This window comes from Echinops telfairi, unplaced genomic scaffold, assembly GCF_000313985.2.
Source record: "Echinops telfairi isolate 266 unplaced genomic scaffold, ASM31398v2 ScPeMD7_2573;HRSCAF=3158, whole genome shotgun sequence".
Classification (NCBI taxonomy): domain Eukaryota; kingdom Metazoa; phylum Chordata; class Mammalia; order Afrosoricida; family Tenrecidae; genus Echinops; species Echinops telfairi.
Genome location: NW_022106471.1, coordinates 10,047,474 through 10,111,342, shown reverse-complemented (window position 1 = coordinate 10,111,342; position 63,869 = coordinate 10,047,474). Strand labels below are relative to the sequence as shown.

Sequence of the window (63,869 nt, the reverse complement as noted above, 5' to 3'; positions counted from 1 at the left end):
AAAGTTGTATGTTTCATCATTGCTACACTGCACCCTGACTGCGTGGCTGTATTTCTTGCAAGACAGGTTTGCCTGTTCTTTTGGTAGTCCAGGGTGCTTTCAATATTCTCCACCAGCACCATACTTCAAATGCATCAATTCGTTGATCTTCCTTATTCAGGTCTGATTTTCACATACATATGAGGCAATTGCAAATACCATGGCTTGGGTCAGGCACATCTTAGTCCTCAAAGTAACACCTTTGCTTTTCAACACCTTGAAGAGGTCACGGGCAGCAGATTTACCCGTTAGACTGCATCAATTGATTTATTGGCTGCTGCTGCCATGAGCATTGATTATGGATCCAAGCAAGAGGAAATCCTTGACAACTTCAATCTTTTCTCTATTTATCATGATGTTACCTAATGAACCAGTTGTGAGGATTTATTTCCTTACATTGGTTGTCATCCACACTGAAGGCTGCAATCCCTGATCTTCATCAGCAAGTGCTTCAAGTCCTTCTCACTTTGAGCAAGCAAGGACGTGCCATCTTCGTATGACAGGTTGTTAATAAGCCTCCCTCCGATTCTGATAAGTATAGAAAAGTGGGCAACACCAGCCGGTACGATCATGAGGTGTCATCGGGACTGGGTAACAGGCATCCGAAAATTCATAACAAACAACAAACAAACAAACCAAAACACATTGGTGGGAATGAGGAGGGTCAGAGCAGAGACCCAAAGCCCATCTGTAGACAAAGGAACATCCCCCCACAGCGGGGTTGCAGGGACGGGATGAGTCAATCAGGGTGCAGTAAAGCACCGATGGATCAGTCAATGTACCTCTGGTTCCTTAAGGCTTCCTCACGCCCCATTATCATGACCCCAGTGCTGCTTCCCACTCTGGACTGGACCGGAACATGTACACAGGTATAGGCAAGAGATAAAGCTCACGACACACGGAACCCAGGAACAGGAATGAGAATAACGATACCAAAAGGGGAGGGGGTAGGGGGAAGAGGTGGGGAGGAAAGGGGTACCGATTGTAATGAATGGCACATAACCACACACGCACCCCTCCAGGGGGAAAAACAACAGAAACCAGAGGGGAAGGGAGACAGCGGTCAGTGTGAGATATGAAAATAATAATCTATAATCTATCAAGGGACCACGAGGGTTGGGAGGGGAGGGGAAAAAAGAGGAGCTGATCCCAAGGGCTCAATAGAAAGTAAATGTCTAGGAAAAAATGATGGCAACATATGTCCTAATATGGCTGATACAGTTGATGTATGGGTTGTAACGAGTTGTAAGAGCCCCGGATAAAATGATCTTTAAATAAATAAGTAATTCAGTGACTCTAAAAGGGGTGGGGGGAGAAAAGTGGGGGAAAATAATTTGTAAAGTTTTTGCATTTTACATGTTAATGAGGTTACCAGCTGGTGAGTTATGAATTGAGTCACATGGTGTGACAAAATAATAATAAGTTGAACCCTCAGGGTTATTTACAAAGTCAACATCTTAGTCACATTCAAGAGAATACATTTAAAAAAAGAATACTAGTGCACTAGGGATTTTCCCCAATTATCCTGTGAGTGCTGCTCTGTCGTTTCCCAGGCAGACACTGGGGATGGCAAGGTTGAAAGCTGTGTTGCATCAGATCACCAACCACACTTACTCAGGGCTTGCTGCTGGAGGCAGAGAGGACCCGCTCCATCCCAGGGCTGAGATGCTCAGAAGTTCCAATAGCGGTCCCAGTACTGAGTGTGGGGAAGCAGGTGAAATGTTGCTGGGAAGCACAGTGTGCTCAGTGATTAAGTTCTGTCAAGTTTTCATGATATGGAGCAGTCTTGAAATTAGGGTTTGCATGCCTCGGGGGTGCTCAGAGACTTTTTAAGAGCACGGGGAAGTGGATAGTTAGAAATAAATGTCCAGATTCTCTCTGTCCATATCTATCCTGTCTGAACATTGATCTCAGAGTCTGTGGGTGCTGCAAATGGTCCAAAGACAAGGGATTTTTCCTACACAAACATATGATAAGGAACTATGAAATCATGATGCTTTGTTCTTGCTGCAATAGAATTGATTTTTGTGTCTTCATCCCAATTGATCCTCAGACGAAGGAATAGATAACAAACCTGGGTATTTCCATGGATCTGGGAGGCCAAGAAAGGTCAGGGTAAATTTACAATATATATATATTTATCTATGCCATAGCTAAATATGGAACCATAAAAATGACCGATCTCTTAAGTTTCATACCAATGGATAAGGATGGAATAACAAGATCAACTATTCCTGGGGAGCACAAAAGGTACCGTGGAACTGAGCATGGTGATGAGCAGTCTGTCAGCCGGGTTGGCAAGCCCATGGAGTGCACGAAGACTTTTTTAAGAGGATAGCGATGTGGATCCTTAGAGATAAATGCTTTATCTATTATTCCAGAATTATTCAAGGACTCCTGGTGGCCCTGTGGGCTAGGTGTTGCATTGCTAACCTCAAGGTTGGCGAATCAAAGCCGCCAGCTGCTCCATAGGAGAAAGATGATACTGCTTGCTCCCATAAAGATTTATAGTCTCGGACACCCTATAGAGTTGTGATGCATGAGAATTGACTGGATGGAAGTGAGTGGGTTATACAAACAGGCCTCTAAAGACATTCCACCAGAAGACAGATCCTGGGTGTCATGGTCTTCTTTGACTTAGAGACACTGCTGTCTCACCAGATGCGTACAGAGAGACAGCAATGGAGCAGCCACCGAAAGCCCAAGGTGCCTTCATCCCCTGGAGCAAGAAGGCTCCAGAAAATTCCACACCATTACACATCAAAGATGAAGAAACAAGCTTTGCTGTGAAATGAACAGCTAGTGATCTGGAAGAGAAGGGTTGGGAGCGGGAGGCGGGGGGGTGCTTGGGCCAGGGTAGACTGCTGGATCTAGCATCCCAGAAGCGAGCCTTCCAGGGAAGAGCCCTCCCTTTCCCCTGGACTCTCTTCTTCACGATTAAAACTGTAGGCAGCTTTCTCAGTGTGTTTTAGGTTTAGAAGCCGACTCTGTCAGGACTTCGCTGGGAAAGCCAGCTCCAAGTGCCTGGGTTCCTGGCTCCAGGGACAGGGCAACCCCTCATGCTGGGAGAACAAGAGCCATGGGCACCAAGGGCACCAAGGGCAGCTGGATTTGGGAAAAATAAGGAGGACTCTGCTCTCAGTTGGCTCATTGCCTGCGCAGCCTGGAATAATCTCCTAGGTTTTTGCAGACTATTCTGCCTGTTTTACCATTGGCACTGGTCAGTTGCATCGATTTTTTAAATAAAGAGCCATTGCATGTAGGTTTCTGTTTTTATTAAAACTGTCAGTTGCCTGCTGCTATCATTTATTTGCAATTCCTAGGACCTTCTGTTTTATCAAAATTAATATATTTTAAAAGTTGGCATTTCATTAGGAATTTTAGCAATCCCTGCCCTTCTAACCTTGGCTGGGAATTTAGTTCTTTGCAATTTTGTCACTTACCTGTTGCCACCTGCTGGAGAAGAGCATAAGTGCAGCTGCACGCTTGTCTCAACAGGCCCGTGCGACCTCCTTTTCATCCCTGGGAGTCTTCCACGTGCCCTCAAAGGAACCACCCCAGGTGAAGGAGAGGATTGGGGTGAACTCAGGGAGGGACCGCTCCATTCCTGTGGCAAATCCTGTGACCTGCATCCATCCTTCTACACGGGGCTGTGGCGGTGTGGGGACACAGGCAGTGGCGGTGTGGGGACACAGGCAGTACGAGCGCTGGAATAACTGACTGGTTGCACCAGCTTGTCGAAGACCGAGGAGAAATGCTGGTGTCTGCACATCGACCGCTTCCAGACCTACTGCTACTGCGGTCAGAGCAGCTTTAGGGGAGAAAGAAGTCAGCAAGACCATTCTGACTCAGAGCAATCCCTGTGCTTACTTCCTGAAGCTGGTGTCATGTGACCGTAGGTGAGAAAAAGCTATTTTCAAGCCCGTTCTTGTGGATATAAAACTAGACAGGTAATCAGGCAATTTGAACCCTGTCCATCCCACAGCTGAAATTTCTTGTGGCTCCATGAAACTCACTGTATGTTTCATGAATAAGTCTAGGGTTTTTTTGTTATTATTATTATTGTCAACTTCTTTTCTGCCCCACTGATCTCGAGTTTAGGTGGGCACATTCTCACTGGTACTGCTACTCCGCCTTCAGTCTATCTTCATGCTACATCTATAGTACATGATAAAAGAGGGATCTGACATTGGCACTGCCCTGCTTTACCACCCTTCCATTTTGGAATACGTGCTTACCCTGATAATGCCATCTCTTTGAACCCTTCCTTGTCACTGCGGTTCTTGTCATAGTAAGCCTTCTCCACTTCTCACACATTCTCCTTTCTGTAGGACACCCAGTGGCGTCGTGGGTTATGCATTGAGCTGTAGACCACAAGGTCAGCCGTTCGAAACCACCAGAGGAAGCTTTCTCCCCTACTACACAAAATTCAGTCTTGGACACTCCCAGGGCCATAGGGTTGCTGTGCGTGAGAACTGACTCCATGGCAGTGAGATCCTTTCTCTTAGGACCCCTGGTGGCGCCGCGGGCTAGATGCTGACCTGCTAACAGAAATGTTAGCAGTGTAAGCACACCAGCCAATCCCTGGAAGAGAAATGAGGCTGTCTGCTGCCACAAAGATGCAGTCTCAGAAATTCCCCACAGGACAATGGTAATGATCTTTTGTCGCGTTTTTGTTCTATGAGCTGGAATCGACTCTTTCGCACGAAGGCATCTTCTTTTCTGTGCTGTAAAAGACTTCGTTCGAGAGTCGAGCAGCAAAGGTGTTCCTTTGAGATCTAGAACGCGCCTGACCCGAGCCGTGGGTTTTTCCATCCCGTCTGCATGCGGCAGCCGGGCCAGGAACAAGGACGATGGAAGAACGTTTGTCTGGGTCACGGTGTGGGTGCAGAATATGGAGCACACCACGCCCTGCCCAGGGGACCAACCAATCTGTCTTGGGACCGGTACCGTTAGACTGCGCCTTGGAATCGAGGATGGCAAGACTTCCTCTCTCACGTCCTGTGGGCATGTGACAGGGGAGGCCTGTCACCGCGGGAGGACATCAGGCTTGGCGAAGCAGAGGGTCAGGGAGGGGGGTTGACACAGTGGCTGCAACAATGAGCTCAAAAAGGCGCCCCAATGAGGAGGCTGCAGGACCAAGTGGGGTGTCTTTCTGTTGTGCGCAGGGTCTGGACAGACTCAGTGGCGCTCACAGCATCCTTCTCTAACTCTGGGCCAGCACAATTGGCTTTGCCTTTCAGAAGAGAGCCCTGGATTCCTCTCCTCCAGTCCACGCCCTCCTGCCAGCCTCCACGGCCTGCCCGTTGCATGTGCCAATTCGGAACCAGAGTGTTGTGCTGTAAATCTAGGGTTTCTAATCAAGAAGAAATCTGCAATGGCCTCTCACGGGTTGCTTTTTTTTTTTGTTTTGACTGTTTTATTTAGTTTTTAAATAGAAACGTGAGAAGTAAAATAGCTGACGTTCCCAAGACACATTATAAATGAAATAAGACTCATAGGAATCATTCAAAACTTTCTTTTTTCTTTTCTGCTTTTTTTCAGATCGGACTTTTTTGATGGTAGTGAGTTTATTATGTAAACTGAGTGTGGCTTTAGCCATTGATTAAATTGGGTCTTGTTGGAATAATTCATAATATTCTTTTCCACAAAGGAAATTCTAAACACATTTTATTTAAATCATAAAAGACTCTTGGATTTATTTTTTTAAGAAGGCAAAAAAGCTTGACAAATTTAAAATCTGGGACTCCGAACCACATTTCATGAAGATTTAAGCCAACTAGTTGCAGGGGAGTCAGCACGGTGTGCGTGTGTGTGTGTGTGTGTGTGTGTGTGTGTGTGTGTAGAATTGTGCTCCATAACTGATTTTTCGGAAGTAGGTCACCAGGCCTTTCTTCTGAAGCACCTTTGGGTGGACGCAAACCTCAAACCCTTAGGTGAACAGGTGAGGATATTAGCTATTTACACCACCCAGGGACAGATAGGCTTAATCGTGCCCAAATGGCTCTACTGTTACTAATGCCCGTCTGTCCCTTCGTTTGAGGGGCTGGCTCCCAAACCCAGCACTGTTTGCTGAGGTTCTCGCTGTAACTCTAAAACTAGACAGGACCGGGCTCCCTGGCCTTTGGCAAGGTCATGGAGATCACAGCCCGGTTTTTCAATGTGGGGGATAATGATTCAGTGGTGACTACTAATAATCTTAGACCCCGACTGAAAGGCATGGTAGGATCTACTGGGACAAGATATGAAACAACTTTCTTAAGTATTATTTTACCACCTCCACTGCTCATTAACTTAATCGTTTTGTGGGTGTTTCTTGATGGAAGATAATCAAATACTTTCATGAATGAGTCACAAATATTATTACACTGCTTCTTTGGAAAAGATCATCCTTATTGTTATGTAAGAAAATAAAGGGCTAGATCATCCCTTAGTTTCTCAGAAATCATTGTATTTGCCAAGGAGGGGAAAAGGCGAAGGTGGGAACTTCCCAACAGCTATAAAACAATAATGTAGTGGCTCCCCCAAGATATATGAAATCCTAATCTCTGGAACCTGCAAAGGCTACCTTATTTGGGAAAAGGGTCCTTGCAGATGCTTCTACAGTAGGGATTTGGAGGTGGGGAGATTATCCTGGATCCTCTGGACTGTCTCTAGATGCCATCACATGCATGCTTATAAGAGGGGGGCACCGAGAGATTTCACTCACAGAGGGGCAGGTCATGGGAAGATGGGGCAGAGATTGGAGTGTTGTCGCCATAAACCAAGGGATGTTTTTGGCACTCACCAAAAACTGGAGAAGTCAAGCAGTGGATTTTCCTCTAGACCCAGGAGAGGTTGTGCAGAGCCCTGCTGGCAGGTTGATTTCAGCCCAAGAATACATATTGGACATCCGATCTCCAGAACGATGAGTGAGCAAATCTCTGTTGTTTTGTGGTTGTTACCGCAGCCCCAGGAAACTAATACAGAGTGTCATTAACACCCGTTATTATGAGTACTATTGTTTAATCTAGTGAATGTGGATTATAAGGCTCAGAATTCATTTGACAAATATTTATCAAACTCTTACTATGTGCCATAGGGCATAGACTGCTGCTTTGTTCATTACTGTATACCCAACAGGATCCCTGGGTTATAGGTTGGGCTGCTTAACATGAAGGTCAGTAGTTCAAAACTACCAGTCACTCCATGGGAGGAGAAAGATGAGGCTTTCTGCTCTTGTAAAGATTTACAGCCTTGATGATGCCCTGCTATTTAAAGATTTAGCATCGGGGGACTTAAAGCCTTGTAGTTAAACCAGCAGCCATCTAGCAGAGAAACAACAAAGCCCACGTGGAAGTACACCAGCTTGTGTGATCATGAGGAATCAACAGGAAGAGGGGTCAGAAGTTCAAAAGCAAGCAACCGAATTGATGTGAAGGGGTGTGGATGTAGTGGAGACCCAAAACCCACCTGTAAGATAATTGGACAGTCCCTCTCAGAAGGGCCACACAGAAAGGAAGATAAATCCAGGTGGCTGTACAGCACTGATGAAACACATAACTATCCTCTAGTTCTTTAATATTTCCTCCCCTTAACTATTGTTTTTTGTTTTACCTCATTAGTCATTTTAGACTTGCGTATGTTCATGTGTATAATTAAGATCATTTGATATATGAAAGCCAAGCTAGATAACCCTTCAGAAACAGTAACAGGAATAATGGTTCCTGAGGGTCCAGGAAGAGAGGGGGAAGGGAAAGGGGAGCCGATAGCATTGATGACTATATAATCCCCCTCAATGATGGTATCAAACAACAGAATTGTATGTGAATGAGATATATTTGATCATGTAAGATATGGCACACAAAAAACAGAGGAAAAATAATAATAAGTGTTCCAGGGCAATAGGGTGGGGAAGGAGGGGAAAAGGAGCTGATATCAAGGAGATCAAGAAGAAAAAAAATGTTTAGAAACTGATTGAGGTAGCAATTGTACAATACTGCTTGATGTGATTGAACTATGAGTTGTTGCGATATCTGTAAGAGCTCCCAATAAAATGATTAAAAAATTTTAAAAAGGCTTACAGCCTTGGAAACCCATGGGGTAACTCTACTCTGTCTCAGGGGGTTGGTACAAATCAGAATCAACTCAATGGCAATCAGTTTTGTTTTGTTTTGTATGTACCATATACATGGATGAAGGAATACTGCAGTTTATGCATACACTCTCTGAGCATTACTATGGAGGGGAAACCAAGGCCACACCAGCTCACAGGCCTGAGAGGCCAGACATGCTCCACTCTCTTGCTTTGACCCTATTCGGACACCCCCCCACCTCCACTACTTCCCTGTTGGGTTCAACAACCCATTGCAGGGGTCATGCGTAACTCAGACAGTACTCACAACAATGAGGGCTCATAGGGGAAGTTACATAGTCAGGGTGATAAAACATACAGGCTAGTCTTTTGTCCCCAGCAGGGCCTCTTCTTAGTAATGGATAGAAGGGCCTTAAGTAATTTCACTTCACCACATATATACATCTATGTTTTTAGTTCAATATATGTTTTTATATGTATATTAATATAGATTATATACACAGTATATACGAGGGGGTACCCCTCCAAAGAGAATGGAACTTTTGTTTTCAGAGCTATGTATTTAAATGTTTTTACAAAACAGCCCTATCACCTTCAAAGTACTCTCCATTATGCTTAATACATTTGTCAAATCTGCGATGCCATTCTTGGAAACATTTTTCAAACTCCTCTGTTTGGATGGCTGACAGCGCCTCCCTCATGGTTTGTCTTCACTTCTTCTCAAATCACTGCCCTTTCAGGTCCCTGGGCATTCGAGGAAACAAAAGAAGTCACACAGGGCGAGGCAATAAAAGAAGGAGATTGCCGCTCACACAAAATGATGTAGGGAGAGGACGGTACCAGGAGCTTTGCAAAAGTTAAAGGCAACAGAGGCAGATGCTGTTCTATCCACAATCCTTTTGTGGTGAGCTGATAGTGGATGCCTGGATAGTCATACAGGCTGAATGGGTGTGTGAGGGGCACTGGGAGAATGTCTAGGAATATAAGTACAAGCTTGGTGAAGGATATTTGTAGATGTGTATATATGTTTGCTGCAAATACATCCATGAATGTAGTGGAGCATCCAGGAGGCAAAGCTATGAAAATTTCTTAGATAGGCGAACATCTTGAGGGTCTGAGTCACTGGGCCTAGAGGATCTGGACCATTGCACCAAGGTCAATTGGCCTAAATGTTCACCAAGACAATGTTTCACAACCTACTTTGGTTAAGTAGTGATTAGGCTCTTAAAAGTTCGTGGACAGCCATCAAAGCTGTTGAAAATGGAAAGAAATGGAATCAGTCCAACAAATTAACAGCCACACAAACATCTCCACAACTCTGAGACCAGAAGAACTAGGTGGTGCCCAGCTACCACTACCAACTGCTCTGAAAGGGATCACATGAGAAGGTCCTGGGTAGAGTGGAAAAAACTGTGGACCAGATCCCCAAATTGGAAAGAGCTCAGGCTTTGTCAGCAGGCTTGTTTTACAGAAAAGGGACTGACTTGCTTAGTGGCATCATCCTGGAGCTCTGTCAGAAATATCCAGACTTAAATTTCAAAATTGGGAGAGACGGTCCAAAGAGAATCATTTTGGAAGAAGTTCTCGGAAGACACCAGCTTCATGACAGGGTGTGTTTCATGGGAGGCTTAGATCATAAGGACATTCGAAATGTCTTGGGTCAGGGATGTGTTTTTCTTTACACCTCCCTTCCCACCGTGTTCTGCATGAGTATGCGTGGCAATAGTGGAAGCGGCCAGTTACGGACTACGGGTTGTTTTAAGTACCAGAGCTTGTGGAATTCCTGAATTGCTGCCAGAAAAATCGTATTATTTTATGTGAGCCTTCCATAAAATCTTTGGGTGAAGGACTGGAAAAGGCTATTTTTCAGCTGGGTCAGGAGCATTGCCTGCCCCAGAGACTATCCAGATGTTGTCAAGACTTGCTACCTAGAAGAAGGTTTTGGAAAGAGTGGACACAGTGTAAGACTGGATGGCTGGCCAATCGGTGTTACCCATGGACAAACGACCAGATCCCCTCCTCTCACGGTGGCCCAGGAACCGGCTGCCTTGTCACCTTGTTGGAGGTCTTCAGTCTCCTCTTCCTCGTTCTTCTGCGACAGATCACCCGATTCCATCACTGAGGTTGCACTAAATGCCTGTGGGTCCCAGAAAGTCTGGGCTCCTCTCCAGTGTTCTCACAGCCAAAAGAGGGGCCAGAAGAGCGAAGGCTCTAAACCAGGTGGAAGAAGGCTGGGACGGGAAGATTGGCGATGGTTCTATGGAGACTATTGCAAATAAGTTTCGTTGTTTTTAAAGTTGATTTCGTATCCGATGCCATCTTCTTGATCATTCCGTGTTTTATTTTGAGGAGAGGGGGGAAATGTATGCAAACCCTGAGTGTGGAAACTCCTTGCCCTTGTTTCACCCGGGAGATAGCTTGATGCGGCTCAAGCAAGCAACTTCTCAGACCGCTGAAACACACCCCTCTGGTCCAGAGGTTTGAACATCCTGTTTGGGGAGCTTTGGGTGCTGAAGGGCCAAACATTTTCTGGGTCTTTTTTTATTTTTTGGCCTAGTTCTCAATGTTACTCTCTGCATTATACATTTGCCAGATGTTGACACATTTCTTCAGTGAAGTACAAAAACTTTGAGCTATTCTAAATGATGTTCTTAAACACTTACTGTGGGCACTCAATAAACCTCTCTTAGAACCAGCAGATTTCTCTTGTGGGATGGTCTGTTATCAGCACCCCTGCAGCATCTGCTCTATGTGAACGTTAAGCTGGGTCCTTCCTGCTGGGTAGGACCAGAGGGGCAGCTAGCTCCTCTGTGCTTGGTACTCAAAGAGACCTTACCATGCCCTAGTGTAACTTACTATCCCCCAGGCCCTCAGTGGCTGGTCAAGTCTGAGCCCTTCACTGAGCCTGCTGCCCAGGTTTGCCGAGGGCAGTAGTTCTCGAACGACCCTTTCACAGGGGTCACCCAATTCCTAACAGTAGCAAAACGACAGTTATGAAGTAGCAACAAAAATGATTTTATGGTTAGGGGGTCACCACACCATGAAGCACTGGTTGAGAACCACAGCTAGGGAGAGCCCTTGTCGTCAGCACCCTTTGAAGACATTTTACCCTGGAGACACGAAGGACCATTCACTGTTGAGGATCATGCGGAGAAACCCCCTGCCCTTCAATTCAGGGGTTCATCTTCTGAATCACCTTCTTGCATTCTGAGTAGAACATACGGGGGGTGCCCTCTTCAAGTCAGCTGCTGTCCCACGCCTGGGTGCTCAGTTTTTCCCCTCCACGGGTGGTCTCGCTGATGCTGCTAAGTATTGTCTTGTACCAAGTCTCACCTAGACTTGATGCATTTCATCTGTCAGACCATGTTGGCACAGTCTCTCTGTGGATGAATGCTGCTGTTTATGCAGCCAAGAGCTATGGGGATCTGAACCCTGTTTGTTGCCACACAATGTATATTACTACTTCTTGAAGCTCTTTTAGATTGTTTTGTTGCTACAAGACTGAAATCGGAGGGATGAGGTACTTGTGGGCAAACGAGGGGAAATTATGTCAGTATTCTTAATGTTTGCATTTCCCAAATTTCTTAAACCATCACACGATTGTGGTTGTCAGATTAAAATATATATATTTATACATATATATAAATATATATACATATATATAGTATTTGGTTTGTTTGAAAACAACAATTTTGGGATTTAGAAATTAGAATTTCTTTGAGAGAAAGAAAAAGTGGACTAATCCACACCATTGAATCTTAATGAGGATTTCCAGGTGGAGAAACGAAATTAGATGAATATGAAATGTGACAACATCAATACTGGTGAGAAATGCTTAGTTTTACACTTTTTTCTGTTCTGCAATTTAAAAAGGCATCCTACTGTGTTTTTCCAGCCCCCTCCAAAATTGTCACGTGTATTTGATGTACCTTAAGACAGAAAAAGGATTTCAGTTGTTTTTGCATGTAAAACTTGTCATTTTGCAAATGAAAATTATTTTCCTTGGATTTTTTTCTTAAGCAAATGGAAGGCAAATTTGTTGGGCCTCTAGAGATCATCATTGTCAAGCTTCCTGGATGCCTTACTTGTGTATGAAACCATCTTGTGCTTGTGTGTTATCATACATTGCACATGTACATGCTCCATGTCCAAAAATAAAACTCAAAATGGCAAAAACCCACCCCACCCCACCCCCCACTGAGGCAGACCCAGCTTATTGGTTCGAGGCTGTTGGGATCTCCACGGCTATGACCCTTCGTCACCTTCCAGAGGTCTGGAACTGAACTCATCTCCCATGTGGAAATAATCAGGCCCTGAAGGTCAGGTCAAAAGAGCAGCCTTTACCAAAGGTCAAAGTTCAGAGGGTCAGGAAATGAGGAGGAAAGGAAATACAGTAGTTCAGATGGGGAGGAAGTGGGATTGGTGATGGTTCCCAGAAGGGGTTGCAATGGATGAGCTGAAAGAAAATGTTTAGGAACTGTTGGATGTAAAACTGAGCATTTGCTTTGTAAGCCATCACTAATTCATAATAGTTGTTCTTTTTCAAAAGGTTTTGGAAGGAACAGTCTATCCTAAGACATTATCAACTCCAAGAGAATAGTTTACGAAGTTTTGTCCAAATGTTCTTATCCGGTACTTCCTACAGGCAGTCAAGGTAGGTGCTGCCTCCTTTTTAAGAATCTTTAAGGTAGGCCCTCAAGTTCACTGCAGATTGACCATGAGGCTGAAGCACAGCACGAGCGCGTAGGGAATTCTTAGAGACAAACCAGGCGCTTTAGCAAGTGAGCTGCCTGGTTCTCGATGAGATGGAAGCAAAATGTGTATTCATTTTGGAGCAATTATCATTAAAAACTATATCCACCTCATCCCTCATTCCCACCTTTATTAAGCAGCTGCCATATGCACGACTCTGTGCTAACTATGCAGGGAATACGAAGATAAATGATAAAATGGTGGCAACTCTCAAAGAGCTTACAAACGATGAGAGTGACAGGTCATTTAACACAAACTATGGGAAAAAAACTGCAGTAAACAATTGCCCAGATTGAGAAAAATCGCCTTCTTTCTTTAATTCTTTTTTTTTTTTCTTTCTTGAATTCATAGTCTATCTGTACACTGCCATTTGGGGAAAACTGCTATTATATACATCTGGGTTAATAACGTATATTCGCAAAAGGATATGATCATTTTTAAGAACTGAAAAAAAAAAAAGAAATGGAGTGTCTCATCATACCACTCCTTTGTGGTTGGTTTGAATGTTTAAAACTCAAATTTGCGCTGCGCAGACCTGGCTGCTGAAATCCTGGCCGTCCCGGAGTGAGATCACCCTGCACCCCCTGCCAGTGACCGGCCGAACAGAAGCTGCCTGCCCCTCCAAATCCCTCCCACGAGCTCAACTGATCAAAGAAAAAGATGACACAGATCATTACATGGAAGGGAATTTCAAAGGATTATCAAAGGAAGAGGTTGCTGCGATGCACATTCACCCATTTCTAGCTTGCCCAGGAGACGCCGCACATCCACTGCGTCTGCGATGCCATGTTTTCTTCCTGAAGAGCTCGCTCTTCTCGTGTTGAGAGGACTCCGTCAGTCTCTCCATCAATTTCGCCAGGATTCCCATTCACTTTCACCCAGTGAAATCAGTGACTTCGGGTCAATGAGCTATTTCATCTACTGAGAGTTACAAACACTATATTCAGCTGATTTAATACACTAGTGAATCAAAAAAAACCTAGATGTCCTAAATCTATTAACAACAAAAAATAATGAATTTGAATTCTGTTTACATTTCTACTTCTGGTCAAAACACATATTCATCTGGATATGGAGTTTGGTAATGCTCCTCTGTGATGAAATACAATCTGAGAAAAATAAAATTGAAAAAAAAAAAGGCAGAAATTGGCACACATTTTGTTTGCAGACATCGGTGCATTTTAATAATGAACATAATTCTGGTTAAAGGAAATTCATTGTGGTAGCAATTGTACAATATTGCTTGATGTACATGAATTATGGAATGATATGATGATAGCTGTATTATCTCCCATTAAAAAGGTTTGGGGGGAAAATAAAAGAATCGTATAAACGATGAAGGTTTAAAGAAGAGTCTACTTAATACATTGCTGTAATTGTTCCTTTTTGCTCTCCAGGTTTAAACAATGACATGCATGTATGTATGTGTCTGCAAAATGGAGACAATATCGATATAGTTATATACATATTAATATTTTTCTATTTGGGAAAAAACCACACACACAAATTTGCTTAAAGAGGGAACATGCAGATGCATAAATTCAGTAAAACATGTGCCCGTCAGACCAAATGCTGCTTGCAATAATGTGTAAACATGTGTGCAGAGTCTCCAGTCTTAAAGCCCTAAATCTGAGTTATACGATTTGTACAATTGTATCGCCTCTGAGACCGGGATTTGGACCCAAGCTTGAAGGTCAAAGTGAAGGTGAGAATGGCATTGGCATTTTCAGAGTTCCCTCTCAGGGCAGAAGCAAAAGTACATTTGTAAGTGTCTTGCTCTGAAATTCTAGCTTATTGCTTGCTTTTTTAATTACTCAGATACAAAACTTTCAAATATCTCACAAAACAAGTTTGAGGATTCACTCTGGGAGGTGCAATTCAGAGAAAAAGGATGGGCAGACGGTACCGTTTTAAAAATATTTATCGATTCACATTTTCCAGAAAAACCCTGTCAAGCACATCACCAAATAAAGACCAGTACTCTCTGTTCTCAGGACTCAGCATTTCTTTTCCACCAAACAGAATGGAGAGTATACTATATATACACTTGTATAACTAGTCGGTGACATCGTGACTCTCAAGCATTTTTTTAAAAGATACGATCAAAGTTGCAAACAGATGCTATTGTACTGATTAGAAAAACTGCAGAAGCAAAAACCTTGTTCTCATGGACCAAAGGGCCAATCAGCTGGAGTAACCCTGTGGAAGCCGCAGGGGACTGTGCTCCCCGGCCCAGCATGGCACGTAGGGGCAGAAGCAGCTTCGTGGGAGTGTTGAACACTGCAGTGAGGCTGATGGGGCAGGAGGGGCGGCCTTGCTGCTGTCGTCTTAGTCTACAGAATTCTCTTCCCCACTTTCTCCAGCGATTCCATCCTCTTCCTTGCATAACTCCTGGCCGTCGGGGTCGAGAGAATCCCTGTCTTCCCCATTCTCTCTCTCGTCTCTTTTTTCTTCATGGAGGCTAGAGGAAGAAATGGATCAATCTTTCACAGGAACAATGACTTGTTGTGAAGGTTACCAAACCCTTTGCAATGCATGCATAGACTCGGTGCTTCCTCAATGTCTCAGTTCCAATTTGTTATCATAAAACGAGCCAATGGGGAAATTAAATATTCCTCTGGGCACTATTTTATTTCAAAACTTGAATAACTGATGCTTTAAAATTCATTTTGAAAGCATGTGGTTATTATTTTCGTGGTTTATGTGAGTCTGGAATCTAACTTATTTAAAAAACAAAACAAAACAAAATATCTCATCACCATGCAACCTTTTGAATGTGTCAAACACGTTAAAATGTCATTGTTGCACGGCAGTTCCCAGATATTCCACTGGGAAAAAGGACCTGTGAACAACAGTATGGACAATACACGTTCTTGCAGGTAACAGTGCTTTCAAAGGTAAGCCATGCAGACTTCTTACATATGTTACCTTCCTTCGTCTTCGGTGAAATGTTCCATCTCCGGCTGGCTGAAGTACTCAAGAATGTTCCCCCTTCGGCCTTTCTTTGAAACAAACTCATCACAGATTCCTAGCGCCTTTAGGGTGTTAGAATAATGCCTTTCTGCCGCCATTCTCGCATTTTTCTATAGGAAAGACAAACCTTTTTAGACGGGAACACAAGAGTTCTAAATTTCCTTACAAGATCTTCCGGGTGTCGAGCTCCAGTGAGAATTAAGGTCAGTCAGCACAGGTGGGTAAACATGTGTAGACGCTATGACAGCAAATCTGCTTCTAGGGCGCTCCCAGCACAACTCTGGAAGATGCACCCGGGAAACATGGACAGGAATGTTCATGAGCACACTATTTGTGATAGCCCCAGGCTAGAAGCAACCCGAATATCCTGCAAGAGTAGGCTGGATAAAGAAATTTGGGGCTAGTCAAACAGGAAGTATGGTCAAGCACTGAACACTGGTGACCTGCAGCTATGAGAGGACATAAAACAGAGGGTCTGACCCACTGACACGAAGTCCAGAAGCTGGCCAAACCAAACATTTCGTCTGGGAATATGGACCCAGGTGATACAAATGCAGAGGCAAACAAGGCTCCAGGCTTGGTATAATGGTGTTTCCTAGGGGAGAGGTCATGGGTTATGACCTGGGGAGGGCAGAGGGACTCCCTGGAGTGTTGGCAATGGGTGTTTGTTAACCTGTGTGGTTAGCACCTGAGTATTTGACCTACACTGAACCAATGTTTTAATGCCCTGTATGACTATAGACAGACAACTGAAAAACAGGAAATAAGGTCATGTGATAGCTGTCGCACATTCTCTTATAAAGATGATACGGTCATCATCTCTACTCTGTAGAGCAGTGGTTCTCAACCTTCCTAATGCTGCCACCCTTTCATACAGTGCCTCATGTGGTGGTGACCCCCAACCATAAAAGTATTGTTGTGGCTACTTCATCACTGTCATTTTGTTACTGTTATGAATTGGGCGACCCCTGTGAAAGCACTCATTGTGAATAACAAGAATTTGGGGGAAAGTAAAGAAGCCTCCAGAAGCTAGGCCTTGGGGAGCGGAAAGGCTGGGCAGAGTGAGGAAATGAGAACTGTGCCCCGAAGGCTGTGGAGAAGAAAGAACCCCCAGAGCTAACTATGAACGCAACACCAACTGCCCCTCTCCAAACCAAGAACAGAACACTTGAACAGTGCCATCCAGTTAACGCTGACTCATAGCAAGCCTGTAGGCCAGAGAAGGGTTTCCTAGGGTGTCCATCTTTACAAGCCGGCTGCCGCAGCCGCATCTTTCTGCCACAGCGCTGCTGGGGGGTTTGAGTCACCAAGCTTTCGGCTACAAACCCAGCACTTACCCACAATTTAACCAGGGCTGTTTCTGAATGGATTAAGGACAGAAACTGGATTGGTGGTTCCTTAGGGGGATGGTGGGAAGGCTGGGGGGATATGGGGTGCTGATAACGAGGAGTACAAGGACGAAGATGTTCTAGAACTGATTATGGTGATAATTGTACAACTCTTCTCGATGTGATTGAACTGTTGAATTGTATGATATGTGAATTATATGTCCAGAAAACTGTTAAAAAAGAAAAAGGATTTTTAAAAAGAATAATAATAGCATTCTCTGACTTAAGCAAATTAAATACAAAGCAGTGAAGGTTACAGTCAAAGTCAGTGCAAGTAAACCCTCATCTAAATTTGGTTTAAAATTCAATTTATTATCCATTCAGGTTGATAATCAGCCTCATTATTCAAAAGGAGCAAAACAACATGGCTTGTTGTGTAATGCATCCCAGGCATGTTCCCATAGGAGATAACTCAACAGCAGCATGGTAACAATTAAATTATAAATGGTTAATGCTACAGCCACTCTGTACAGAGTTACCTTTTAATATTGTACAAGGTGAACACTTTGCAATTATCTCTAGTTGAAATGAACATTTCCCCTTGCATTTAAGTGAGCAATGGAAAAATCACTGTGTAGTTATTTTATAACAATGACTATTAAAAAAACAAACCAGGATACAAAAGTTGGAGGTGGGATCAATGATGTTACATTGTGGGGATTGTAATTACTGATGCGAAACGAAATGTATACACCGTTTGAATGCAAAATGCATGTGGTCTAGAGAACTTCACCAAATTCACAAGTTTTTGTTTGCTTTAAAAAAAAAAAAGCTGAGCCAGTAAGGGTGCGATGTAACGATGAAAAATACAACTTTCCTCTAGTTCCTAAATGTTTCCTCCTCGCTCCCACTACCATGACTCGAATTTGACCTTGCAAGTCTGGCTAGACCACAGGATGTACACTGGTACAGATAGGAACTGAAAATCCAGGGAATCCAGGGCGGGTGAGCCCTACAGGACCAGTGGTGTGAGTGGCGAAACAGGGAGGGTAGAGGGAGAGTGGGTAGGAAAGAGGGAACCGATTACAAGGAACTATATGTGACCTCCTCCCTGAGGGACGGACAACCGAAAAGTGGGTGAAGGGAGACGTCGGACAGGGCAAGATATGACAAAATAACAATTTATAAACTATCAAGGGTTCATGAAGGAGGGGGGAGCGGGGAGGGAGGGGAAAAATGAGGACCTAATGCCGGGGGTTTAAGTGGAGAGAAAATGTTTTGAGAATGATGAGGACAATGAATGTACAAATGCGCTTTACATAATTGATGTGTGTATGGATTGTGATAAGAGTTTTATGAGCCCCTAATAAAATGATTTTTTTTAAAAATTAAAAAAACGAAACAAAAAAAAAAAACTTGCTTCTTCCAGAAACTAAAATACCAGGAAAAATGAAAGCACCCTGATTTGAAGTTTTGCTTATAATAATTCTTTCATTTATTAATATTTAGCACACTGGTGTTTGGACGTGCCCTCGTGGTGGAGGGGTTTATAGAGTGAGAAGGGTTTGGAAGGAGGAAACTCCTGATGTGGGACCCCAAAATGGTGAAGCATTGAAAGAAACAGCAGATATGACACTAACCTACATTTTCAACTTGAAACTTTCTTTATGAGTTTAATTTTACACGCACCCCATTTATTTTCCCTGGTGTTTAGAAAGAGTTGGAATTTACACAGTGGCCGGTCGGGTTGTGTGCTCAGCCTGGGCCAACTCCCAGAGAGGGCCATGTGCCGTACTGGCAGGGCTAATGCCATCAAGGTCATTCAGTCTGGGTTCACAAACGCTTACACAAATACCTGCTCTGCCCCCGACACTGTCTCAGGTGCTGGGAATACAGAAACCTGATCATCACCTTTAACATTAAGTAGCTAGGAGAGAGATGGGTACACAGAAGATTGCTGTACAATGGGGTGGGGGTGGGGATCAAGGCAGAGGTGTGCAGAGACCAGGACAGACAGGACAGAAAAGGCACTGGACCCAGTATGAAGAAGGGACACCTTCAAGACCAAGTCTTGAAAGCCACGCTAGGAATTAGGTTAAGACAGGAAGAAACCTCAAGGGTGTGCCAGGTTGAGAAAATAACACGAATAAAAAAAAATTCCAAGTTTAAAATTCTTACTCCAGCATGACCTGAAGACAAAGGTGTGTGTGAGGGCATGCGTGTACACAGCGGGGAGGGCAGAGTGTCGTGGGCGAGGTCAAAGAGGCTCACAGAAATCTCTTCCCAGGCTACCACTCAGGGGCGCATTTCTGGGGCAGGAAGCCAGATGGCTTATTGTTGGAAGCAGACTGACGTGGGTTCTCATCATAGACCAGCCACTGACGAACAATAGAACCTTGTAAGTTACTTTTCCGGAACTTCAGTTACTGTTTGTACACATACTAGGGAGAAGTCCATGGTGAGGTTCTTAGACACCATTCATTAGCAGCGAGAATGAATGGAGCGTGAGCAGATGACTACTGCTCTCAAGATTCTTCAAAAAAGCTCACTGCCATCGAGTCAATTCTGTACGTGTGGATCGCAGCCCAATACGTAACCACAACCTCACGAGGGCTCAAGAGTTCTTAACAAGCTCTCCACCCATCCCCCCCAAAAGGCGGCAGTTGCCATGTGAGACTAACACATGCTCTATTCTATTGCAGTTCATGTGAGCCCACGTGTGTCGGAATACAACTGTGCTTCAGAGGGTTTTCAGTGACTGTAGTTCATCAAATCTTTCTTGTAGATCTTAACTTCTAACTTTTCAGTTCGGAGCCAGGTGTTGAACCATTTACAGTACCCAGGGATTCATTATTAAATAATTACCTCGGGGTAAAAGGTTGGCCTGGGAATGTCAAGGACAAGATATAATGGGTGGGTTTGCAAAGTACAAAGCAAGATGACCAGTTAAAGGAGAATTCAGATAGGAAATAACATAGGTTTCACCTGACAGGTGGACAACCAGGATGGTGGAGAATCTAATTTAAAATTGAGGATGAAACATTGAGGATAAAAAGATAAAAAAAAAAAAAAGAGAGAGAGAGAAGATAAATAGGTCTCTTGGTGGGAGGAAGGGATCTGGGCAGGGTGGGGGAGTGGGAGCCAGTCACCTACATTGTGTTCCCAACCAAAACAGGACATCAGAGAACTAGTTAGTGGGTGGCAGGATGCATGGGAGATACACACGGGAATCCTGGTGACCAGTGAAGAGAACTATTTTGGGACCACAGGAAATCACTTTATGATGTACACAGTAAAACAGCTTATAATGACTTTCCCCTCAAAAGTTAAAATGGAAATGTTAATTAAAAAAATCCACTCCCAGGGAGCCACAGGTCTAGGCTGTCCTGAGCTACACTCATCGTCCCTCACGTATGCTGGCAAGATGCTCCAACTGTCTGTCTGATCATCCAGCTTGAAATTCACAACACGGCACCGGCCACCTCTAGTGATTTCTGTCTGTCACCCACACAAACCTCACCCATTGTGGGCACACAAAAAAGACAACCTGAATTGACAAATCTCCCTGAAGAGAAAGGTTATAAAATGGGGCATAAATTCAGTACAATCAGGGCCCAATGTCCTTAAGACTAGTTTGCTCTTCCTTTCAAAAGGAAGTCCTTCCTGTAAATGTAGGGGAGATAGAAAATTATAGACTCAAAAAAAAAAAGAAAGAAAGAAAAAGAAAATTATAGACTCACTTAAAAAAAAAGGGCAGAAATGAATCTGATTCGATTAGCCATTTTGTTTCATTTTTTAATCCCACGACCCCCATATCATATTATGAAGCCTCACACGTAATAAGACTTGGCAAGTTGGTACTGCAAAAAAGCCCAGGGTTCAAAACTGGTTGTGAGATTATTGTTTAGAGAACAATTAAATTAGCAGTGTGTTCCTTATCATGCTTACATGCCTCATCAAAAGATTCAATGCTCAGATTTTACGGAGAATTACTTACTTGGCTGATTGATGAAGTTGTCACGGAAACAATAACACATCGAAGAGCATTATATAACACGCAAGAAAAACGGGCTGTAAAAGTATGAGCTGAAGATGCTTAAAAAAAGACAAGAAGCTGATAATCACTCTTAAATTCCCACAAACACAACCTGAGCAACTTTTTCAAATAGTAGAGGCCTCTTTGTTAACTTCTCTTCTCTGGCTTCAAGTTCCTGTCGGTATTCTCTCCTCCTCTCCTTCTCACTCCTTCTAAAAGGAAACAGAAGAAATGAGGTTTGCAAAGCTCCCTGAGAACCTAGAGCTCGTACACATAAACATTTAGCCCACACAGCACACCAGGAATTAGTTTACTAAAAATGTAGTTTGCCCCAATTCCTTTCCCAGGCTGGCATCTTTTCGTGAAACGGAAAATAAGTCTGGGGATTCTGGGCCTCGTGACACCTTCGAGGCATGAAGGGGCTCTACAGTGGCTGGAAGAGATGAGCGAGGGCTTCTGTATCTCACTTCTGAGTTGTCAGGGCACAAAAACTAGGCACCCTTGAGGGAAAAGGGCTATCTTCAAGGGAACTTGTGCTGAAACGAGCTCTGCTTGATTTCCTCCGGGATCGCCGCCGATGAGTGGCGGCGGTCATCAAATGGATGCAAGTCTGAGAAAAAGTAGAGGGGCTCGGAATAGGGACTCCAGAGGGACAGGAAGCAAAGTGCGTGAACTGACCCAAGGGTATTGATTCTTTGGACACCATCCTATACTGAATTGAACTGTGCTATTTTCTCTTTGTAAAATATATTAACTCTAGGAAGATTTCATGAACCATAAAACAGATTTATACCATAATGTTATAAGCTATACTTAATATCTATACAAGTTGATTTTATGAAAGAGCCAGTTTTCTTCAAAAAAGATGTATATTTCTAAGGAATTTTCCTCAAGCTCGTCAAATTAAGTTCCCTGTAGCCATAGATTAATATTCTATTATAAAGGTATAAGGATGATTAAAAACAAATATATAAAATCTATGAAAGTAAAAAAGTATTGCAGCCAGACCATAGAAACTGTTTTTTCCTTTTCCGTAAACTTTTATTAAGCAAAAGTGTCAAAATGTAAAGCTTTTGCTCCTCTTTACACAGCCACCCTCTAGGTCCAAACCCTTCTGAAGATCGTCTCCCCATCTCTCCAGCCCTTCCCCAAAGAATTCTATGCTCTTTGATTTGCACATTAAAACAGTAGTGTGAGCAAGGAACTCAACTCATGCTCCTTGCCTATGTTTTTGGCGTCTCGAGAACAAAGAGAAGTCTGAAGGGGCAAGACTAGGGCTGTGGGGCCGATGTGCTAGTGCTAACCACATTCTGGCCAGACAGTCCTTCCTCCCTGGAAGAATGAGCGGGTGACGGTTGTGAAGGTAAACAATTCTTTGGCCCAACTTTCTACTTTCCTGGCCGTTTTTCTCACCAATGCACTTTTTCATTTTCTTTTCAGTTTTTTATTTTCTTCAAACTTCTTCGTATCATGACCCCATGATCATTCTGTGATGTTTGGGGAAATCTGTCAAGATTGCCCCTTTGAAAATTCTTTTTAAAGGCCAACCACAAACTTCTGAACTAACCAGAGGCTCTGTCTGGAATTGAACTGACTCAACAGATTCCCTCAGAAGATCTTTTTGTGTGTGTGTGGGGTAGGTGGAGTGAGTGAGTGTTGGGATTGGGGAGAATCCCATCTGATTTTATTTACTTAAAAGTTTTTTTATAATATTTAAATGGATTTTTTAAAGGCACCTGTTTTGCTTGGAATAGGCCCATGCAAGTATGAATACGTAACCTTAGTAGCAATACTTTTTTACATACTCTTGTAAACATATCTATTGTCTCATATATGCAACCCCCCCCCCACGCATCAGATTGTTTAAAGGTAATGAATCACATCACCCAGATTTCAAGGATACTCTTCCACCAAAACATGAACATTTCTATGTAACACATAGAAATGTCCCTCTGGGACATTGGTTTTCAAACTTCCTACTCCAGGGTCCTAGTGTTCCGTGGAGTTGTACAGGTTGTACATAATATTTTTTGGATTAAAATAGTAACAAGATTCAAAACACACACTGTAAATACACCCTGGAATAAGACATGGGCATCAATGTGTTCATTTGTGCCACCAGATTCTGTGCAAATTTTGGTACAATGCTCTTTGCCACAGCCCCCGATTGAAGCATATTCTGATAACATGGCAAGTTGTTTTTTTTAAAAAATTGTTCAAAATCAAGATTTCTCGTAATCTTGTCATTTGAATCACTTACATAAAACTACTAATATCTAACCTGTTTCTATGTGGCCATCTATTGATTAAAAAAAGGAAGTTTGAATACCAATGATCTAGAGGTCCAGGATTCATGATACCTGAGAGATTTTATTCTGGATTTAGACCTTTGAGCTAAACTTTCATGTGAATCATAAGCCTTAGCCCGGGTTATCAGGAGTTTTTGCAATTCCTTCATTCTTTGCTTCTGTTTGGTTAGGATCCGATTTCTTTCTTCTTCCAACATTTTCTTTTCCTCAAGGGATCTCCTGAGGACAACAAACTAATGCTTAATCCACTGCAGGCCGAGGACAAAGAAACAAACGTCCCTTAGTCAAGATTTAACAGAGCACCAAGCGAAGGTTGAGGCCTGACTTATGAAAATGGGCTGCAATAGGCTGACTGTAATCTTTTCAACCCCCAAAGGTTCAATGAGAGATGCTTTCATTTCTTAGACCATCACTCTCTGGCAAAATGATATCTTACCAGAGAAGAGTAATCATTTGTTAATAACGTCAAACTAACTTACGTAAATGAATAGAACCATAGAAGGAATTTCAAGAAGGTTGGTGGTGGGGGTGGGGGAAAGGAATTAAAAGATGGAATTTTTCCAGGGACTTTCTGAGGCTCCTCCGGTCTACTGTATTAACCAGCGTGAGTTGGTCGGTTTTCTCCCCTGATCATTTTACCTGATGGCTTGTTCTCTTCCTCTGGAAGACACGGTGGGCCGTGGAGGGTCCAAGTCACTTTTCAGCGGCGACTTGTGCCGTGCTTCTTTGAAGTTGTCGTCCTCGGCCTGACTGTCGGTGAGAACTCGCTCTCTCCCGGGGTCGGCGGGGTCGGGGGGCGCACGGGGATCCAGCGGGTCCCGGGGCGCACGGGGATCCAGCGGGTCCCGGGCGGACCTGAGTTTCGAACCAGCGTTTCCGAGGAGAGAGTGCTGACCTCTCTCGGGGAGGTTTTCCACGTCCGAAGTCGGGCACCGGGGCCTGCGCTTGCACTTGCACTTCTTCCGATACCTGCGTTTGCGCGCAGCGGGGCCCCGCGGGGGCTGCGTCTGCGGAGGCTCCTGGGCGCCCGGGTCCCCGGGGAACTCTTCTCTGAACTGGTCCCTGGCGGCTGGGCCGTAGATAGACAGAGGGAGGGGCCTGGCTTTAAAGCAATCGGCTTTCTTCTGGGGCTTAAAAAGCTCCCTGAGCTGGTCCCGGGCCGCTTGCTTCTGCTCCTCGCGCGCCATGAACTTGAAGGGCTTCTGCGAGGCCAGCAGCGCGTCTTTGGCTGCGTCCCGCGCGGCCCGGCGCCGCTCCTCCTGCCGCCGCACCAGGTCGTGGTACATGGGCTCCGAGACGCACGAAGGGACCGGAGTGGCTCGGAACCTCTTCTTCCTGCTCTCGGCCTCCTCTTCCTCCTGCTTGCGCATCAGCGCGCGCAGCATCTCCACGTCCGAGCGGGATCCAGCCTTCTCCCTTTTCTTCTGCTCCCGAAGCGTCATCTGAAAGGGCTCGGGCACTGTGATCGTCGGCACCCATCCTTTGCGCTTCTTCCGTGTCTTTTCCGCGGTGCCACCGTCCGTGTCATCGGACTGAATGTAATCTTCCACCGAGAAGTCCTTCCACATGTTGCTGATGAGCTCCTTAGCGTAGGTCATGGTCGTGGTCCTGCTCTCCCGCGGGACCTCGCGCTCCGGGCCCGGCAACTCCTCCTCCGAGGAAGACGCGTACTCCGAGGAAGACTGGCCCACGTCCAGCTCCGAAGGCGATGGCATCAGGGTGACCGGGGGATAGGAGGCTTTTTCCGAGCCAGATCTAAGGGAGGATAAGCACAGGGCACTTTCAATCGTATGTGACCAAACATAAACATGGAGATGGTTCTACGGTTTCTAAATTCGGGGCTTGATCAGAAAATGGGAGCTGGATAGCCCTTGCAGAAATGATCACTTTTATTCAGAATACTAAAGCTGAGAACCAGGGAGCCACTCGCGGTGACCACACAGGGTTTCTGCGGCTGTATATCTTTTATTTCATTTTTTAATCATTTTATTGGGGGCTCTTATAACGTTCCATACATCAATTGTATCAAGCATAGTTGTGCATATGTAGCCATCATCATTTCCAAAACATTTTCTACTTGAGCCCTTGCTATCAGCTCCTCTTTTTTGTCTTCCATCCCCACCCTCCCACTCTCATGAATCCTTCATCAATTATATATTATTATTTTGTATCTTGCACTGTCCGTTGTCTCCCCTCAGCCACATGTCTGTTGGTGGGTGGTGGTGGCAATATAGCCATGATGGGGTCCACCTTTCTCCCCCTTCCCCCTCCGTAACCAACCCCCTGCCCTCATGGTATCGTTATTCCCACTGCTGTTCCTGAGTGGTTTATCCTGAATTCCATGTGTTGACGGCTCTTATCTGTACCAATGTGTATTCTCTGGTCTAGCCAGATTGGAAGGTAGAACTGGGTCATAGTAGTGGGAGGAGGGGGTTAGGAAGCATTCAGGAACTAGAGCAGCGGCAATCAACCTGTGGGTCATGACCCTTTGGGGGTTGAACAACCCTTTCACAAGGGTCACCCAATTCATAACAGTAGCAAAATTACAGTTATGAAGTAGCAATGAAAATAATTTTATGGTTGGGGGTCACCACAACATGAGGAATTGTATTAAAGGGTCACAGCATTAGGGAGGTTGAGAACCACTGAACTAGAGGAATGATGTGTGATTCATCAGTGCTACACTGCACCGTGATTGAGTCATCCCTTCCTTATAATCCTTCTGTGGGGGATATTCAATTGTCTATAGATAGGCTTTGGGTCTCCACTCCAAACCCTCTCGTTCACATCTATATCGTTTTTTTGTTTTGGATCTTTTGATACCTGATACCTGATCCCGTCTACACCTTGTGATCACACAGGCTGGTGTGCTTCTTCTATGTGGGCTTATTTGCTTCCCTGCTAGATGGCTGCTTGTTTAACGTCAAGCCTTTAAAATCCCAACCACTCTATCTTTTGATAGCTGGGGACCATCTGGTCTCTTCACCACATTTGCTTATATGCCCATTTTGTCTTCAGCGATAATGTAGGGAAGGTGAGTATCAAAGAGTGCCAGGTAATTAGGAAAAAGTGTTCTTGTGTTAAGGGAGGCCTTGAGTAGAGGCCCAAAGTCCAACAATCTTAATACTTAACATATAAATAAATATACGTACATTGGCCTCTAGCCCTTTCATTATAAATTAATATATTTACATATATACATTCCTATAGCTATACCTCTATGAATAGCTTTTGCCTCCTATTTCTTTCCTCTATTTCCTTTTACCTTCCTCCTATCCCACTATCATGCTCACCCTCATTTCGGCTCTTAGTAATTCCTCTCAGATACACTGCACTTCATTAAACCCCACCAGGCATTATATGCCCTCCTCGCCATCAATTTTAGACCTCTGTTGCTCCCTTATCCCTGAGTTTGTTGGCTTCCCACTCCCCTCCCCGCCCCCTCCTCTCCCATGCCCCCGCCCCAGCCCCCAGAACTACTGGTCCCCTTGTTTTCTCCTCCAAGGATGTATATCTTTACGAAAGCAGACGGCCACACCTTTCTACCTCGAACAGCTGGTGAAATTGAGCCTTTTGTTTAGCAGCTGCTGGTTTAACTGCAGCGCCACTGGGGCTCCTTTTTATTCAGATTAAAAGCTGGGAAACAGCCTACATGTGATATAGCTCCGATCTCTCCAGTCACAGGAGGGGAACAGGAGGCAGCAGAGGCACCTTGCCTCTAACCTCTATTGAATCCTCACCTCATTTTCTAGAGTGAGTTTCTCAAAACACGTCAGATCATGTTACTTCCCTGCTTGAAACTTTTCAGTGATTCTTCCTTACTACAAAACAATCCAGCCCAGACGGCCTTTCAAGACTAGCCCTAGCCTCTCTTTCTAGGTTCCAACCCACTACCTCATACCAAAGTCACAGCCCATCACAGGAAGTGCCTCATATACACCCATGGTCTCCCATGCAACTTTGTCTTTGTGTGCGCAGTTCCTGAGGCCTACAGGCCACTTCTTGCCCTCTGCACCTGCCGTTCCTCTACTACGTCAGGGAACTTCCCTACCAGCCTTCCTCCACCACCACTTTGGCACGGTTAGCTGCGTCTTCCTGTCTCATCATGGTCTATCGCAATTTTTGGTTCTCAGTTCATCTTGGAACCCCTGGAGGCCATCCAGCTTTGGAATCCTTTGTGCCCAGTAAGGTTTGGCACAAAGGAGAGATGCAATCAGCACTAACCAGTCGGATGAGCTACAGGACCCGCCTCAGGTCTCCAAGCGAGCAAATCAATAACAGACATGGTCCCAAACAGAACTAGTCCAAAAAATGTACAATTGATGTATGAATTGTTATAAGATCTGGAAGAACTCCAATAAAATGTTTTTAAAAAATGTAAGTCACATTTATATCTCACAGTCTTGAACCCTTTGTACGACATCCTTTGAGCTCATGCTTATCCATGTTTAAAAGGGTTTTCAAAGTAAACTTTAATATTCGTCACTTAAAATCACCCGGACAAAATATCTTGGTACATTGCTATAGTTGTGCAAATGGCAGGCCAAAGAAAAAAGACTAAACGGCAAACCAAGTGACCTTCTTACCAAGAAGTCACCTTGTAGGGTGGTAAGCTATTACACGTTCTTAAGAAATTCCTCCTTCCTCTATCATGAAGAGGGCTGAGTTAGGGAAGACATTCTGAACGACTTTTCCTGGGCCCTTTCAGTGTGTGTGCTTTCTGTTCCAGTCCACAAGTAACACTGCGCCCAAACTGACCTGGAGGAGACCCTGGGGTCATTCTCCCTGATGATCACGGGCTGGATTCCCTTCAAGTTTAATTTATTCTGGTACATTTTCTCCAACTTCGCCATAGTTTCCACGTGGGCGGCCTTCAGTTCTTTTAGTTTCCGGAAGTACTCTGCATTGGAGTGGTGGACATCAGAAAAGTTCACCATGTTCTCCTGGCTTACGTGTTTACGTCCACCCATCCCAGAAAAGTTGCTGTCAACATCAGCCTAAGGAGAAAACAAACAAACTGGTGATGATGTTTGGGATGGAAACACAAAGTAGCTTGATACAGTTCCAAATGCTGCTTCCTAAAGACTCCACTTAATGGGCTGTAAGTTACTTGTAGGCTTTTGACTTTAAGATAGTTTACTAAGAACAAGAGAGCCTAAAGTGCCAGACATGCAATTCTACCCATTTTATAAAGGATGGCTAGATCCCCAGCTCAACCAATGACAGTATTTAATCCATTATATTTGTGGGGCTTAGATTTTTATGCCATCTTGATGGTACCTGTGTGGAGGGAGGGGTGGAGTCCAACCTGTCAATCAAGTGGTAGCCTGGTGAAACCTCCTTGGGGGGTGTGGCCTTTTCTATAAGACTCAAACAACTCACTGCCCTCCAGTCGATGCCAAGTCGTAGCGACCCTACAGGGCAAGGGTAGAACTGCCTCTTTGAGTTTCCAGCACTGCACCTGTTTATAGGGTAGAAAGCCTCGTCTTTCTCCCATGGAGCGGCTGGTGGTTTCAAACTGCTAACCTTATGGATTTCAGCCCAACTAGTAACCACTATGCCAACAGGGCTCCTTTTCTGTAAGACAGGCAGTGAGAACTCCCTCTTGCCCTTTGCCTTCCTCCTTGCTTGGATTCTGTCTGCCTCCAGGGTCGGACCCAGGTGGGTTGCCAACCCAAGAGCTGTCAGCACCCTGCCATGTTCCCACCAACCTCAGATCCACCTGACTCTGCACCCACCATCCCGTGACCTCCCTGCTTCACTTTTCTGCATCAGCGGTCTCAGGCTACATGGGTCTGAAGGGGACTCTGGCTAGCATCATACCCATGGACTGGGATGGCATGCCTTCTGGAAATAACATTACTTCTTGATATAAAGTTCTCTTATACAGACATGATTGCCATTGACTGTTTCTCTAGACAACCGAGCCTAACACATGGCTTACACTATGATTGGATAGACTCCATCCATCTTTTACAAAGAGTTTCTGTAAGGAGACTCGGAGTCCCTGCCTGGTGCAGCTAATGTGGTTGGCAGTTAACTGGAAGGTTGCAAGTTTGAGTCTCTCAGCTGGGCCTTGGAAGACAGGCCAGTAATGCTTGCACAAATCAGTCATTGGAAACTCTATGGTGTTTGGGCCAGGTCCGGACCGGGCAGCCCCCACCTCCTCTCCTGTTCCTCAGGAAGATGAAACCTCAAAGCCCCCGTTCCCAGGCTCTCGGGAGGATGGATGACCTATTGAACTATGCAACTCCTGTCCCAACACTCCAAAGAGCTTATCTCTCCAGCTGGGTTTGTGTAGCCCCTTTTCCAGCACTCCAGAGAGCAGGTTTGCAAACAATGAGATGACTTCCCACAGGTCGCATGCTGACTCAAGGCCCTGCAGCTACAAGCAATTAAAAAATCCCCCTTCCTTCTGTCAATGTACACTTCCTTAGTTCAAGCCCTATATATCTCCCACCGCCTCACTGACAAGCTGCGATTTCCCTGACCTAACTTGTTGGGTCTCGGAACCGGCCCAGGAGCTCAAGATGCTCCTGCCCCTTTCTCTGCTCTCCCTTCCCTCCCGGGAGCTCTTTCCCTACCCTAATAAAGCTGCTCTTAACCTCACGCTCTTTGTTTTTTAACATTTTATTAGGGGCTCATACAACTGTTATCCCAATCCATACACACATCAATTGTGTAAAGTGCATTTGTACATCGTTTCTCAAAACATTTTCTCTCCATTTAAGCCCCCGACATTAGGTCCTCATTTTTCCCCTCCCTCCCCGCTCCCCCCTCCCGCATGAGCCCTTGATAATTTATAAATGGGTATTTTGTCATATCTTGCCCTGTCCGACGTCTCCCTTCATCCACTTTTTGGTTGTCTGTCCCCCAGGGAGGAGGTCACACACAGTTCCATGTAATCGGTTCCCTCCTTCCTACCCATTCTCCCTTTACCCTCCCTGTTTTGCCACTCACAACCTCACGCTCTTTGTCTCTATCCTATCTCCGTTCAGTGTCTCAGTGCTGACCTCTCATATGGGTCACAGTTCTACTGCGACACAGATGGGGACACCACGAGATGCAGGCAATTGGACAGCAACTGACTATGTGGTTGCTAAGAAAGAACCCCACTCCAAGTTGGACATTTTAACTGAGATGCAGAGAAGCACAGGGTCTCCCGCTACACACCAGGCTACATCCCAACACTCTCCCGCTACACCCCAACATTCTCCCTGGAGCTGGGCTCCTGCAGTGTGGGTGCCAAGGGTGTGCCAGGGCAGAGGAGGCAGGGGTATAAGGTGGCAAGGGGGGGAGGGGGAGAGATCCTAGAACAAAGTTCTCAGAGTGGTTCATCAGAGAGTCTGGGAAAAGCCCTCCCCTCGGTAGGATCAGGCTTCGGGAAAGAGTAAAAGGGAAGCCAGAGGGAGTGGAGGGGATTTTAAAAAGGAGCTGGTATCAAAGAGTTCAAGAGAGAAAGAAAAGGTTTTCAAAATGATGGTGGCAACAATTGTACAATTTTGCTATTGGATCTAATGGAATTATGGATTATTATAATATCTGTAAGAGCTCTCAATAAAATGATTTTTTAAAATAGATATACTAATATTTTTTTAAAATAGAAAGACAAGAGTGCTTGCGTCCACAGGTGACAGTGACCCTGAGAGTAACAACCCAGTGGGGCTTATTCCACGTACACATCACACTTCCATGAGGGTTATTTATTTATTTATTATCAGTTGGAATTTAAGACATGTAACATACCATTCCATATTTCAATCATCTCAAGCAAAAATGTACCACAATCAGTTTCCAACCATTCTTTTTCTACACGGACTCCTTGGTATTATCTCCCTTTTATGCTTCTTACCTCCACCACTGTACCCAAACCCCCCTGAAACCCCTTCTTCTACTTAGGTTCATTAATCCCAGGTTTCATACACCCAAAGATGGGAAAGCATCTAACACAGCTTCAAGAGGGTGAGCTCCAATGACCAAACACCGCCGACCTACACCCTACTATGAACGAACAAAAACCAAACCAAAAATACTGAAAACTTCGGAAACCAGATCAGGTCCAGCCTGCATCATAGGTGGATCTACTGACAAAGTTTTAACTATTCAGGTCAGATTTATGCCTTTGATCTTCTATACTCCTCTCTCCCAAGCACTCTGTTCGGTGCCCACATTCCTCCCATCCCTCAATTGTAGACAGGCAGAGTTCTCTGGGTGCGTATTTCCTATGTAGTTCCACAAATGAATCATGGGCTCCTACTGTCACCCATCACCTTCTGCACACTGGATTCTCACAATTTAGGCTCTGGTCCAGATCCCTCCTTCGACTTCGGGTTATATGGATTCCAATCCTTCAGTGGCAGATGATGGTGTGCTTCATCCAGGTAGACTTAGCTGACATCTCTCTTAGATGGCTGCTTACTTGGAGACCAACCTTTAAGACCCAGACGCTATTTTATCTGATAGCCAGGCACCATCTAAATTCTTCACCACATTTTGCTGTAGCACCCGTATCTTCTGTGTTCCCTTTCTGAGGGTGAGTATCGAGCAGGGCCATGATGTAAGAACTAATTATTCTTACACTGGAGCTAGGATTTAGTGTGAACCCCAAACCTATTCTGGATCTATGCTTTTTTTTTCTTTCTTTCTTTTAATTTGCTATAACTTGGGAGGGGTTGACTGGACTTTTTTCTTCATTCCTTTTACATACATTTCACAACTCTTTTTTAAAATTAATCATTTTATTGGGAACTCTTAGATATAACATTCCATACATAGTTCAATCATATCAAGTAGTATTGAACAATTGCTACCACAATCAGTTTCAAAACATTTTCTTTCTTCCTGAATTCCTTGTTATTGTTTCTGAAGGGTTATCTTGGTTTTCATGTCCTGAACTTTCTTAAATATACAAATGAACATCTGAAAATCTAACATGGTTGAGGCGGTAAAACAAATAAAAAACATAATGGTCAGGGGAGGAAATATTAAAGAACTAGAGGATACTCATGTGCTTCTTTAGTGCTGCGCCACACCCCGGATTTATCATCCCTTCCACGTGGCCCTTCTGAGAGGGACTGTCCAATTATCTTACAGGTAGGTTTTGGGTCTCCACTACATCCACGCCCCTTCACATCAATTTGGTTGCTTGCTTTTGAACTTCTGATTCCTCTTCCCATCGACACCTCATGATCACACAGGCTGGTGTGCTTCTCCCATGTGGGCTTTGTTGCTTCTCTGCTAGATGCCCACAATTCTTTTAACTGAAGTAACCAAAGAGGTGAAACCTCATTTACTCCATAAACATATCATTTGAAAAATATCCGCTCAGTTGTGAAACAGCTAAAATTTATTGACGAAGCCCTGCATAAAAGTCTGCCAACCATGGTTTTAAATTTAGCCTGCTGCCTGGAACAGACTCAAAGTGAAAAGTGTATTTGCTATAGGGGATTACAGATCCAATCTGATTAGACTCGAGGAAGTAAATCTGCTTAGATTTTCTCAACAGAGAAATTTCAGGGCTTCCACTGTATATAATAGTTACAGTACAGTGCTTTAATGAGCTAAAAATGGTGTATAAGAGGCTGGTGTTGACTCACTTGGGTAACTCAGAAAAAATCAGAGGGAGGAAACCACTTTTTTCCAATAGAAGTGATATGTAGAAATTGCTTATCAACAAACCACCCCGTTTGGAGAAGTTTCTGAATTCTTCCGCCACCTCTGCATGTGCTTCTTTCTCACCATCCCCTGCTCAGCTCCGAGGTGGACACTTCGGTAATGACACATCTGGGACATCCAGAACTCGGCTCGCTGCCGAGAGCTACGCAGCAGACTGGATCTCCCCCCTTGAGGAGTTTTCAGACGGTTCAGGGGAGCAGGTTGTGGTTGCCGTCCAGCAGATTCTGACTCCTGGCGACTCCGTGTGTGTGCGCACAGGCTGGGACCTCAAAAGTCAAATCTGACTCCTAGCAACCCCAAAGGGCAGAAGAGAACTGCTCTGTAGGGTTTCTGAGCATCCCTTAAAATAAGACCTATGGTAACCACATAAAAGAATGTTGTTCCTAATGGAAGGATCTGGAGAGTGAAGCATCGAGGAATGGGGGAACTCTCGGGCTAGCAAAGCCGAGATACAGACTTGCCCTGAAGAGGAGAGAGTGCTCACTTCCCCCTAGAGCTGGTGCCCCGCCTTTTGGAGAGCCAGGAGAGGACTCAGAGCAGTGGTCGGTGGACTACAGGATATGCACTGACTCTCGCATTGTATCGAATCCATTTTCAGCTTAATGCTGTCAACACAAGCGTGAACATTTCAGATAAACTGATCTCATTGGTGGTTTACCTAAAACAGATGAATAGCAAACAAGCGACTTCCAGTTCCAATTTCATTTTCAGTTGTCTCCATACAGAAGAATAACATTTACTATGCCCAGTAACAAGGGAGCCCTGGAGGTATAGTAGTTACATGTGGGGCTGCTAACCACAAGGTCAGCAGTTCGAAACCGACAGCTGCTCCACAAGAGAAAAGTGAGGCTTTCTACACCCGTGAAGATTCCCAGGCTTGGAAGCCGACAAGGGCAATTCTACCCTGTCCTATAGCATTGCTGAGTCCGACTGGACTCCACAGCTGTGAGATACCCAGTAACACTGGGCAAGGACATTTTCGGAGAGGCTAAAGTAGCACCTTTCCCCTCCAATTGCTGGGCTGGTTGTGGAATGTTGTAAAGGTGCCCGGGAGAGAGGATGATCTTCCCTAGATTGGCTTGACCCACTTAGATGCTGAATCCTCTCAACACCAGCTGCTTTATTATAGCCAACACAGAAAAATAATTATTTGTGTTGTAATCTGTCTAGTTTTATCTACAACTCTGGAATTTTTATAAAGACTTTTTTTTTTTTTGCCTTGAACAGACATTGTGAGGAACCAAGGCAGAGTTAACATACACTAACATGGCTGAACCACCAAGATTAGCAGGGGCGGGAAGCAAGCTGCAGAACAAGAAACAGCAGGTATCATTTTAAAAATGCTGAAAACCCCCACATAGAAATGTCCAGCCCAGCTGCCACATGACTCTGCTATGCGTTTCCACTTAGTATTACACAGGAGGCATCTTAAGCTTAGCATGTCCCAAACAATGCCGTGATGCTCTCCTCACTCGTGCCTGCTTTCCCCTTCCCGTCATCCCCAACTCAATAAGTGGCATCACCTGCTCAAACCAAAACCTGGGACTAGACAGTGGTTCTCAACCTGTGGGTCTCGTCCCCTTTGGGGGGTGGGTCGAACGACCCTCTCACAGGGGTCGCCCGATTCATCACAGTAGTAAAATGACAGTTAGGAAGTAGCAACGAAAATAATGTTCTGGTTGGGGGGTCACCACCACATGAGGAGCGGTATTAAAGGGTCGCGGCATTAGGAAGGTTGAGAACCACTGGGCTAGAAGGAATTCTAGGACTCCTTCTTCCTCGGAGCTCACATCTAATCCAACAACACATCCTGCCCGTGCTAGAGAAGTCTGTCCACTTCTTGCCTTGTCCTCTCGCACCTAAATTACTGTTACAACTTCCTAACCAATCATCTTACTTCTACTTGGTCACAACAAAGCCACCAGAGCCATCTTTTCTATAAGCCCTCACCTTGGTCTACCGGCCCTGAATGAGCTGCTCTCCAACCTCACTTCCCACGCTCCTCTTTCCCTGCTGGATTTCTTTCAGATCCTTACTCTCTTTACGCACCTTCGGGGCTTTGTATACACTGTTCCTTTGGCCTGGAAGCCTTTTCCTAACCACCTCTTCAAATGGCTCTTCTTTGCATCCATCAGGCATCCGCTTACAGGTTACCAGCTCATTTAAGTAGATCCCTCTTATTTCTTTTTAAAATCATGGTACCCTGGTACATTTCATTTACATTTCCTGTCTTATAATCATTTGACTAGTCGTTGTTCATTATCCACCGCTGTTAACCCAAAAGCTGGATGTTCCAAACCCACTAGACCAGAGGCTCCACAAGAGAAAAGACCTGGCGATCTGCTCCCATAGAGATTACAGTCTACGATCTGCTCTCATAGAGATTACAGCTTATGATCTGCTCCCATAGAGATTACAGCCTATGATCTGCTCCCATAGAGATTTCAGCCTACGATCTACTCCCATAGAGATACAGCCTACGTCTTCCAAGACAGATGGATCTGGTTGTTGTCCTGGCAGCCCAAGGTGCCGTCAACACTCTTCGCCAGCATGTCCTAACTCGAAGCTATCAGTCCTTCTGGCCCTCCTGAGTCAGGGTCCAGCTTTTCCATGCATAGGAGGCCATTGAAAATACATTGAAGCGGTATTCAAACATTGGGTAAACAATTCGATATTTTTGTTTAATAAGGATTTCTATGCTTTTGTAGTTAAAAAAAAAAAGCTTACAGTCTAGGAAACGCCATGGGGCAGGTCTACTCTGTCACACAGGATGGTGACTGTGAGTCAAGCCAACTCAGGGGCATATGACAGCTGGCCTGGAGAAGCTGAGAACCAGAAGCTCCACGAGAACGTGAACGATGTCTGTTTCGCCCACTGTTGAAGAGTCAGTGACAAAAGCCCATGCAATCTTCCCGCGGACGCCACCTTTCCCTTCTGCAGAGCAGCCAGTGGGTCCGAACTGCCAAGCGGGGGTCACCAGTCAAGAACTCAGACACGGCACCACTAGCGCTCCTTAGGCAGGCACTCAGCCAAACCAATCCAGACGCACTGGCATCGAGTCGACGCCCACTCAGAGCGAGTCAAAGGACAGGGCAGAACTGCGCCTTCAGCGTCAGACACTGTCACTCTTAAAGGGAGTAGGAAGTCCTGTCTTTCTTCTGTAGAGCAGCTGGTGGTTTCGAACTGCTGACCTTGCAATTCGCAGCCCAACTCGTAACCTCTCTGCCATCAGGGATCCTAGTCAGTGACTAGCACTTAATAAATGCTCACCAAGGGAAGGAAGAGTCAGGGAAGAAGGGGGAGAAGCGATGGTACGTGGAGGGGCTCACAATGACGTGTCCATCAGAAAGGGTATGAGTTGTTGAATGTGAAACTAGGATGTGCTCTGTAAACCTCCCCCTAACTCACAATAAAAAGTAAACAAACTTTTTTTTTTTTTTTGTAGTTTAAAAGGGCTCTCTATAACTGCCACTGTGTTGCTGTTGCTAGGTGTCCTGGAGTCATTTGCACTCCCCACCCCCATGTCCGACAGGACAAACACTGCTCAGCCCTGCACCATCCTCACAACTGTTGCTAAGCCTGCGTTCACGGCTGCAGCCACCACCGCGGCGACAGGAATGACTAATTGTCCACCGAAGAAAGCCAGAGGAGAGTTTAATCTCTGGGTGGGTCGATGAAATGACCCTGCTATTAGAATGACCAATTTACATAAAACACAACACATGCTCTCACTTGGTTCCCAGCCTGTGACAGGAGAGGGAATTACTAGTTTTACAGATAAGAAAACCGAGACTTAAGGAAGTTAAGGGTTAGCATCTCCAAGCAAGAGAACGGGTCGGGATCCTACTCACAACTTCAAGTCCTTTCCCTCCATTCGGTCTGCCTCTTCTGTCTCCTTACTTCCTTTGTTGCCTGCGGCAACTTGCTTTGAGGGGAAGCTGCATCCGAGCAAAACTGGTCCTAGGTTTCTCATCCTGTACTATGCTGGGTCTCATTCTGTCTTATTCTGGACAGTGTCAAGTGGTTTATGTCGATTGGTGAAATATTGACCATTAAAAAGTACTACTGGTGTGCTCATTAACAGGTGCGGTGTAAATTCAGCTCAGAGTCAATTCTGATTCATAGCAACCCTACAGGACAGGGTAGACCTGCACCTCAGGTTTCCAAGACTGTAACTCTTCACCAGAGTAGAAAGCCTTGTCTTTCTCTTCAGGAGTGGCTGGTGGTTTTGAGACTGCTGGCCTTGCCAAGGAAGCGCAATGCTTAAACCCTGCGGCACCAGGGCTCCCATAGTGTGAATGAAAGAGATTCAAAATTCCAAGTATCCTGTGATTCCTGGACCAAAATGTTTTGGGTTTGAGCGGTTTGGGACATAGGGTATAAAGAAAAGTACACTAGTGGTGAGGAGTTTTCTCTCTGCACATGGCTGGTTTGAATCCAAGGTTGCCATCTTTTAAGGCAGCGGTTCTCAACCTGTGGCTCTCGACCTTTTTGGGGGTTGAACGACCCTTTCACCAGGGTCGCCTAAGACCATCTGAAAACACATAAATATTGCACAATATATAATTACATATTGTTTTGTGATTAATCACTATGCTTTAATTGTTTAATTATGTTCAATTTGTAACAATGAAAATACATCCTGCATATCAGATGTTTACATTGCGATTCATAACAGTAGCAACATTACAGTGATGAAGTAGCAATGAAAATAATTTTATGGTTGGGGGTCACCACCACATGAGGAACTGTCTTCAAGGATGGAGACATGAGGAAGGTTGAGAACCGCTGTTCTAAGATGGCAGACTCTGACTTCCACCTGACAGACAAGTGTTCTGGGCACATTTGACACTGGAAATGGAATCAGTGAAAAAGTTGTTCTACCAGACGGCTCATTAGGAGGTATCGGTCCCTCAAGTAATTGACTTCCGTTTGGTCTAGCTACTAAATTCCTGCCTCTTTAAGATTTGTGTTGAAGACCCACCAAACACACCCAATTGATTCCCGGGTTTGTAGGAGTCATCAAAGTACTGGGGTCGATCAGTTTTCAATCTGGTTTTGTTTTGCTAAGAAACGATACATTCCCAAGAAATTCTGAGCATAAGAAGTTCTGTACTTTGTATACTCTAGAAATACTGTATAGGCTCTCCAAGACATTTTTACAAAAATCTCTAGTGAAAATTGAGACTTTGGACGTCCCGGTTTAGGGTCCTTTTCGTGGAGACAGAGAGAAGGTCCGGTGGTGGTCAGGTTCACTGGCCAGAGAACCACCTTCCGGGCGAATCTGCAAGGCACCGCCATTCTGAGCCTGTCCCCTGTGCGGGACAAGGACCCTAGCCAGCCCAAGCCACGTCCCGCCCTGCATTACCGACGCCCGCGCCGACCGCGGCTGCATTTCCTCCTTTGCTTCCTCCAAGGCCACCTGCGCCGCCGCCGCCGCCAGGGCCTCCAGGAGATCTTTGCGTTCGTATTGGGCGACCCGGGCTCCGGTGGTGGGATGGACCGGGATTTGGTGGCTGGAGGCCACCAGCTTCGCCTCTCGGTGCGAGGCGTCCATCACCGCGCCATCTGGGGCTCAGCGCCCGCGCCGGCCCGGGGCGGCTCAGCCGGTGCCACTGGTCTCAGGCCACCTGGCTTGGGCAGCGGTTACAAGGGGCGCGGTAACCAGGGACGCTACAGGGGCCGCGAGGGGCCAAAAGTCATCCAAACCACCCGCACGCTGCCGAGTCCCGCTTAGCGGCCCGACTGTCCTCATTCTCTCCAGTGGATTAGCAGGTCGGTGGGAGGGGCAGGTTAGCTCTTTTCCTCCGTCAGGCAACCCATCTCCAGAAGAGCGCGTTTTGATTGGCTGACCGCGTGTGTTGTGAGCTGCCTGGTCCGCGCCATCCTCACTGTGTCTGGGGCGGGTGGGGTGGGCGGCGGAAGAGAATCGGGTGGAGAGGGCGGCGGCGAAAGGCAGGGGTGGGCGGCGGTGGGTGATTTCCAGAACCGGAGCAAGGTGTGCACATCACGCTCTCTATCGAGGCCTTCCGGGAGCCAGAGAATCCGAACCGGGGCGCTAAATTCTATTCCGATTGATCGGAGAGCGGCCATGGACCAATCAGATTGACCAACTGGTCATGGACCAATCAGAGCATGGACCAAGCAGAAGGACGCCGCTAGCTGGCCCACTCACGTGAGGTGACGTAACCAATAAACGCCTAGCGATGGGTGGAGCCTGGAGCAGCCCCGACTGAGTGACTGTGCGGTAGTGTGAACAGCACTTTCGCAGCTTGAAGGCGTGATTCCTGCAGTGATTACACGCTACCCCTCTTCTTACCAACAGTGCGTCCTAACTCTGCACGACGAGCACCACGAAGTTGTAAGAGGTCGAGTTTAAGAATGGCGGGCTGGCAGAGGCTCAGCCACCAGTTTAGTAATAGTAAGCTTTCTATTCACAACCTTCCTGCTCGCGCCCCCCCCCCCCCCCCCAACACACGATTGTCACCGTCTGAGAGGACATTCATTTTCTCGGCTGCGCGGTGCATGTGGTCAGGAGAGGTCAGTCCCGAGAGAAGGACATCATGCTTGTTAAAGTGGAGGAGCAGCGAACGAGAGGGATTGACACAGGGGCTGCAACAGCGGGCTGAAGCCTAGGAACCATTGTGAGGAAGGCGCAGGACCCGGCAGTGTTCGCTCTCTTGTGCACAGGGTCGCTATGGGCCGGAACCAAACCAATGGCACCTTAACAACAACAATGAACAAGACGACAGTATGTGAAGGCCGTACTTGCTCATTAATATGCGACTACTTTTCTAATACTGAAGGAATTCTCAATCTGTTGCGTCATTCACAACCCCAGGGCTATAGACACATCATACTTTCAGTTGGCTCTGCATTAACATTTTCATCACTTTAAGTCTGTTTCTTAACATTCGCTGGTTTCTGTGGTGTCCTGGTTTTACAATGGGCTGTGACTTACTTAAAAAAAATAAAAATAAAAACCTAATGTCGGGGGTTTAAATGGAGAGAAAATGTTTTGAGAAACGATGTACAAATGCGCTTTACACAATTGATGTGTGTATGGATTGGGATAACAGTTGTATGAGCCCCTAATAAAATGTTAAAAAAGAAAAAAAACAAAAAACCATAGGGTTTCCTTGTGATCCAAAAATTCTATGGGGATCACAATCCCTGACATGATGGAGTCACCATAAATTGGGGTTGATTTGCCAACAGCTAACAACAACAAACTGAGGGCAGAGACCAGAAAGATAGCTACACGGTTTATAACAGTGCTTAGATCAGGGCAGTGACATTAAAAAAAATAAGTGAGGCGAGCATGTGATGAGCATACTGTGTTCATTTTTTTTTTTTCATAAGTAAGTTCTGTTTAAAAAACTCCCACCAATGGAAATAGAATTGCCTGTGGAGAGGGTAAAGCAAGGAAAACCCTCCAGATTAATCCCTAAAGAAAGCCAACATGGATAAGTGAACTTGTTTTGTTTTTCTGCAATCTTGTTTAGGTTTTCAAGAGTATCAGAAATAAAAATATTGGAAGGGGCAATAAATTAACTTTTGCAAACAGATATTTAATATTTTCATTAAACTGTGTCAGTACAATTTTAAACAAATGCCAACTGGAAGCCCAAGGCCAGGAATTCAAAGAGCAACTCTTTCAAACAAAAGCAGCAAGGAGCCGCTCCTCCTCTCCAGCTGCAGTCCGCAGCGGCCGGCGGTGCTGCTCAGCGCGTGCCAGCCAGATCATCGCGTGTTCACCTAGGAGGCAGAAACCCGTGTTACTTCCATGAAAACAGTGCAACAGCAATCCACACCACCTGCGTTTACACATTAAACACAAAAGAACTGTTACCCCGTGATTAGCAAACTAACATTAAAAAACAGCGAAGAGGAGCTGATACTGAGGTTGACTCAAGTAGAAAATGTTTTGAGGATGATGAGGGCAACGAATGCACAAATGTGCTTGACATAATGGATATATGTATAGATTGTAATAGAAGTTGTATGAGCTCCCAATAAAATGATTAATAATAACAACAACAAAAAAAGGAGCCTATTTGACCTTATAGAGAAGCATGGTACTCACCACATCATCAATCTTCAGAATGCTCCGGACCGTTTCAGTTGCTAGGGTTAGAGCACTGACAGACACCAACAGAGGCTGGACAACCAGCTCCTCCAAAATGTTGGAAATTCCACCCTGAAGAAACACAAACTGCTCTTAGTGTTTGTACTATTAACAAGATTGTCCCTAGTATACACCTGAATATCTTTCAAACCTACTTTTCCCTTAGTCTAGTTACTCTATAATTGATATTCTTCTAAGCTCTTCTGTGCATTTTTATGTTGTATTTCACCTAAAATTTGCAAAATATTAGTGGATTCCCCTCCAACCCCAATTCCAAATCAAAATCATGTAATGATCCTAGTAGATCTTTAGCGTTTAAATTATGTCAGAATCCTAATTCCGAGCTTGACCAATGTTTCATCTACTCTTCTTTCCCATTCTCCACTTTTGTATTCCTTTTGCCACTACCCATGTCCCCTGTCAGGCAGGCAGGCATTCCTGTCTCTAGGAATATCTCACAGAATCCTGTCTCACAGAAATACTCATCACCGTAGTGGTTCTTAACTACTGGGAGAAGGATCTTTTATCTGGAAGTCCACCAATGATTAACATGTAATTTCTGCTCCAGACGAGCTGAATAACTTCCAGACCCTCTCAGCTGCAAACTGCCTCCCCATCTGCTGTCCTCATGCCCTACCAGCCACCGTTCCATGTCACAAAGCTTTCCCGATGAGGCAATGCCTCCCCCTTCGGAGGTCTGCAACTTGCAAAAATTACCGTATATACTCCAGAATAAGCCAACCCGAATATCAGCTGAGGCACCTAAATTTACCACAAAAACTGCATTAAAAAATGTGACTTGTGAATGAGGGGAAGTGCAGAGTGGGGACCTAGGGCCCATCTGTGGACAATTGGATATCCCCTTGCAGAAGGGCTGCGGGAAGGAGATAAGCCAATCAGGGTGCAGTGTAGCAATGATGAAACATACAATTTTCCTCTAGTTCTTGAATGTTTCCTCCCCCTTTACTATCATGATCCCAATTCTACCTTACAAATCCAGCTGGACCGGAGGATGTACACAGGTACAGATAGGAACTGGAAGCACAGGGAATCCAGGACAGATGATCCCTTCAGGACCAGTGGTGACAGTGGCAATACCAGGAGGTGGAGGGAAGGGAAAAGGGGGACATATAACCTCCTCCCTGGGGGACGGACAGCAGAGAAGTGGGTGAAGTGAGACATTGGACGGTATAAAATATGAAAAAATGATAATTCATAAATTATCAATGGTTCAAGGGAGGGGGAAGCGGGAAGGGAGGGGAAAAATGAGGAGCTGATAACAAGGCTCAAGTAGAAAGCTAATGTTTTGAGAATGATGAGGGAAACAAATGTACCAAAGTGTTTGACACAACGGATGTATGTGTGGATTGTGATAAGAGTTGTACAAGCTCCCAGTAAAATGATTTATTAAAAATAAAAAAGTTGCTGAAAACCTCGGCTTATACACGAGTATATACGGTATCTTACGACTGTCCCTTTGATTCTTGAATCATGTATGTCGCCTCAAGAGATCATTAATAACAAAAGTGAGATTATACTGTCTAGTGTGTAAACTCACAAACTACACAATGATTTTAAGATGTGATTTCTAATTAATACCACATTTAATGCTCATGATGGCCCTATAAGGATATCATTCCTGCTCTGACATGAAATCACCTGCAGGGGTCTCCTATTTAAAAATCAAGATTATGCTCCTTTTAATTACAAAATGTTTCTTTCAATAAATGATTGGTTTCAATATTCTTGTACTTAGTATTAAATTATTACCTTTCGAACATTTATGCCTGCAGTTTTTTCTCCTTGAGCATGGCGGTTTCTTAGTTCTGTTACCGTAGAAATAGGATTCAGCCCTGCGTTTTCAGCTAGTGTGGAAGGAATGACTTCCATAGCATCTGCAAAAGCACGGATGCAGTAGGACTCCATGCCACTCAGAGTCCTTGAATATTCAGTGAGACGTAAGGCCAACTCTATTTCTGGAGCCCCACCCCCTGCGATGAGAGCTCTGAAAAGTACAAACATACATTTTAGTTTATCGTGTCCAACAAAACACATGGATTTAATAATTTTATATACCACTTGAGTTACATTATAATTATTCAAGCTGTACAACTATTCTTGCTATCTTTCCTTTCCCATTATAATCTTTTCCATAATTATCTTACCATTAACAAACTCAATGTCCCGAACCTCAGCTAAACTTTTGAGTTGCTATGGCTACTTTGATCCCATAGGAACAATTTTTTAAAAGAGCACATTTTGCAGGAGAGTCAATCTTTGCTAATTAAGTTAAACTACTGTTTGGTTTAAAGATCCCTTCAAGGGATAGTTTTAGTTTAAATTAGTTCAGGATGATAGTTGCTGTAGAGACCTGGATTCCATAAAAATTTGAATTATTATTCCACATTCAAAAGGCCCCCAACCCCTCTGATCAGCATTCTACTAGGAAATCTTTAGTAGAAAGATTTCAGAAAAACACTAAAAAGTACTGAAGTTGTAACTATCAAGTGTATTTAGTTTACTTACCGCTTTTTCACTAAACAGCGAATCACACACAGGGCATCGTGAATGGAGCGCTCAGCTTCTTCAATCACCAATTTGTTAGAACCACGGACAACAATTGTAACTGTTTTTCCAGGGCTTGCACATCCTGTAATCTTTAGAGCAAATAAACCCCAAGTTAGCTATTTAACCTAAGGGCTAATAGAAGACCAAACAAATAAAAGTTTAATTATATAGTATATAATATAGCATATAGCTACCTTGAGCAATTTGCCAGATCCATTTAAATTGACCTCCTCGGCTAGCTCAGCAGAACCCAGCATGTCAGCAGTAAACTGGTCAATATGAGCAACTGGCTTAGTTCCAATTGTCTGGAAAAAGTAGTCAAGCCCACAAATTAAGACATTTAACTAATGAATATTCTCACACATGTAGATTCTAATGTTCATTACCTTACAGATGAACTCAATGTCGTCTCTTTCAATATCTTTAACCACCATAATCTTCATCTTGTTCAAAAAATGTAATGCAAGATCACTAAGAGCATCTCTAAAACACAAAAAGAAAATGTCAAAGCTGGGCTAAAATGTTTTTGTTTTTAACTATTTTATTATCTTTGAAGTAGTCAACCAATCACATTATTTGTTTGACAACCGCTCAAATGTTTTCCCATGGCTACTAAATTTTTAAGAGGCAAGCAATAGCTAAAGGTTCTGTTTACAGAACATTAACAAGATATCATCATTTAAAAAAATCTTTAAAGAACACAATAAAACGTATACTTTATTAAATAAGAACACCAAATGTGAAACTACTTTCCATCTCTCTAAACTTTTCCTGAAGGAGTCTGCACTCTTTACATCCCATCTAAACAGCAGTTTGGGCATCTTCAAGTCAAACATGTTGCTCTGACATGTTGGGGGCAGGTGAGGGCACCTGAAGGAGTAAGATCAGGGTTGAAGAGTGGGCGGGGTAAGGTTTTCCATTAAGCTTTTCACCTGACAGCCCCTGTGACCTTTGAACAACAAGCAGATGCACTGTCATAATAAAAGCTGCCCATGGAACAACTTTCCTGTTCTTCATAACAATGTAGCTTTCAATTTCCTTAAAATTTTTTCATAAGTACCTGTGATCATCCTGTGTCTTCTGAAGAAAACCTATGAAGATTACCCCTTTTGAATCGCCAAAACCAGTCACCACAACTTTCTGAGCAGATCTTTCAGATTTTAATTGGCCCAGAAGATCTTCTCAGAAGCCAGTTTTGATTGGACCTTTTTGGGAAGGCACTCTTAACAAGACTAAGTAAGACATGTTATCACTGAGAAATTGCAGCCATCCACTGATCCCAGTGACATTTCAATGTGTCTTGTTTCGAATAAACCATGCATGTGTGAACCCCAGTGTAGCTAGCAGTGCTTTGATTTATCCATATAATGGAGTAAACGTGTCCAGTATAACACACTAAAGGAGGAAATAAAAGATCACTTCAAACTTTGAAGAACTTTTCTAATTCCCCCAAGATGAAATTCTAAGCTCAAAGAATAGTTAACAAATCAATTTTAGATCACACTTACTGTATATTCTCAAGTATAAGCTGACCTAAATATCAGCTGAGGAACCTAATTTTACCACAAAAACAGCACAAAAATGTGCTGGAAAAGAAAAAAACAAAACAACGGCTTATACTCGAGTATATACGGTATTTAGCTTTAAAAAAAACAAGTTAGCCTCTTAAAAATTAACCAGAAAACTTCTTCAAAAGAGTAAAAAAGAACCAATGGGCTGAGAAAACATTATGGAGATGACTTATTGGGCAAGGAACCTCTAAAAACCACAGAAAACAGTAATTCAACACCACTTGCTTCAGAAACAATTTAAAAGAAGGGCACGGAACATGAACCTACTACAGTTGACAATCAGGTGGCCAACAAATACTTATGATGCTCACAATGTTAGCACTGAAGGAGAAGCAAATCAAAAGGAGGCATCATTTCATCTTGGTAATTACATGTATCAAAAACAAAACAACACCCCCCCCTCCAAAAAAAAAAGGACAATACAGGTTTGTGAGGGTATGAAGAGATTGGAACTCTCAGATACTATAGGTGGATTCTAAAATGGTATGGCATTTCCTTAAATTAGAAATAGAGATACTATAAAACAAAGAAACCCAACTGCCACTGAGTCAATGCTGACTTACAGAGAACCCCAGGGCGTTTCTGAGAATAACTGTAGACGGGAGTCGAAAGCCCAGTCTTTCTCCCTCAGAGCTGCTGGTAGGTTCAAACTGCTGACCCTGTACATTTCAGCGCAACGTGTAACCACTATGCCACCAAGGAACCATAGAAATACTATACAATCCAGCAATCCCACTACTAGGTACAGATCCTAGGAAAGTGATGGCACCGATAAATAGATGCACACCCCCATGTTCACCACAGAAGTATTCACATTAGTAAACCGATGGAAAAACTGAAGTACCCAGCAATGAGTGGATTGATAACTTATGTTATATACACCCCACAAACTCCTACCTGGCCTATGACAAAGACTGACAAATCCACAGAACAACTCACAACATGGCACTGTGGAGGGTATCATGCTGAATCACCAAAGGGGAGACTACTACTATAAAAAGTCAACACAAGGGCTACCTACACTAAGGAACATTCATCTGATGATTAACAGGGATGGCAGAGAAAAACCACCAACTAGGCAGGAGATATGTATTAACGGGGTGAAGTGAAATGTAATACACTAAAGGGGGAGGCTAGCAAAACACAACCAATAAAGGAAGACACTGAGATGAATAAAAGTCAACAATGGTAAATACTACTCCATACACAGCCCTGCGTAACACTAGTAATGTAGATATGTAAGTACAGTGTATAGGATGGGGTATCGGACTATATTCATGAGCATATATAGGTTTGGCAAAGAGTATTTATGTATATTTGCATGTGCTACAAATAAATGTATACACACATAGCACAAATTTCCTAGCCATAACCAAATACCTTCAGGGAACAAGTCACTGGGATTGAGGGCTTAATACAATAGTTGCCATGGACATCCAGGTTAACTGATATAAACACACACACACACACACACACACACACACACACACTCTCTCTCTCTCTCTCTCTCTCTCTCTCTCTCTCTCTGGAATCCAAGACTATGGTCTTTAGACACACTCTTCACCTTCAAACCTTTTAAGTGAACTCACGCCCTTATGGCGTCTGTTGGACTTCCCGTTCAGTCAAATAGACATGATTAAATGAACAATACCACCCATGAATAATACTATGTTCTTGCCAGAACAATCAACCTTCAAAGACCAAAGGGTTTGCACTTGTCCAAAAACAAAGGCATTAAGGAGAAATGGGCGAATGGAAACAGGGAGCCCAGGAAGGAATGCTGCTACACTGAGATTATAACGTCACGAAATAAAACATGCATAAAATTTTTAAACAGAAAGTTAAATTGTTCTTTGTTTAAAAATAAACAAGCCAAAAAAAAGGGCTAAAATCCCATCAGTTACTTGGTACTTAAGCCCGTCACCTAGAAAGCTTTAAACACAATTAGGAGAGAAGCCACTTTGGATTTATTAGAATACCAAGATGCCCAGTGCAGATTGGTTTCCAGATTTCTCATGGACAAGCCAATAAAAATGTATCTTAAAAAGTTGTAAATAAAATGACATATTATAATAATAATTGCTAAGTGTTCCAAAATCAATTTATCACCAAAGGGTGAACAAAGTATCAAGTCTCATACCGTAAAATAGACTTCTGTATAAGAAGAACATTGCATCCAGTTTTTTTAATTTGCTTCACTAAATTAAGAATATAGGCTCGTTCTTCTCGCAGCACTCGGTCCATCTGGGCATAGTCAGAAACTACTATTTGATTATCCATCTGTTTAAAGTAAAAATAATTGCAATATTAAAAGTATAAAGGCAAGTGGAAACATGCATAAATTCAGCCAACACCCCACAAATTTATATAAACACGTATAAAAATTACATAGACCTAACAAAACTTTTAAAATAAAAATTTCAAAGGTCTAGAAAGTGACATCTTCCTCAAACAGCATTGGAAGTCTCTCTCAACTACATGCATTGCCAGCTTATTTCAGTTTCAGGTAATTTGGGGAATCGAGACGATGATGCTATTTACTGAATGCATCAATGTACTTTACATGAATAGATGTATCTCTGAAATTTAAGGTATATTCTGTTTATAAAGACCTATTTATTAAAAAGCCCAACATGCTCAGGTGCCAGAAGAAGACCCACAAAGCAGTACTCAGGTTTGTATGGGTTAAATTACAGATTGGGCACGCCAGCACAATGTGAAAGGAGAGCAAATCTGGTGAGGCAACCAGATGACTCCCCTTTCAAAGAAATGCTAATGACTGACGTGAATATCTTACATCAGAAGTTTCTTCCAAGTAGGAAGATAAAATTAGTTCAAAGTTCCATTTGTAACAAATTCTGGACAAAAGATCTGAAGGAAGAGTGAAGGTTTCTGCTCCTGGAGAGCCAGTACGAATTTGAAAATCCCACCAGTACTCAACTTTTAGACTTATCTTTTAAATTACTTATACGTATCTCAAATTGCTGTTCTATTCTGCCAAAGAAGTCAGCGAATACCCAATTGAAGCTACAGATTTGTCATGTTTGGAACCAACAATTTCTGTCGTTATACCAATCTCACAAATTCTTTTGAATTCTATGTTTAACATGATTATCAGCATTTTCCAGTTTCATGAGTTATTAATCACAAAGTCTAACAAGAAACAGGGGCAGATTTAAGTTGGATTCTACTTACATCTGTTTTTGGAGCGGATAAACAAAATTGAATGAGCCCAATCTTAGCCTTTTCAACTCTGGTTATGCTAGAATTTGCCACTTTTTGGGTGAGAACCAGTCCTTCCACTAACTCACAATCATCAATTGTCCCACTGAAAAAGAAAAAGGGATAGTTAATTGGAAGTTCTGGGTTTAAAAGATTGTTAACAGATCAAAAAGCACCAATCGAATAAAAAGTACTGCAATGTTTACTCTTAAAATCAGTTTGTATTAATGAAAGTTTAATGAGAGATGCTTACCCAAGTTTCTTAACTATTTTAATATCTCTGAGATCTACACTAGTAGCTGTGGCTGGGTCAATCACTCTCATCACTGCATTTACACTCATGGGAGAGAGTAGGCTTGAATACTGAGATACAACCTGGAATTATTAATAATAAAAAGATTAATCAAGTTAATGTTAGGAATATTCAAGGAGCAATCATAGCCACTTGGTGGGTGAGTCTACTCCACTCAGTCTATGAGTCATGAGAGGTGAGAGGAAGTATACTTGCTTTCCTCTTTAAGAAAGTAGCATTTACTATTTTGACAACCATGTGTTAATGGATATCCATTTAAACTACTAATTTTAAACTGAGGTCCAGCCTAAAATCAAGGTAATGACAAGGTATTAATGCTCTATGTGCATCCTTAATACTGATGCTGGTAAAAAAATAACAAGGGGGTTTAAACAATAAACGGAAATAGAATTTTCCCACAAGCTCTTTGAAGCTCTCTCACAGCTGATGGCTAATATTTATTACACACTGTTATATGCTGGGCAGGAAGTAGACCCAACACTTCATATACACTATCTTGCTATACTTAACACTTAATGAAAAAAGCATTAGGGGTAATGCCTGACACGAGAGAAAATACAAGGCAATACAAGTTCTTAAGAAACATGAAAGTATACCACTGCTCATTTGATAACAGTAACAGTACAGATAATTTAAGAGATGGATTGTCCTTTCCTGGGTTCAGATACCAGCTTCAGCTCATTATTGGGTCTCGGAGTAGCTTTTAAAAAGTTAGTTAACTTTTTAAAACCAGTTTCCCCCCTTGTAAGATGGAAATACTACTACTAATTTGAAAGTCTAAAATTAGGCACATCACCAGGAATTCTATGATCATCTTTGAAAGGTTTCCAATAGGTAACTTAAAGGATGGTAATGACCCCAGCTTTATCAATATCAATTTCTTTGTTGTTTGCCTTATAGCAATATGCCATCTTAAAATCTCAAACAAATTCAGTTATATAAATTACTTGATTTCCTAGCCATTTTCCAGAAATGGTATTTACACGTTCTACAGCATCAAGAATGACAGTTTAAGAAATTCCATTCTTAATGTACCTAAAATTGTAATTTGACAATGATGCTTCTCTCACCTTTGAATTTAATGAAGTGGCCGCACTGTTTAACAGAGTTTCTCTGTCACTCAGTTCCACGGGTCGAGACATATCAGTCAAGACTTCAATGCCCTTTTCCAAAGCCTTCTGGAATGACTCAGAAATGATAGTTGGATGGATCCCTAGAAAATGAAAGTAATTACTCCATTATGTTACATATTTGGCATGCCTTAAATTTCTATTCAGGAAATTTCAGAAGTCATAAATATTCATTCTAAACCCAAAATTCATTTATGGTCTAGCTTTAAATTTGATTAGACATAATACTAATTAAAGTTATTAGTAATACTCTTTCCATTTGTCTTGGAACAAGCCAATTACACTTATAGGACCCTTTAAAATTAAAACCAAATACTGTACTTTTCAAAATATCATAAATCTATGTGAGTAGAAAGCAGGGATTGATGCCATCTGTACTATTTACCAAAATGAGTAATCTATTTTCTCTTCTAAATCACCATTCACACTTACAGCTACGTTGCATTTTAACAGAAGCCTGACAAATCAAAAGGGTAAGCTCTTTTAAATCACTATAGATACTCCACTACCACTGAGTCAATCCCAACTCACAGCAACCCAAGATGGGGTTTTCCATGCTGCAAACCTTTACTGGAGCAGAGAGCCTCCTCTTTTCCTAAAGAGCAGCTGGTGGGTTTAAACTGCCGTCCCTGTGGTGCGCAGTCCAATGCTTACCCATCAGAACCACCAATTCCTAATTTAACTAAAAAACTGTCTGTACAAGATTACTTATTTGAAATGAATTATAAAATTTTTATTGAGAATAATTTGCCTATTCCTTTAAAAAGGAGCTCTGGTTATGTAATGGTTACAGGGTTGGTCTTCAATCTACAAGGTCAAGAATTTACAACCAGCAGATGCTCCTTAAGAGAAAATGGGGTTTTCTACTCCCATAAAGAATTAGTCTTGGAGACTAACAGGGACAGTTCTACCCAGTCCTATAATCACTATGAGTCAGCACTGACTTGATGGTAGTGAGATTCCTTAGAACCCCCCCTCTTTAACTGTTTGTTCTTGTTTAGTAATAAAGCATGACCTATGTTCAACTGACCTTTCTGAAGCAGCTTGGTGCAGGAATCCAAGAGAGAACCAGCAATGATGACCACTGATGTGGTACCATCTCCTGCTTCTATATCTTGAGCCTTAGACAATTCCACCAGCTAAGCAAAAAAAAAACATGCCCAGTTACCCAATGAGAAATGTATCCAATATAATTCTACTATCAAATCAATGGCACCCCATAACTGCCAAACAGAATTAGACTACCAACCACTGAAGAGTCAATTACTTCTGATTTACAGACCAGGTTTAAAATGAAGACCAGGGCAGTTGTGCCATACACAATTCTACTTACGTATTTTTTCTGCAAGAGTCTATACTAAAATAGAGTGTGAATTATTTTTCAGCTAACCAAAATATCCCTCGCAGAAAGCAAATGTTCTTGTACCACTGGTACATCTAGAAGACTTATACAGTGGGGTATCCTGGACGATGGAAGCTTATAAAATGGGGCATTATAGATGAGGCTAGAATATTAGTTCTTAGTCGTTTATCTGAACATTGTATGAATACAACACGATTGATTTTAGAAATAATCTTTACTTAAAAGGGGCATCTTCAAATAAGAACCTTTAAAAAAAAATCATTTTATTAGGGGCTCATACAACTCATCACAATCCATACACACATCAATTGTGTAAAGCGCATTTGTACATTCATTGCCCTCATCATTCTCAAAACATTTTCTCTCCACTTAAACCCCCGGCATTAGGTCCTCATTTTTCCCCTCCTGCCCCCCTCCCTCATGAGCCCTTGATAGTTTATAAATTGCTATTTTGTCATATCTTGCCAAATAAGAACTTTTATGGCATTTTTAAGTCATTTTATTGGGGGCTCATACAACTCATCACAATCCATACATACATCAATTGTATAAAGTACATTTGTACATTTGTTACCCTCATTATTCTTTTTTTTAAAAATTGAGGGCTCGTACAATTCTTATCACAGTCCACACACATTCATTGAGTCAAGCACATATGTACACCTGTTGCCCTCATCAATCTCAAAACATTTGCCCTCTACTTTAGCCGTCAATATCATTTGCTCATTTCCCCCCTCCCTCCCTCCTGAACCCTTCATGATTCATAAATTATTATAGTTTTGTCATAATTTACACGTCTGATGTCTCCCTCTGACCTCTTCTCTGCTGTCCATCCCCCAGAGAGGCTATACCTAGACTCTTGTAATTGGTTCCCCCCTTCTACCCCACATCCCCTTCACCCTCCAGGCCTCGCCCCTCTCACCACTGATCTTGATGGAGCTATCTATCCTGAGTCTCCACTCTGCACTCACCCACCTTTACAATGACAAGATATCTTGTTCCTTGATGCCTGACACCCACCCGATCCCTTCGACAGCTCGTGGTTACACATACTGGTGTGCTTCTTCCATGTGGGCTTTGTTGCTTCTGAGCTAGTTGGCCGCTTGTTTATCTTCCAGCCTTTAAGACCCCAGACGCTATATCTTTTGATAGCCAGGCACCATCAGCTTTCTTCACCACCTTTGCTTATGCACAACTTTGTTTTCTGTGATCGTGTCAGGAAGGTGGGCACCCACTGATCTGATTTTTAGTTCTTTGATGTCTGATAACTGGTCTCTTATGGCATTTATTTTTGCTAACACGCCTTCTCATGTGACAAGAATGATCATGATGATTTTTACTCTTTTTAAAAACATTAAGTAAAAAACTTAATTGCTTACCAAATATTACACAATACTTTAAAAACCTTTTTAAAAATTATACCTACCATTCTAGCTGCTGGATGTAACACTTGCATTTGTTTCAGAATGGTGGCACCATCATTTGTAATAGTCACATCACCTTTCCCATCTTGAATCTAGACAGTTGAGAGTTTTTAAGTTATATTTCAAAAGCTTTAAGGTTTTTAATTCAGCATTGTGACATCCAAAAAGCTATACTAGGTCTTAACACTCAACAGAGAAATTATATTTGAACAGTGTTTAATGTCAAAGTCTCTTTCCTTACATCAGTATAATTAAGAGCCCAGTTTTACAAATGAAATAGCTGGATTTTGTCTTAGTGTATTTCAAAGTGAAGCAATCTGTTATTAAAAAAAAAACACACACACCAAAGGGTACACTATAAAGATTCACTATCTTTCTTGGTTTCATAGTAGTAAGCAGAAGTCCCATGTATCTCCAGAAGAACAACACTACGTAATGTGGTGAGAACAAGTCTTATTATGTCCTTAGTCAACAGGGTAACTTTTCCTTAGTGTTCTCAACAGAGGAAGGTTGTTCTGCATGCCTTCCAGACAATCCTCTACATCGCTACTTTTGTTTTAGGTGTTAATTGGGCAAAATGTTACTCAAACATTACTAGAATGCATCTGTTTTACATTGCCAGAGAACTAAGCTACACCCAATCTTATACCGATTGCCATCAAGTCAATTTACGACACAGTAGAATTTCTGAGACTATAACTCTTTACAGGAATAGAAAGCCTCATCTTTCTCCCAAGGAGCAGCTTGGTGGTTTCAAACTGCTGACCATGTCGTTAGCAGCCGAACACACAACCACTCTGCCACAGGAAGTTGAAGTTCTATGGTCAGGCCACAGAACTGTGTTAATAAAGAACAAAGAACTCAAACCCCGACACACAGCTTTATCTAAGTACTGTCCCCTTTAACTACATAACAAATAACGGCTTTTCTATATTCATTTGTATTAAATTATTAGTTAAAGTTAAGATAAGCCTACCACTAAAGCAGTCTCTCACTTCAAAACTCAAGGTACTTAAACTTTTTACTTTTAAACAGCACATCTTATCAAGATCTTGTAATACAGATATAAGTACTGATTCAGCTTTTTACCATTTTATCCATTCCTTTTGGTCCAAGACTTGTTCTAATAGCATCAGCCACAGCTGTCAACAGAAGGGGGGATAGAAAAAAAAATCATGTCTCTTTCAATAGCATTTCTCCTCTCAGTGATCAACTTGTCTTAACAGATTATGATGAGTTTGAATGGATAACCAGGCCACCAGGGTGCCTTTATAAAAGCTGTGTCCACTAAAGAAAAACTGTCTACTATCCACTGGAAAGAAAACATTACAATCATATTCTTTTATAAATAAGTAATGCTTCACTTTGTTTTTAAAGTCACTATACTCAACTCAGTACTTGTCCTCTGCCTATAGTAAAGCAAAATGAGAATTTACTTAATCTTCCCCAAAGTATTAAAATGGGAAAAACAAAAGTACTAAGATGGCACATCCAGTTACAAAGGTCTGATAAGTGAGGGTTGCATGGCTGTTTCCACCACTTCTTTCTAATCTAAAGAATTCAATCTCAGGGTTGCAACTTTGCTCTCTAGACAAGTATGTACCAAATATCCATCACCATATTTTTAATCGACCTCTCAAGTGATACCTTCATCTACCCACCTGCCATCTCCAACTCAACCTGCCTAGACGGGCACAGAGGATCTTCACGCACTAATTCCTTTAGCATCATTATGTTCCCTGTCACCGGGCTGATGACTTCAAATACTTTCTGCATCTTGTTTTTGCAATGATTCCGACTCAATCCTTTGTGTGCAAAGTACAACTGTTCAAATAAGGCTTTAAGACTGTGGTTTTGGAAGCAGATGACCTGGCCTAACAAGAACCCCCAGATGGGTCTGAAGCACCGCCCTTTGGGTTTGTGGTCCATAATTTAACATAGGAACCGTCGGCACGACTCTACGTAGTTTATGACTTTTCTCAAAGCAACCTTTTTAAAAGCTGGTTTTTACCTCGTTATACTGAAGAACGATCTGAAGCTGGGAGATTATGCCGAACACTTTTGATTAGAGACACCAAACCCAACCCAAACTCTGCCATCGAATCGATGCCAATTCAGTCTGACCCCCGCTAACCTTTCTAATCGCATTCCTCACTTCCTCCAGCACTTCATTCTCCAACCCTGATGTAATTAGAGTACAATTCTCAATATGCGTCTCGGGCAGGGACGTGTTATCCCAATTCCTTCCTCACTCCGTGTCTCAGCTCGATGTCTCGTAACAACAATTCTAATACGCAAACATTTTTGTCCTCAATTTTATAGGTGAAAAAGAACCCTGGATTCAGACTGGTTAAAGGTCACGAAAAAAAAAATCTCGGCCTCCGCTCGCCCCTCTCCCAGTACAGCGGGCCCCGCCCAATAAGAGGGCTGCAAAAACGCTGTGCAAACAGCTTGCCGCCGGGGAATCCAGCAAGCTGGTACAGGGATCTCGAAGCTGTCAGCTCCCGAGGGATGCCGCACGCAGGCCTCTGCATTTTGGACTAAACCGATTTTCTGTCTCAACGCGACGGATGAAGCACAACATAGGAGGAAAACGTATGGGCTAACCAGGCAAAATGGGGCCGGCCCAAAGGCTCACCATGCTGAAGGTCGGCTATTATAGAGACAAACAGAAAGAACTTTCTATAGAGACGTGGTGATCACTCGAAAGCTCAGAACACGAGCCCCGCCTGCCAGACCCTAAGTGAGACTGCGCAGGGCCGCGGGTGGAAGATACCTTTGGCCGCGGAGATGTTGCTGAAGCGGATCTGGGCCGGTTTGTCGCGGTCCTGATAGGCTCCTTTCCCGCGACCGCCGGTCACCCCGGTGGGCGCCCCGCCCCGGGGGGCCACGTTCTCTGGCATGGCAACCTTGGCTGAGTCTGTGAAGGATCGGGAAGGACGGATGGACACGGATTCCCACCGGTCACCAAGTAACGGAACGCGCCCACCACCTTCACGAACCTTCCAGAAAGCGGCGCCGGCGGTGGAGGGGGCCTTTGTGGCAGCGCGGCGCTTCTGTGACGTAAGAAGCTGTCCGCCACGCGCCGGCGATTTACTACACGCTGGGAGCTCTACTTTTGGGGGTGTTAGTGGTGGGCACTGAGGACAAGGAATGCGATGGGCGGCCTAATTAAACAAAATGATTTAAAAAAAGATAATCCATTATTTTAAAGGCGGTTGTTGGGGGACACGCACTTCTTCCAACTCCACCCTCCTCGGCCTGAGGACCCCTCAGGCAGCTCCTGGCAGCGTAGGCGTCACCGTGCCGGGTACTGCTGGGCTGTGTAGTCCTGAGTTATTTATTTTGGAAGGGATGGACGGTGAGAGATTGGGCTTGATCGGATGCTTTGTCTGTGTGTCTTATATTGTTTGATGCTAAATGATAGAGGTTTAAATATATTGGTTAAATACGGGAGAGCTACTGCCTCTAGTAGTAGAAAATTCCAACCACTCATTGCAATAGTTTCTTCCTAAAATTTTTTAACGAGTGGATTGTAACAACAAGACGCTTGATTTAAAGGGAAAACTATCTAGGCTTCATTTCTTTGAGAGTAATTGGCTCCTGCTTAAAGACAGATTGCCCTACATGTAAGAGCTACGTGCAAAAAAAGTTATAAAATTGTCCTTGGTTTTGCAATGATAAATGAAAACATTAAAAATTCTCCAATCGAATAAGGTATGCAACGATTTTTAAGTCTTGTCCTTGTGGTTGTTAAACAGCGAGCAAAATAACTCGCTGGAATATAAATTGCTGAATGAGCCTGCCACTGAGGGAGAAGCGGGTGTTTCACAGTACGAGTATTTCCCCAGCCCATCTCCACTTGATGTCGATCAGAACATACCAGTGGCCATTTAATTAAAAAGCAAAATAAACAAAGGGGGAAATGCAGTATGCATGTGCACAAACGCCAGTTACTTTATGCACAGGCAGGGAATGGGAAGAGGCAATGAAAGAATAGAGGAGACTATGCGTAGTCGTCAGGATGTGGTGGGACCGATGTGGCTTCCGATGGAGAATGGAGTCTTGGTCGGTCGGAACGGAGTTCTGGAGGAGAGAGCGGCTCCCTTTTGGAAGACGCCTCCCGTCTCTGCGCTGGAACCACGGGCTCTCTTCAGCTCCATTTCCAGAGGCGCAGGTGTATCTGCTTCCTGGGTTGGCTGTCCGTCCAATCCGAATGTGATCTGCTCCGTGGACGAACCCTGTGGTTCACAATCGGCTTTCAGTCGTTACTGAGTAGCGTACGCCTTACTCTTAAACTGCACCGCAGAACCACCCCGCCACCTTCAGACCCACACGTCGCCCTGCTCAGTCTCGATCCTGTCCTGAGCGGCCGCTTCAAAAAGAGGCGCCAGGTCCGCACCGAACCAGCACACCAGCAGCGCCAGGGGCAGCCCCAGGAGCGCAGTCCTGGAGGAGGGAAAATGCAATATTTTCTACATGATAAAGCCATTGGCTCCCACAGATTCTTTATAACGACAACGATTATGTACCGGGAACAACGCTGAGTCTTTCTCCCATTAACTCCTCACCCAAAACAAAAATTAAAAACTAAGCCCACTGCCGTGGAGTCCTAAGTAGGGTATCCCCACACGGAAATCCTCAGCGGTTCACAACCTGTGAGTCGTGACCCCTTTGGGGGTCGAAAGACCAACGGAAAACACATTTGTCATTAGAAATAAATATTTCACAATATATAATTACATAGTTTTTGTGATTAATCACTGCTTTATGTTCAATTTGTAACAATGAAAATACATCCTGCCTATCAGATAGTTACTTTACAATTCATAACAGTAGCAAAATTACAGTGATGAAGTAGCATGACAATAATTTTATGGTTGGGGGTCACCACAACATGAGGAACTGTATGAAAGGGTGGAGGCATTAGGAAGGTTGAGAACCACTGCCTTACAGGGACAGAAAGCCAAATGTTTCTCCTTCAGGCGCTCTTGGGGGTTTGAACCTTGTAGTAATAGCCCAATGCTTAAGCCACTAAAACCTCAGGGCTCCTTTAATCCTCACAATCCTATGAGACAGGCGCTGCTGTTCTTAGCAGATGAGGAAATTGAAGTAGATGAAGCTCAAGGTAAAGCTCTGAGTAGCTGGAAGCAGTGTTTGAATGCTGAATTCATTAACTTCACAGGCGATGGTCCAAACTACTAGGTTCCTATACTACTATATTGCCTCCTCATCAGTGACTATGGATGTTGATGCAAGAGAAATTCATTAAACATTTGCTTATAAATAATTATTGAGTGCCCATAACTACCGGGAGACTTGCAGTAGGTTTATTCAAAATACATGAACTGCTTCGATACTGCTTTCAGGATAAAAATACTGGAGAATGACACTTGCTAGGTGTACATAAACCTGAGGTAATCAGGACCAGATTTCACACACACACACACACACACACACACACACACACACACACACACACACACACACAGAGTCATTGACATCAAGTCAATTCTGACTCATCGTAACCCTGTTGGGACAGAGGAACTTTTCTCTAGGAGGGGCAGGTGGGTTTCAACTGCAGACCTTTTTCTTAATAGCCAAGTACTTTGCACAAGGAAAGCTCCTTAAATTACCTCCATGAAGCACATAAATACTCGTTTTGTTTAGACAACTGATGTAGTGTGATGGGAACAAATGTCTAATGCTGAAAATAGCATTCATTTGAGGGCCTCTAGTTCTGGATTTGTTTTCCAGCTCTGCTACTTATTAACTGTGGTCTTGGACAAGTCAAGTTTTCTAGGGCTCATATTTCTCATGTACAAAATGGAAAGGTTGAACTAGTTACTAGATGATCTTTAATGATATATTAAGCTACTGATATTGTTCATTTTTTTCGGGTGGATAATACCTCGGTTCTCCGCTTTGCACAAGAAAGAATTCATGCCGAGGCCTGGTTTGTAATCCAAGTGGGTTTTAATAAATTTAATAAAGGACAGGAGAAGTTTCAGGTTTTAAGTCTCAAAGGAGTACACGCTATTTCAGGGAAGTGAGCCAAATCACGCAGAATCCGCGCTGGGGCTGTCAAGTGGGACTGTGTGCGCATACATAGTGACCCGAGCCGAGAGGGAGTGACACAGGAGCACAGATGTGGAGTAAGAGGAAAAGAGGCCGAGACTTGGTATTTTAAACCTCCAGCTGGAGAGGCGTGGTGGAAGATATTGGTCCACCCCGTTGGCTGAATTAAGCCCACCTGGTGCGGTCATGAGCCTGGGCCTAGTTTGGGCTGCCCAGGTGTATTGCCCATCTGGCTTGGCGGGCCCTGAATTGGAGCATACCCAGTTAAGGCCTTTATGGGTGGTCAATGCTCTCCTGATTTTTCTTCCCAGCCTCCTTTATGGGGATCTGTGCAGTCATGGGAGGGGCAACCCCCAGTCCGTCTCGGCTACCTAACAGTAGTTTCAAAATAAGAAGGCAGTAAGTGAGTGGGGTAGAGAGGAAGCAAGATGCAGGATGTTTTGGTAACTGTTGGAGCTCAATGGTGGCTGGTCGAGTGCAGAGTGACTAGCACTCAAGTGAGAACTGAAAAAGATGAGAGCAGAGATGGGGAGCAGAAAGAGCTTTATGCAAAACTGGGCAAACACTTTGGGCCCTCTTTATACCTTATTTTGGTTACCGTTTCAAAATGTTGTCTTTTTCAGAAACGGAAAACCTCACTTAACAAATAGTACTTAGGATGGAAAGCTGTTGGCCGCAATGAAAGGAAATGTTTACGAGGAGAGCGGCTGGTGTGGCGCTTTCTTTTCCTTCTGAATCAGGACTTCAGGCGTCTTTGCTGGTTGTGGAGCCTTACACCATTCTCTTCAAGGCCCGTGCCCCGATTTCGAAACAGTTGCTGCTTTGAAATTTTATAAATAAAGCTCTGTACTTTGATCCTTTTGTTTGAAAGGCATTCAAAAAATGTGGCTCCTGCCAACCGTATTTAACGGTTGCATTGTCAAATAGCGGCCTCTGGTGGCACAGGCATGAACTTTTTTTGGTTGTTGTTGCTTGGTTACCCTGGTGGAAAGTGCCTGGAGAGCAGGTGTGATTTATCTAGGTGTTACACAAAGTTAAGTGATAATTAAATAATGGAATTTTTTTTTGCATTTTTCCTTGCGTCTAAAAGAATCAGCTATTTCGAAGATTAAGTGGAAATAACAGGGGTACTGAGACAGAGTTCTTAGTGAGTGCCCATGGCAAATGAGGGGGTTCAGGGACCTACTTCAAACTCAAGAAACCAAACTCATTTCAGTTCCAACTCATCGTTCACGTTCTCGTGGAGCTTCCGTTCTCAGCTTCTCCAGGCCAGCTGTCATATGCCCCTGAGTTGGCTTGACTCACAGTCACCATCCTGTGTGACAGAGTAGACCTGCCACCATGGGTTTCCGAAATCCTAACTCCGTAATGGCGTAGATAGCCTGAAGCATTTCTTGGGAGAAGTCCCACAGGAAGGGAATATTGCTTTACCAGTGCCCGCTGAAAACAAACCACAATCAAAGCAACGGCTGCCAAGAGAAGGAGGGGGCCTCTTCAAACCAGCCAACACAATTCATGGCAACAATTTGGGGGGATGCTCAGTCATTTTGCTCATTGACTTTCTGGATGACCGAAGAACATTGGCACTTGTTTACTGTGATAGTGTTTTGTGGGAGGTAGCCAAAGCCTTAGCAGAAAAACACCCGGGAACTCACCTGAGTCCGTTGCTACCCTGACGGCGCTCTGCCCGTTCTTCTGATCAAAAGGGCAATTCTGTGATCGTTGCAATGGGCAATCATTAGGCATTTACTTTACAGCCCTGAACTAGTTCCTTGTAATATCTCTTTTTTAAAAAAAGTCATTTTATTGGGGGCTGTGTTAGTCCTGGTAGAGCTCTTATCACAATACATACATTGTGTCAAGCACATTTGTACATTTGTTGCCATCATTCTCAAAATATTTTCTTTCTGTTTGAACCCTTGGTATTAGCTCCTCATTTCCCCCCTTCCTCCCCCAACCCTCCCTCCCTCCCAAGCCCTTGATAATTTATAATGATTATTTTGTAATTTAAAAAAACAAATCATTTTATTGGGGGCTCGTACAACTCTGATCTCTAATATCTTTTTGTTTCCTAATTTAAAAAAATATTTAAAGGGCATCTGCTTTTCTTCAATTAATAATTTAACAGACTTCATTGACATAGTTAAGTTCCCAGAACCCTCAGTGGTCTAAACGACTAGTATCTTTTACAAGTGTCTTGGATTTGATGGAACTTCATGGTGGCAAAAAAATTTACGTTTTTATCTTTCAACTCCATTTTTCCATGAACTTTGATAACCCCTTGTATGGAGGGTGGTAATATTATCTATGCATTTTGTTAAAAAGAAGAGTAAAAAGAGAAGGCGTTACAAAATCTGTTATAGGAAAGGAACTTTGGGTACGAGCTACTGATCTGGTTGGAAAGACAAGACAAACATTGTAATTCTCAGCGGATAAATCTGGAGAAAGGGTGGCCAGGTAACAATTGGCAAAGGGGCAGGGGTTGGATCTGGGCCTGAGTGACAGGTCTTATTTAATCAATGGGGTGGGAACGTTAGGAATGAGATGAATTGCCACCCTTATGCCACCCTCTCGCTTATCTCCATCGAGTGATCTTTCCTTTGTGCAGGACCTGGGATGAAGAAGGAGACCAGCGAAAGCCAAACCATCTCTTTCTGAATTGAACGGGGAACTTCGTGGCGGCAATGTACTGAAAACCAAAGCCAACTCACTGTCCCCGAGTCGATTCTGACTCAAGCGACTCTGGGTGCCCCGTGGGCTTGCAAGGCTGTGCTCCTTTACCCGTGGAGAACGTCGTTCTTCCACAGACAGCTGGCAGGCAGCAGCCCGATGGGAACCCTCACGCCACGCGGGCTCTCTCTCTCGGCGGGCAGCTGCAGCCGGGGGTCCGCAGACTCCCACGCGGTTGGAGCGCGTTTGCCCGCACCATTTAGACCCGTCTCGGCCGCCGTGACCGGGACGCGCTCCGCCGCCTGGTGGGCGGGGCCCGCAGACCATGGCGGGCGAGCTTGAGGGAGCCAAGGCCCTGAGCGGGCTGCTCAACGGCCTGGCCCAGGACGCCTTCCACGGGCACCCGGGCATCACGGAGGAGCTGCTGCGGAGCCAGCTCTACCCGGACGTCCCTCCCGAGGAGTTCCGCCCCTTCCTGGCGAAAATGAGGGGCCTTCTGAAGGTAGCGCCTGTGCCCCGGAGCCCCGCCCCGTCCTGCCGCCCTCAAAGTCCTTCCGTGGTAGCGCGGGAGGCTTTTATTCCCAAGGCTCCGTGGGGTTTCTTCAGCCCCGCTCGCTTTGCCCGGCGGGCCACTCTGTGCTCAGCCTTGCGGCCCCCCGTGGGAGCAGAGACGGTCACGGGTGGAGACTGAGGGGCAGCGATTCCGAGATGTCTCTTGGACGTGTTGGGGGCTCTTTTGAAACGTGCGCACGGTCAGTCGCCCGGGTTTCCAGGTCGTGCCGGTGGGCAGCATTAGAGTGAGCCGTGTCTCTGGGGATAGCAGGAGGATGACCCAGGGTGGACGCCTGTCAGGGATGTACTGCAAGATTAAAAGCATATTTACTAGCTTAACGTCCCAGCCTAGACAGCTGAGACCAGAAGGAATAATGAGAGCTAAGGCTTTTTTTCTTTCTTTCTAGCAACCACATTAAAAAGAAACGGGTGAAATTCATTTTAATGTTTTTTGTTTGCTTCATTCAACATAACCAATACATTATGATTTTTTAAATACTATTAAAAGATGAGATCTCTTATAGTCTTTCCTCACCCCCACAATCTTTGAAATCCAGTGCGTATTTTCCACCCTTGGTCTAAACATCTGTTCTTAAAGTCATAATGTTTGATTTTCCGAAACAAAATGATATGCAAATTATTGTTTGGAATTGTTGTTGGCTGCCATTCAGTAGGCTTCTGACTCATGGGAACCCCATGCATGCACAGTGTGATTGGACCGCGTGATTCCTAGGAGTTGCATGTTCTGATTTTCAGAAGTAGATTGCCAGCCTTTCTTCCTAGTCCTTCCTAATCTGGAAGCTGTGCTGCTCATCAGCATCACAGCCACACACCCATCTCCACTGACAGACAGGTGGTGGCTCACCATCAAGCTGGTTAAAAACATCTAGACACTGGAAATCGGGACTTTAATTCTTCGTGTCCTCTTGGAGAAAGTTCACTACGTCGTTCTTGAGGCTCATCCGATTTTGAGTGTGAATGTTCCTCAGGTACTACGTGTGTTCTTAGTAAGACATGCATAGAATTTAAACTTGGATTTTTTTCCTTTACAGGTTGTAAAGTTTATATGTTTATTGTTTTATACTACTTATATGTATTATTAATATAATATAACATTTAATGTTGCACCAGTCAAGTTAAACTGTCAACCTATAAGAGCTGTCATGTACCAATTTAAGTAATTTATAGGCAGCTTAGAACAGTTCAAGGAGCCCGAGTGGTAGGGCACTGTCAGATAAATGTTGGACTGCTAACTGCAAGATGGGTAGTTCAAACTCATGAACCATTCCTTGGAGAAAAGATGAGGTTGCTTGCTCCCATCAAAATTTACAGCCTTTGAAACTCTGTGTAAGGTTATCATGAGCCAGAATTGTCTTGATGCCAGTGGGTTTGCTTTGGCTAGAGTAGTTTGTAACCCACTGCAAATCATGAAGAGAAGGGGTGGGGGATCAGGATGAGAATCTAGCTACTAGTGAAATTATAAAAGGAAAAAGGTTAAAATGGCATAGAGCTAGTGTTTTCTCTCGTTGTCCCAAGGTAAAGCTTTATGACTAGGCTGACTAGAATGATGGTAATGTCTTCCTTGGAAAAGAACTTGGCAGAGTTGTCAGCTTATTTTAAGCTCCTTGACTTGCTTGATCTTTGAGACCAAAATGAAACCCCCC

The 63,869-nt window shown here is 43.8% G+C and overlaps 3 protein-coding genes and 1 pseudogene across 7 annotated transcripts in view; 2 read left to right on the top strand and 2 right to left on the bottom strand.

Moving 5' to 3' along the window:
• Positions 1 to 10,392, top strand: part of LOC101644276 — a 28,112-nt pseudogene extending 17,720 nt beyond the window's left edge.
• A 3,634-nt stretch (positions 10,393 to 14,026) lies between these two features.
• On the bottom strand, positions 14,027 to 39,031 carry FAM161A (FAM161 centrosomal protein A). 5 transcript variants are annotated; one of them, XM_045294186.1, is made up of 7 exons: positions 38,555 to 39,031; positions 28,270 to 28,508; positions 24,151 to 25,266; positions 23,563 to 23,730; positions 21,315 to 21,414; positions 15,794 to 15,948; positions 14,027 to 15,326 (listed from the first exon to the last, which is right to left on the bottom strand). In XM_045294186.1, the coding sequence occupies exons 1-7, from the start codon at positions 38,741 to 38,743 to the stop codon at positions 15,194 to 15,196; spliced, it is 2,100 nt and encodes a 699-aa protein (XP_045150121.1). In that variant the 5' UTR covers positions 38,744 to 39,031; the 3' UTR covers positions 14,027 to 15,193. The 5 variants fall into 5 exon arrangements, 4 of the variants coding, with proteins under 4 accessions (XP_045150121.1, XP_045150123.1, XP_012862020.1 ...); XM_045294188.1 differs by having other exon boundaries at positions 21,315 to 21,411; XM_013006566.2 differs by lacking the exon at positions 23,563 to 23,730.
• Positions 39,032 to 40,736: 1,705 nt separating this feature from the next.
• On the bottom strand, positions 40,737 to 55,926 carry CCT4 (chaperonin containing TCP1 subunit 4). Its single transcript, XM_004710260.2, has 14 exons — positions 55,682 to 55,926; positions 53,995 to 54,047; positions 52,908 to 52,997; positions 51,149 to 51,257; positions 50,059 to 50,201; positions 48,929 to 49,050; positions 48,649 to 48,781; positions 47,594 to 47,733; positions 44,269 to 44,365; positions 44,077 to 44,187; positions 43,841 to 43,971; positions 43,085 to 43,319; positions 41,273 to 41,386; positions 40,737 to 40,944 (listed from the first exon to the last, which is right to left on the bottom strand). Exons 1-14 carry the CDS (start codon positions 55,806 to 55,808, stop codon positions 40,930 to 40,932), a joined length of 1,620 nt encoding a protein of 539 aa, XP_004710317.2. The 5' UTR covers positions 55,809 to 55,926; the 3' UTR covers positions 40,737 to 40,929.
• A 6,052-nt stretch (positions 55,927 to 61,978) lies between these two features.
• COMMD1 (copper metabolism domain containing 1) overlaps positions 61,979 to 63,869 on the top strand; it is a 150,233-nt gene continuing 148,342 nt past the window's right edge. Inside the window, exon 1 of the mRNA XM_004710197.2 lies at positions 61,979 to 62,155. Within this exon, the coding sequence (XP_004710254.1) occupies positions 61,979 to 62,155 (177 nt within the window). The remainder of the gene's footprint in view (positions 62,156 to 63,869) is intronic.

Bases quoted from the DNA above. Each gene is read 5' to 3' on its own strand.
- CCT4 (XM_004710260.2), bottom strand. From the start codon at position 55,808: ATGCCAGAGAACGTGGCCCCCCGGGGCGGGGCGCCCACCGGGGTGACC. The intron at 54,048-55,681 runs GTATCTTCCACC...TTCTGTTGACAG, and splicing joins CAACATCTCCGCGGCCAAAG to CTGTGGCTGATGCTATTAGA. The intron at 49,051-50,058 runs GTGAGAGAAGCA...TAATAATTCCAG, and splicing joins CCACTTCATTAAATTCAAAG to GTTGTATCTCAGTATTCAAG.
- FAM161A (XM_045294186.1), bottom strand. From the start codon at position 38,743: ATGGACGCCTCGCACCGAGAGGCGAAGCTGGTGGCCTCCAGCCACCAA. The intron at 28,509-38,554 runs GTAATGCAGGGC...TTTTCTCCTTAG, and splicing joins CGCGGTCGGCGCGGGCGTCG to GCTGATGTTGACAGCAACTT. The intron at 25,267-28,269 runs GTCAGTTTGGGC...ATCCTCCCTTAG, and splicing joins GACCCCAGGGTCTCCTCCAG to ATCTGGCTCGGAAAAAGCCT.